This window comes from Ostrea edulis, chromosome 5, assembly GCF_947568905.1.
Source record: "Ostrea edulis chromosome 5, xbOstEdul1.1, whole genome shotgun sequence".
NCBI lineage: Eukaryota > Metazoa > Mollusca > Bivalvia > Ostreida > Ostreidae > Ostrea > Ostrea edulis.
The window spans coordinates 83972032-84038921 of record NC_079168.1 but is presented as its reverse complement, the minus strand read 5'-3'; the positions used below and the strand labels follow the sequence as shown (position 1 = coordinate 84038921).

The window sequence follows — 66890 nt, the reverse complement described above, 5'->3', positions numbered from 1 at the left end:
ACAAACCTGGTTTTCATAATTAAAATATTTATCAGACAATCTGATGTCTAGGCTGAGCTAGGTAGCATATTGGTTAACTTGCTTCTTTGACCTAAGTTTCATCCTCATGATCTGCAATGATTGTATGTATATGAGAGGGTATTGTGGTCGCCTTCAGGTATGCTAGTTTTCTCCATCTGACATCAATGACAATGATAGTGTGTTTTGGAACTCTGTATATAGCGCAGGCCAGACCTGGGGTAATGGTAATGTGTTATGGGAATGCATTGTAATCATTACATTTTTTTATTGTAATGGGGTGTAATGTGTAATGCACCCATTTTTGAATTACAAGTAATTGTAATGTAATGCATTACTTTCTTAAAAATACCAGTAATGACCATTACTTTTCAATTACATTTGAATTACATATAATTTCTTATTTCATCAAATAATCGAAGTTTTTTTTCAATGACACTGATTAAGAATTTTTAAAACATGATACATTAAAAATGCATTCTTTAAAATAAAGACATATTTCTTGTTTTAATGTGTTCATTCAATGGTCATTTATGAATAATTCAAGCGATTTTTTAATGGAAATTCTTATACTTATTTATAATCTAACAGTGTTTATGAAATGCCAATCACTATTCATTTGGTCAGACAAACTGAATTTTTATGCATGATTTAATCATTTATAGGATTAAATGATTTGTAAAAGTCTGGCCAATGTTAAAAATTGAATTAAATGAAATGTGCATCATGACCTCAGACATCCACTATTGTACAGGGTCTGCTTCATGTATGTCTGACAGGCCAAAGCAAATTTGACTAGGTTTGTCAGATGGTCAGGTGAATTTGGGGAAGACTGTAAATAGGATAATTTTACTCTATAATTAAAAACTTAACTACTGGTTTATTACACAATATATTGAATGAAAAACATCTGTTTATATCTGATGCATTAAAGTTTAACAGATTTGTAACGTATGTTTTGCAGCTCTATTTCAGATCATAACAAAATGGTTTGTTTTTTTAAGTAATAGCAGTGAATTAAGAAAGACTTGATAATTTTGTTTCATACAGAGTATCTATTTTACATAGAATATTCATTATTTCAGATAACAACGTTATGCAGGAACAACAGTACCCTTGTTATAGCAGAACATAATAACCAGAAACTGATTCCCTCAACACTGAATACAATCACAGCTGCCATCAGTCTAGGAGAGGTCACCTGTCTGGTTGCAGGCACACAGTGTAAACAGGTAAGTCACAGGATTGTCACAAATGTAACAAAACCATGATCTTTCATCATAGAAAGATGGGGAGATTAAATTTCTTGAGGTGGAAAGCTTGCACATAGAGAACTTTACAGAAGGAAGTCATTTTCCAAAGTGTAAGTGTATTGTAAACAGCAGGGTCGGAAATTACAGCTTGTCTACCTGCCTGAGACATTCAGTTTTTTTTAGGCGGGTAGGGAAAAAAAGACCACCTGATGTCCCGGTGGTCAGTGTACAACAACAAATTAGGTTTTATTTGTAAATTCATTAATTTGTGTAAAATGATAAATATCACAGAACTGAAAATCGGGACTGACCGATTTTGAATTGGACTGGCAACTTTTGAGTGTAGCCAGTCTTGTGACTGGTTCATGATTTCATTGAGTTTCCGACCCAGGTAAATGTTGCGTTCTTGTTACAACTCTACAGTTATACTTCCTGAATGAGTACATATATGCCATTGGTGAATTTCTTATGCAAAGTTTGGATAAATATATTATGAGACCTGAAATGGTATATGTACTCATATTTAGAGTTGAATTTTACAGGTTGCCGCCGAAGTGGCCAAAGTGAAAGGGGTTAAGAAAGTGATTCTAGCTGACAATGAAGTATACACAGGATTCCTCCCAGGTATCAAGCTAAAGACATGACCATGAATAATACATGTCATTTCATCACAATTACAAGTGTGACTTAGAGTTTGGATTAGCATTTTAAAAATATACATGAACCTTTAAATGCATAAAATTTTCTACATGTAGTCATTCTATTGATAATGTCAGGCCTTACTGTAAAATCATTCTCACTGGTTTCTTTGCAATTATTTGAGAATGCTGTAGAGTTGATTTTCATTTTGGTTTGATGTGGTTAAAAAGCGTACCTGGAATTTCTTGTGAGGTCATAAGGTCAAAGGATAGCCTCTAGTGTTAATAGTACAAGTGAACATTGGTTCCAGTGTTCTAGTTGATAAAAGATTTATAAAGATGTTCATATTTCTACCACCAGTTTGAATTCCTATGAGTGTTTCGGAACATCTTTGGCATGATATAAAACATCTAAACCATACAATGTACTTAATTCACCATTTTAAACTTTTTATTTAAAACATTATGTGTGTACATGTATCTTGTATAATTACCCCTTCATTTGGAGTAGTGTTGATGATCGTGTCTCAAACTGGTCGGAAATAAAAAAAAATTTAAAGTTAAAAAAAGTCAAACAATTTCATGTTTGTGTATGTTTATCGTGTAATTTGCTGTAATACTGTCAACTTTTTCATTAACATCTCTAATTTTCAGAGGCCTTGACTCCATTGTTACTTGCAGCCCAAAACCAATTTAAATTTTCTCACATAGTGGCACCTGCAACAGCTTTTGGAAAGGTAAAACTACATGATTTAAACATAGAATTCTGACCACATCTAGTCTTTACAAGTTTCTCCTGTTTGGTTTCAGTTTAAAGCGACAAATGCCATATTAATTGGATATTACTGTAGAAATAAAAAGCATGTGTTTTACATCAAGCTATATAAGTTATACACTTTATGCAGATTATACAATTCAATTCCATCAGTTTAAAAAGTATTCAAACTCAGGTGGTGAATGCCCCCTTTCGAAATATTCATGATCACATAACATTGCAAGCTGAAAAATTACATGGTGACGTGAAAGCATGGATGTCCTGTACGCTGTTGGCAGGCAGTCTGACAAAAAACAGGGTAGAGAGAACCACTTTCAGTAATGGAAAGGGAGTTAAATTTCACGTTTAACATGAAATCACTATTCGGTACGACTGCATACTGTAAACAAAATTATCATCTCCCGTGATGTTTCAAATAATATTTTTCTTGCACACATCCACCATAAACATCATTTCTTCATAAATACACACAGGAAAATTACTGTTAAATCTAGTAGACTCCTTTAATACCAGTATATAATATGTTGAAATTGTCAAATCTGGTTTTTGACATCAAACAAAATACTGTTTGATACGGCACATACACTGTATATAGCTTAATTAAATAAACTTGACACCAGAGTATGGCCATTGTTCTATAAATGTATATCTTTTTTCCAACAATATGAAAATAAGCCAGAATGAACAGATACATGTTGAGTGTTATCTTCTATTTCACAAATCTAGAGTTTCATGATTTGATCTCATCAGGAGATGACAAACCTAATTCATTTAGAGATATGATAAATGATAGAGTAACCTCTGATAAGCTAAATATTTAAAAAGAAAAATGGAAGGTTTCTTGGACAAATATTAATATGGAGTTTCTCAAAGGCTGATTGAAATTTGTTTTAGTCAGTTATTAAAGCAAGGAATGGAAATACTTCTCATTACCAGCTCGTTAGAGTTATCGCACTTTGATGACTCTTGTGCGTCATTGGTAAGAAACTGCACAAGTCTCGCGAACAAGTGCGAGATTACTGGGACATAAACGAAATGTTCATAGCACCCCCCCCCCTTTAAGAGTTAAAATACATGTTGTATTTTTAAATAAAATAACCATTGATCAAACTGCATTTTTCAAATATTCTAACACTATTTTACTAAAGATGTTACATGTTTTTTAAACTCCACTACACCTATTTTAAAAATTCCAAACAACGATCTTCTCTGTCCTAAGTCCATCAATATTTTGTAATTTTCAAAATAGCTTCCATGCAGTTTGGAAACCCATTAGTTGTGTTAATTAGTGTTATAAACGACTAAAAGAAATGCAGTTTGGAATATATATAAGTTCTAAAATATGGGAATTGAGAGGGGGGGGGGGTGTACGATTACAAAGTCCATGCCATATGAACCTGTCCTAATTGTATAATAAAATAGAATGTCTTCATAGTCTGACAGAATAACGTTAAAAACATATTAAGCCCATTAATTACAAGAAAAGTTCTTGTGTTGGATGTGCATATAGGTTTTTCCCTTCACAGTTCTTTTTGCGATCGGTCAGATTTGGGTAATTCAGTACCTTCTCTCCCATACATGGTTTAATAAATAAGTTTGTCTGTTTTCTTGTAAGAATAATCAATTCCTAAATTTGACTTTAGAATTTTAATCAGTGTTGTGGTTTGCAGTCGGTTATAATATGTATTTGATACCATAATTTATATTACGCATGCCTAAGTAATGTGTTTACATTATGTTGTCCCGGTAGCACGACTTTACGCGCCTTTAATTAGAAGAGTTCCACTAATGGAAATGATAAGTATTGTCCATGTAACTGTATTGACACATAAATTTTGAAGGTTTTCCAATATGGATTTTAATCATATTTGAATGTGTTAAACCAACCTCTTTGAAATCCAAGCAAAAACATAAACTTGGCTTTGGCTGGGATTTTCATGTTGCCCATCATAAAGTATATTTCATGCTCTAGTGTATTTATACCCCCCCCCCCCCCTCACACACACCTAACTTTGTTTGGGGGGTATATTGGAATCACCGTGTCTGTCTGTCCATCTGTCTCTAGACTTGATTTTGTCCATGCATGTTCTAAGAAATTAGTGCATGTATTTTTCTGAAAATTTGTACACTGATTGCTCACCATATGAAGATGTGCACCTATTTTATTATTTTTTTTCATGCTTTATTTTTAGACATTTACAATTACACCTTTATAGATGATCGCACCTATTATTTTCATATTGATTGGACAACTTTTCTTCAATGTACAGGCTTTTTCCTCTGATGGACTTAGTCATTTTTTAAACTAAAAAGAGTATCTCTTAAAAATTCATGAAAGAGATTTGATTTAAATGTTGTAAATACATTGTTCTTAGACTGAAGTTATGCATTTCTTGGTTTTGAATTAGAATATTTAAAGTATTAGAAAGTTATGCTAATTTCTATTTTTTTTAAGGGGTGTCTTTGTCTAGAGAATATTTCTAAAACAAATTAAAAAGGTTTGAATCAGACCTTTTACATACATTTTTTATTAAAGTAAAATAAGATTTATGTACCTTACATTTTGATTTATAATGAATGTATGAATATTTTCTGTTGGTGTGAGAGGGGAGTGAGGGGGTAATCATACTTTACAGTTTAGCAATTTTTAAACCATACACCAAATTAAGAGAAATGATAATACCGGTAAACAATTAGATTCTCTGAAAATCCTATTTATTGGTATAGTGTTTATATTGAGCACCACCAGAAATATTTTAATATTTAATTATTGATTCATTGATTTTTTTTAAAAGCAACATTTTCAATAAAATATAATCTACTAGATGTCTATTTAATTAGACAACTTCTGGTTTGATCTGAGTCTGTTTTTATCCATTATATAGTGTGCTCAGCGGGGATATTTGTAGGGCAGTTCTACTTTAGAATGAACAATAGTATTGGTTGTATGTTTTAAACATAATTAAATTTATACAATATTCATGATGGAGTATTCATTTACCTATTTGTGTTTATATATGATGCAAAATGATAATTCATCATGCAATTCAATATTTATTCCTATGAATAGGTCAGTAAAATAAAATAATGATAATTCAGCATGCAGTTCAATATTTATTCCTATGAATAGGTCAGTAAAATGAAATAATGGCACTTGCACAGATTTGCATGAAATAAACTACTGTAGTTTTCTCAGAGCTCCTACAATCTTATTTCCTTCTAAGTATCCAGATGTTCAATGTTACCTACATAGTTTTAAATGTTCACAGGACACAGTTGTTCTACATAGTTCTAAATATCCACATGATACAGTTCTATATAGTTTTAAATGTTCACATGATACACTTGTTCTATATAGTTCTAGAGATATTCACATGATACAGTTGTTCTACATAGTTTTAAATGTTCACATGATACAGTTGTTCTACATAGTTTTAGATGTTCACAGGATACAGTTCTATATAGTTTTAAATGTTCACATGATACACTTGTTCAATATAGTTCTAGAGATATTCACATGATACAGTTGCTCTACATAGTTCTAAATGTTCACATGATACAGTTGTTCTACATAGTTCTAAATATCCACATGATACAGTTCTATATGGTTTTAAATGTTCACATGATACACTTGTTCTACATAGTTCTAAATGTTCACATGGTACAGTTCTACATAGTTTTAAATGTTCACATAATACAGTTCTACATAGTTTTAAATGTTCACACGATACAGTTGTTCTACATGGTTCTAAATATTCACATGATATACTTGTTCTACATAGTTCTAAATGTTCACATAATACAGTTGTTATAGTGATGAAACGATTGTCGCCAGTGATCGATTGTCGGTCGTTCAGAGACCTACGATGCTACTAATCGATTACAAAATAAAAGTCGCCGACATCGTTGACCAAACAAAATCCGGAAATCACTTCAACTTTGTTCAAATTTTATTTTCTGTATGTCAAACCCGATCAAAAATAAGCAAACAAAATGGCGGGAGATATGAAGGACGGTAACAACAATGACATTCAAATAAAGGAGCCTATCACTGATATCTTTAATACATTGAGATTATAGATAAATTCCATCACTTGATATATTGGAATCCTGATTTATTTACCTGTGAACAAATGAAACAAAAAAGAATTCAAATGTTGTTTCCATACATTTAATGATTCTGTTACATCTAATTTAAGGGGAAAACACTTAAATGCCAATTCCGATTATAATCGATTACTTGTGTCCAATTATTGGCGATAATCGATTATGGTTTTTGGTCCGATTGCCCATCACTAAGTTGTTATACATAGTTCTAAATATTCACAGGATACAGTTGTTCTACATAGTTTTAAATGTTCACAGGATACAGTTACTCTACATAGTTTTAAATGTTCACAAGATACAGTTGCTCTACATAGTTTTAAATGTTCACATGATACAGTTGTTCTACATAGTTTTAAATGTTCACAGGACTGTACATAGTTTTAAATGTTCACATGATACACTTGTTCTATATAGTTCTAAATATTCACATGATACAGTTGTTCTAAATAGTTCTAAATATCCACATGATACAGTTGTTCTACATAGTTTTAAATGTTCACATGATACACTTGTTCTATATAGTTCTAGAGATATTCACATGATACAGTTGTTCTACATAGTTTTAAATGTTCACATGATACACTTGTTCTACATAGTTTTAAATGTTCACGGGATACAGTTGTTCTACATAGTTCTAAATATTCACAGGATACAGTTTTTCTACATAGTTTTAAATATTCACAGGATACAGTTGTTCTACATAGTTTTAAATATTCACAGGATACACTTGTTCTACATAGTTCTAAATGTTCACAGGATACAGTTGCTCTACATAGTTCTAAATATTCACAGGATACAGTTGTTCTATATAGTTCTAAATGTTCACATGATACACTTGTTCTACATAGTTTTAAATGTTCACATGATACACTTGTTCTACATAGTTTTAAATGTTCACATGATACACTTGTTCTACATAGTTTTAAATGTTCACATGATACAGTTCTATATAGTTTTAAATGTTTACATGATACACTTGTTCTATATAGTTCTAGAGATATTCACATGATACAGTTGTTCTACATAGTTTTAAATGTTCACATGATATACTTGTTCTACATAGTTTTAAATGTTCACAGGATACAGTTGTTCTACATAGTTCTAAATGTTCACATGATACAGTTGTTCTATATAGTTCTAAATGTTCACATGATACACTTGTTCTATATAGTTCTAAATATTCACATGATACAGTTGTTCTAAATAGTTCTAAATATCCACATGATACAGTTGTTCTACATAGTTTTAAATGTCCACATGATACACTTGTTCTATATAGTTCTAGAGATATTCACATGATACAGTTGTTCTACATAGTTTTAAATGTTCACATGATACACTTGTTCTACATAGTTTTAAATGTTCACGGGATACAGTTGTTCTACATAGTTCTAAATATTCACAGGATACAGTTTTTCTACATAGTTTTAAATATTCACAGGATACAGTTGTTCTACATAGTTCTAAATGTTCACAGGATACAGTTGTTCTACATAGTTTTAAATATTCACAGGATACAGTTGTTCTACATAGTTCTAAATATTCACAGGATACAGTTGATCTACATAGTTCTAAATATCCACAGGATAGAGTTGTTCTACATAGTTCTAAATATCCACAGGATACAGTTGTTCTACATAGTTTTAAATGTTCACATGATACAGTTGTTCTACATTGTTCTAAATGTTCACAGGATACAGTTGCTCTACATAGTTTTAAATGTTCACATGATACAGTTGTTCTACATAGTTCTAAATGTTCACATGATTCACTTGTTCCAGGGCTTAGCTCCAAGACTGGCTGCCAAATTAGATGTGTCTCCTATTTCTGATATCATTGGAATTAAAGATAAAGATACCTTTGTCAGGACAATATATGCAGGTGAGTATCACATATTTCTTAAGCAGACTGGACTGAAGACAATTTTCTTTTATTTCAATCAAACCAAACAGTGTCTGATCTTTAAAAACTGTTTTATGCATCAAGTTAGTTTAAGATACAATTGATTATTTCATGATTTAATTTCGTAGTTTGATTTGAAATAGTGGAAAAATCAGCATTATAACAAAGTTGCGGTCACTCCTTTGTATTATGATTGACAAACATACATGTACTTTACAAAATATGTTTTCTGCAATGTAGGAAATGCCATTCAGACCTTGAAATCTAAAGACAATGTGAAAGTGATAACAGTGCGAGGGACGGCGTTTGAGGCGGCAGGCCATGAGGGAGGAGATGGTACAGTAGAAGATGGTCAGAATCTTTTGGTTATCATCAGATAATTCTACAAAATTCAACAGAACTTATTATTAATCCTTGTCCCTAACACCAATTCATAAAACATTTTGTTATAACTGATGCTATCAATTAAATGTCCCAAGAAGATGTACATTTGTGCACGTTTGCATGGCTTGCAAATCTTTTTAGCTCACCTTAGCTGAAGGCTCAAGTTAGCTCTTTCTGTCGTCATAAATTTTTCACATTTTCATCTTCTCCAAAACCACTGGACCAATTTCAACCAAACTTGGCACAAAGCATCCTTGGGTGAAAGGGATTCAAGTTTGTTCAAGTGAAGGGCCATGCCCCTTTTAAAAGGGAGATAATCACAAATGCAAAAATAGGTTGGAGTCATTTTAAAATGTTCTTCTCAAGAACCACTGGGCCAGAAAAGGTGAAATTTACATGAAAACTTCCTGACATAGTGGAGATTCAAGTTTGTTTAAATCATGACCCCTGTGGGTAGGGTGAGGCAACAATAGGGGATTAAAGTTTTACATGCGAATATATCGGGGAAATCTTTAAAAAATCTTCTTCTCAAGAACCACCAGGCCATAAGAGTGAAGATTTAAGTGAAAGCTTCCTGATATAGAGTAGATTCAATTTTGTTCAGATCATGGCCCCTGAGAGTAGGGTGGGATCAGTTTAGGGGATCAAAGATTTACATACTGATACTTATGAAAATCTTATTCTCCAGAGCCACTTAGTCAATTTCAATCAAACTTCTTACAAATCATTCTTATGTGAAGGGGTTTCAAGTTTGTTGAAATGAAGGGCCATGCCCCCTTCAAAGGGAAGATAATCGCAAAAATAGGGTGGGGTCATTTTTAAAAATTTCTTCTTATCAAAAACCACTAGGTCAGAAAAGCTGAAATTTACGCAAAAGCTTCCTGACAAAGTGGAGATTTAAGTTTGTAAAAATCATGACCCCTGGTGTTAGGATGGGGCCACAATAAGGGATCAAAGTTTTACATGCAAATGTATAGGGAGCCAAAGTTGGCACAAAGCATCCATAGATGAAATCTATTAATATGAAAGGCCATACCCGTCTTCAAGGGCATATGATGATTAATGAATTTGTAGTGAAATTTAATTATTAAGTTTGAGAATTAATGAATTTTTAGTCGTTACCTTTGAAAAGTTTTTTCTGAACCAAGCTGCTAGTATGAGGATAGTTTTGCTCAAGCTTGTTTATTGCTAGAAACTGCTGCTCAGGTGAGTGATGTGGCCAGTGGATGTTTTGTTTCTGATCCTGTCTGTATGTATATGTACCTTGTTAAGATATTGACACAGCAATGTAAGATTATGGAGCTATAAGGCATGAATCATGCACAGAAAAAGATGCAAAGGTTTTTGTAATGGTCAAATCTATAGCTCTCCAGTCTATCAACATTTTTTTATGTTAGAGAGCTCTAGTTCTACTACAAATTTGATTGTAAAATAAAATTGAAAGATTGGAATTTAAGAAATATGTAGTTTAGAATATTTAAAAATTGTAGATTTACTTTACAGCACCCTCATGTGATGTGAAGAATGACCTCAGCCAGTTCATAGGTCAGGAATTAAGTAAGAGTGACCGACCTGAATTGACAAGTGCAAGCACGGTCATATCAGGAGGTCAGTATACTACCAACCCTAATCAGTCAGTTTCTTCAATGAGACATTAGAATTTATGATCAAATGTCATTGATTCTTTCAAAATACATGATATACTTAAATTTTGATTTTATTCTTGGGGCTTACCAAAATGACACCATCAAATTAAAAAACAAATGACTCCGAGGTAATACAATATTTTGTAAGTGACAAAGTAATATTTTTTTGTTTATGATATCAGGTCGTGGGATGAAAAATGGAGATAATTTCAAGCTTTTGTATGACCTTGCTGATAAGATGGGAGCTGCCGTGGGAGCCTCACGTGCGGCAGTAGATGCTGGATTTGTTCCCAATGACATGCAAGTCGGCCAGACTGGGAAGATTGTGGCCCCAGTAAGTATTGTTACAATTCGTTTTGTTTGTATGCTGTTTTACATTGCTTTTGAGAATTTTCGCTCAAAAAGAGACACCAGCTTTAGATGAAGTGCCACAAATGTTGACTTATACCCTACGACTCAGGGTTCTTTATAGTGCCCATGCCTGTCACAACACAGGACCGCCACTTGTAAGGTCATAATAAAAAAAACCATGGCATTCGTTTCTAATGCCGGGCATTTTGGAACAGTCATTCCTTATGGTAAATATCTTAGGTTTGATGTGGTACCAGCATTTTGAAAATCAAATCCAGGACTGTATTATACCAAGTGCCCTAACTGCTGGCTACCACAACCAATATCCGTTACAATTTGTAAACATTCGATTATCTATGGTCATTAGAAATTACATTTTAAAATGTGAAATGTTCAAGGTGAAATGTAGTCCATTTTCAGACTTCGGTAAAATTTGAATTTCACCTTTCCCAATGTATTGACAAAAAAGTAAAGTTTGAGTCTCCAGAAAAGTTTATAGCCATAGTAGCACTAAAAGTCAAATGTTATCATTATGTAGAATACATAGATAGCCAATGTATGTACATTTACTATGGCATGTTTATAACAGGACCTGTACATAGCAGTTGGTATCTCTGGAGCTATACAACACTTAGCAGGAATGAAGGATAGCAAAGTGATAGTAGCTATCAATAAGGACCCTGAGGCTCCCATCTTCCAGGTGGCTGATTATGGCATCGTACAGGATCTGTTTAAGGTTAGCATCACAGACTGACATCTCAGAGTCTATGTTGTTAGAAGCTACAACTGTTGCCAAGGCCTGGATTCATCTTGTCTTGAACCAAAGGGTTAGAAGAAAAACACAGTGATCATTACTCTGCTCTGTGATAAAAAGTTTTTACATCACTTGTAACTGGCTCATAATTCCATTGAGTTTCCAACCCTGATACTTCATGTATTTATTAGCTATTTGAACACTAACAAGATATCTGTGTTCCAAACCAGGTCATACCATATTAAATTGGTGAATATTTATACTCACAGTTGTTTTTTGTTTTCAAAATATGTTATATAACATTAATTCAGAAATAATGTGACAATTCTTGAAGAAAAAACCCAACTTGTCATGAGATGCAATTTGATTGCAATGTCATATTGAACTACATGATTAAATGACATCTTTTAAGTTTTAAATCATAACACTAAAGCTCATTTCATATCAGCCACAAAATTGTAAATATAAGTGATAAAATATTGTTTCTGTGACCTTTTAAATGGAATGTGAAATGCAATTCGAATGTGATCAAGTCTATCATAAATAATGTCCTTCAGAGGCTATAAGATTTAATCATTAACCATCAGCATTTCACTTCCCCAAGAAAGTTATAGAAATGAATTGAAACACTGCGGTATAAATAATCTTTATGGATGTTCTTTATTTCAGGCGGTTCCAGAGATGACTGATCTTGTGGACAAGAATTGAAACACGATATAATTCCCTGATTAATGACTGTGATGAATATGTACCTGATCAAATAAACAGGAAGCATGCAGACTTTTATCCTCACTTTGTAGTGTTTTAGAGAGCATATTACATGTGAAAATTTTGATTTGAATTAGAAATGCACTAGAAGTGTGTTTTAGTAGCATTTTACATCACTCATTTAAACTGACCAGTCTTTTACTGAGAAGCAGATTATTGATGATTATTGGAAGACAGATAATGATGAACTCTTTATAAATACTGAAATTTGGTTATGATGCATTGTACTGAAAAATGTATTTCATCATTCCACATGTCTCATATACTCTGTAGCAATGTATTTCGTTAAGACGACTTTCTAATACTCTGTAAAAGTGAGTGCCATGCATACATGTAGGTCAAAATTTGTGGCACTTGACTAGTATTTAAAACTGGTAAACATCTTGACAACAGTGATAAATTCTCGAATGGGACATAGAACACACACAAACGAACAATACTTTTTTTTTGACCGGTCTGATTCATCCATTATCCAATAAGATTGTTTTGTTTCACATCCCATGGCGAATTTTTCACTCATAATGAGATGCCATCAGTAGTAGGTGAAGTACCACAAATTTAGACCTAGTGTTCAGGGTTGTAGCAATGAGGGTTCTTTAAGGTGCCAACACTTGTCACAATATAGAATCCCCGTTTTAAGGTCACATCCTAAAGACCCATAATTTTCACTTCAAAATGCCGAGCGTTTCGCTACCTATATTGACGATTTAGAGTTGAGGCTGCCATGACATAAGCGGGGCTCGAGCTCACGACCTCCCGGTTACGAAGCGAACACTCTACCACTGAGCTACAGTGACCAGTTTTATTGGATGAGATAAATTAACATGATACTGATATCTGTATTTCATTCTCCTCAAGTTTAAATATATATTACGAATAATGATAAGTATATCAACTTGACGGGGAAAAAATGACACATTGATACAGGTAGCCTAGTGGCTAGCAGGGTATATTTATCATAGGAAAAGAATTTAAACATTATTGAACACTACTTTCTAAGACAGATTTAAAGATTGGTAAGTGTCGATTCAAACTTTTAAGTCCAAAAAATCTCGGTGTTCAAAATGATTATTAATTGATGCCAAAAGAGTTCGAAGTTTGAAAATTTGAAATCTGCACTTTGTGTCTTCACAACAACATTTGAATGAACGCCATTTTGGCAATATTTCAGCCATTGGAATATGATCGGTTTTGAAGACATTTATTAAAAGTTTCCCTCATGGCTTCCAGTGAACCTACCCTTTTTCAAAAACCAGAGAAACGATCCAGGGGGTGGGGGTGATATTTGATAAGAGGTACCCATTAAGATCCCATCCAACGGACATAAAAGTTAAAAATATGTCGATAGGTAACGTATTTATCTTCATAAATCGCAGTCTTATAAAAATTGTATATGATTGCTGATATTTGTAAAAAGTTCTTGCACATTATTAATAAGTAAATTTCGTATGAAAGGCCTACCTTAAAATATATTAGGAGGTTAAGTTTTCTTAATAGTGGGTTAAATTCCAATGTCAAGAACTTTGGTACTAAAAACGTCTTGGACGGTATCAGTGCGTGAAGAACTGTCTAACAATTTATATGAAAGATATTACTTGACCAATGGCAGGTCGTATTGGAAAACTAGATAAAACGTTGATATATCTAAATGTCGAGTTGAATACCACAGCAAAAGGTTCTTTCTTCTCGTGAAGCTTTTGAATAAATTCTGCCTCGTAAGAATGTAAAAACAGGTCAGCTAATAAAGGAGCACAATTCGTGGCCCATAGAAATTCCACGACTGTTGGAAGACCTGATCACCAAGGGCAACGAAGATATTGTCAATGAGCAACTCCAGCATCTTTTTAATGTCAACTTATGCGTAGAATCAGAGGGTGTTGAACAAAGTAATTTTTGGAAGAACCGATTACAAGCTATGGCTATTTCCCCTTTTCCATTTTTATTGAGGAAGCCACTCACTATGATGTTTAAATCTCTTGTCTTTAATTTATCGTGAGGAATGGTCGTGTAAAGTGTTGTAAAGGCATACGTTTTGATGTTGTTGACTTGAAAGTTTTGTGATTTCAAATTTACTCTAAATATTGTTAGAATTTTTTCGAATCCACATTTCACTTCTGACATATGTTGTGGCAAAGTGCGTTTGAAGTTTCTCCTTCACAGCTGTTAATAATTTCGTGAGGAAAGATAGGGACTTGGCAGAACATTTAATGGATCCAACAATTCAAAGTATCTTTGTAAAAGTTTTAGGAATTGATACTGTAACTCATCTCATTGACTGGGATATTAAATGTGTGTAAAACTGAAACATGATCTTGAAGGATTTCATCTTTTGAAGGAGAAGTTGGGAGTATAAGTAGGATTACGAAATGTGAAATCAATGCAAAGTTTGTTGAAAATACAGTTATAACAAGAGGTACTGTGAGCAATGCTCACTAAGAATACCCCCCCCCCCCCCCCCCCCCCCCCCCCCCCCCCCCCCCCCCCCCCCGCCGCTTACCCCAATCTCCCAAAGGGTGTTGGTAATACTTAAATAGGTATAAACTACCTCTTTTCTGAGTGTAAAAAACAAATGGTATGACAAACCTTGGGTATTCTCGTTTGTAGGGAGAAATGGATTATCTAGGAACACAGCATCTCCATGCTATGAAAAAAGCCGTTAAAGTCAAAAGGTCAATTGCACTCCTAGAGAAGAGACTACCTAAGGTTTTGTCATGCCCTTTCCTTTTTACACTCAGGAAAGAGGTCATTTATGCCTATTAACAACACCCATTGGGTGATTAAGATAAGCGGGGGGTATTCTTAGTGAGCATTGCTCACAGTACCTCTTGTTCTAATTGTTTAAATAATGTGTCTCAACATTTTATATTTGGTTATTTTATTGAACACAATGTCAACGGCAAACTAAATCACAATTCTATGTCAAACGAGATGAATTCAGCTTCTCCATCCTTAACTTCCAATAATTGTGTAGCAATATTCTATTATCACCTGCATATGGTGTTTATGGATTTGATACGCGAGAACATGTTCTGGCACGACCAATTATTCAATCTAGGCAGGCTACCTAATGATCATTGTTCTCGAGTTTCGAATCAGCTGAGACGCATAAACATCATATATAAAATGTTGTAAAACTCGCGCTTTTGAAAACAAAAATTGTAAAATGTTACAAACAAATATTTTGAAAAAGTTCTTGCAAGATGGGATACTGAAAAGATCAATATACTCCGTATTGTCCCCTCCCAGAACCTCCAATAGGAATCGTCGTCACCTACACGTATATAGATTGATTGATTATTGTTTAACGTCCCTCTCGAGAATATTTTACTCAGACGTCACCACTGCCGGTGAAGGGCTGCAAAATTTAGGCCTATGCTCGGCGCTTATGGCCATTGAGCAGTGAGGGATCTTTATCGTGCCACACCTGCTGTGACACGGGGCCTCGGTGTTTGCGGGCTCATCCGAAGGACTGCCCTATTTAGTCGCCTCTTACGACAAGCAAGGGGGTACTGAGGACCTATTCTAACCCGGATCCCCGGGGGTGGGGTACTGAGGACCTATTCTAACCCGGATCCCCGGGGGTGGGGTACTGAGGACCTATTCTAACCCGGATCTCCCGGGGGGGGGGGGGGGGGGTACTGAGGATCTATTCTAACCCGGATCCCCACGGGACACACGTATATAAACACCATAATATCAACATTTAAAAGTATCAGTTTAATAGACAGTAATGTACATCTTTATCTACATCTTCACAAGTCAAGGGTTAGTGCGAGGTAACGAATCAATAACCCTTGACTTGTGAAGATGCTTTATCTATAACTATATGTAAATACCCAATCTATATGTACATAAAACAACACGAAAGGCCCCACACGGTTCACAAGTTTGTTAATGATACAATACAGTCTTCACTTCTCGATACTGAACGATATAACTCAAGTTTCCTAACGCCTCAATTTGGTGTGTAATCAGTGAGAAAAACAAAAACGGAGGGGGGGGGGGCGCTAATGTCAAACTTGCTCTATATGCATACTTGGCATCGTTGAGAGATTTCGTACACACATTGATTTATCAGCACAATAATCATGTCAGAAAAGAACTTCAATTAGACTGTCGACTTAAGGTTTGTTTATTTCTTTGTTATACGCCCCTTTGAGAATTTTTCACTCATAAGGACGTAGCAGGGAGGGTTCTTTGTGCCAACGTCTGCTAGACCCGGAGCCTGTTTTTAAGTCATATCCGAGAAACCCGTAATTTTCACTTCTAACTGCCGATCGTATGACGAACGAGCAATCACTATATATTTTTACGTCTTAGGATTTGGCTAGAGTGGGGCTCGAACTCATGACATCCCCCCCCCACCACCACCACCATCACAAAGCGAATGTTCTACCATACTGCAACGAATTCGATATTTGTATTATATGGAGACATGCAATACAAAATATATCGATGTACTTGTATTACATTGAATATAATACCGGTATGAATAAAATTCTTGGTAGCATCTGTCATTATGTCAGTCTTCACATCGTAAATGAATTAGGTCCAAAATTGTAATAGATGTACGTGGGCTTGAAGTCTTTCTCCTTCTTGTTGCCTTCAACTTTCTCAGTGACGATTGTCCCGGTAAACTCTAAACTTTCCTCGTACGAAGGAGGAGCTGAAAAGTAGAGTCACAAAATACATTTGAATGAAAACCTACTTTGCTAAACATATTCATCTGAATGGGTTATTCTGTCTCTAAAAAGGGTTTGTGGACTACTTAAAGGTACATGTATTCCACACCTAATGAAGGGACATTTGCAATTTTCAGCAGATAAACAATATAAAGTTGTTTATCTGTTGAAAATACTAAATACCGCCTTGCATGTATACATTAAATAAAATATATGAACAAAAAATTTAATTAATATTCAGCATTGATTATAAGAGATATCTCCCCTTGTCAAAATTAAATAAATCAAATGTTTAAAAAACAAGCATTCTGAGAGTATTGCATGGCAATACATAGTCCCCTACCGGTTGAAAAAAATTACTGTACCACAACATTATTCAAAGTTCATTATGTAGGTTATGGTAAAAGGGAAAATTGGGGAACCAGGATAGGAAATCAACTACCATTCGAGTAGAGACTAGACCAGGGGGAAAAATTAAAAAATTATAATCAGGTTTAATTAGGTCTTTAACCAAGTCAATAAACTGTGACATGCAGGTGATCATGAATAATTAAGCTATATTGTTGTATTACTATGCTAGAAGTTTTAATGAGTATAGTACTCTTATCTACAGAGATAAGCAACTTGGATGTAAACTAACAATTCATGCTATTTTCCTAAGTTCAAGGGCCATAACTTAATGAAAAATCAACGGACCGAGACAAAATTCGAACCTGGTCTGTAACTTGTTATGTCAAAGTAATGTACTAAATATCAAATAAATATCTGCAAGCACAACCAAAAAAAGTCCGGAAAACTGATCATTCATGATATTTTTCTAAGTTCAAGGGTCATAACTTAATGAAAAATCAACGGACCGAGACGAAACTCGAACTTGATCAGTAACTTGTTATTTCAAAGCAATGTACCAAATATCACATGAATATCTGCAAGCACAACCCAAAAAAATCCGGAAAACTGATAATCCATGCTATTTTTCTAAGTCCATGCTTTTTTTCTAAGTTCAAGGGCCATAGCTTAATGAAAATTCAACGGACTGAGACAAAATTCGAACTTGATCTGTAACTTGTTATGGTAAAGCAATACACCAAATATCAATAAATATCAGCTAGCACAACCAAAAAAAGTCCGGAAAACTGATAATTCATGATATTTTTCTAAGTCCAAGGGCCATAACTTAATGAAAAATCAACGGACCGAGACGAAACTCGACCTTGATCTGTAACTTGTTATGGCAAAGCAATGTACCAAATATAAAATGAATATCTAGAAGCACAACCAAAAAAGTCTGGAAAACTGATAATTCACACTATTTTTCTAATTAAGTCCAAGGGCCATAACGAAGTAAAAAGAAATCAATGGACCGGGACCAAATTCAAACTTGATCAGTAACTTGTTATGGCAAAGCAATGTACCAAATATAAAATAAATATCTGCAAGAACATAGAAAAAAGTGCGGAAAACTGGACTGACGGACGGAGGGAGCGCAAACCACTTCGACTTCGTCGGTAGGGGACTAAAAAATGCACGAAGCCCTCTCCTTTTTAGTACGGCAATTTACAAATGATATTTTTAAGGATCTATTATTTAGTACCCAGCTTTCCTCCCAAAAACCCATGGCCATTTCCCAGTTTGAAATTATTTTTTCAAATATCTCTCGGTTAATCCTTACTTTCTGATATCTCATGAAGGAAATTTACAATTACTTCTTGATTAGATTCTTTGTTAAGAAAATAATTTGGGGTAAAATACCTTAAATGAATAAATAATCGACCCCATTAACTCACCATTATGTGATTCAGATTAATTTGCATACTTATATACTATCGTTACAATAATGTCGTGTCACTTTACTTGACCGACCGTGCAAATTTCGGGCGAGGCTTCTCATAGATTTAAATGCAACAGTCTGAACTGGTCCTAATTTCGTTCTCGGTGACCAATCACATTGAAAGAATGGCCTAGCATGGTCATCCAAACTAACTTTGATTGAAACCATAAGGCCGATCAGCGAATGACATTTGTATGCTAGATCAAGTGACACGCTGTAATTGAAACGATAGTATCAAGAGTATACCCCTATTTTGATGTTATTTTACAAATTTGCCGAATGCACAACAGATCTGAGAATCGAACCGAACACCAAGTTAAGGGGCAATATCGTAAGTTTTGAAAATACATTATGTGGTACATTACACGATATTAACTGATAACAAATCGCTCACGAGCAGATGGTAAGGCTCCTGGCTGAGTTGTAATTGGCGAGAATGAAATGTCCGCAGGATCAACCACGGCTGGAGTTGATAAGGGAGGCAAGGCGGATAGTGACGGCGCCGGCATGAAGCCCCAGTTATCCGGCATGGAGTAAATGTTTTTCAGTGGCACACTTCCAATGAGAATGGGGACTTCGTGAAGCACACCAAGAAACCCGATATCTCCAACAAACTGGAATCAAAGAAAGGAGTCCATGTATAGAACAAATATGATGCTCTTGTGTTTGAGCTAGTAAGACAGTAAATGGGATTAACAAATCTTACAATAAACAATCCTGTGGGGATCTGGGTTAGAATAGGTCCTCAGTACCCCTTGCTTGTCGTAAGAGGCGACTAAATGGGGCAGTCCTTCGGATGAGACCGTAAAAACCGAGGTTCCGTGTCACAGCAGGTGTGGCACGATAAAGAACCCTCCCCGCTCAATGGCCAAAAGCGCCGAGCATAGGCCTAGAATTAGCAGCCCTTCACCGGCAGTGGTGACGTCTCCATATGAGTGAAATATTCTCGAGTGGGACGTTAAACAATATACAATTAAAGTAAACAAGAACATGCGCCAAATAAATAATTTTCATTTTAAGAGACTGCGGGTAAGTAATACTACTAAATTCAATTGTTGAAATGTTGTTTTCTGGCCATTTTCAGTATTTGCAATCAAAATGTTAAAAAAAAAAGAGAGAGAGAGAGAGAGAGAGAGAGAGAGAGAGAGAGAGAGAGGGAGAGAAACTGATTCGGAATACCCTAAATGACTATATCTTAATTTTAATAATTTGCGCATAGAGCATATTAAGTATGGTTTCAACGAAAACACATGGGCTTCGACTCTCTGATTCATTTTCGGCTTCAAATGTCTAGTAATATCGGTCACTACACTCAACACAATTATTATCCATGGTTTCTGAGGAAGTGTTGCCAGTTGAGCATTGGTGAGGCAATACTAGACTTTTAATATATATAATACCATGGGACAAAAGAAACTTTTGTATCAAGTATGGTACTTTACGGCCTTGCTGGTGTAATACTTATTGTAAGAGTGGCCGCTTTGTTAAAATGGCTGCCGTTAACTTATACTTACTCAGTTAAACCAATAAAGAAATTGTTAAAAATAAAATTATTGTTAGTTTCTAAATGAAATTGAAAGTATAAATATAATAAAAAGTTTATAGATTTTGTATGGGAAAATATGACGACCTCGTTTTTTGTCGCGGACGGACCGAGCTGGCGTCTACGCGCCAAAAACTCGGTCGTCATATTTTCCCATGCAAAGTCTATAACCTATAAAGATGTACCTCAATGTTTCTTGTCACGGATCAGGGCCGTAAATTAACCTTCAATTTGGAGGAGGCAGGAAATTAGGCGGGGGTCTGGGGGCCGCCCAGGCCCCCAGACGCTGAGCACATTTTGTGCACACTGAACACCCTTGATTCTAGGGCCTTCTAAGATGTTACTTGACTAACTCATTCTAAAAGAAAGATTTGGAATGCTTTTTAAGGGAGGTATCATGTTCTTAGTTATTGGAAACAACATAAATTCTAATGAACTTTAAATTTTAATTTTTTTTTGGCTCAAAAGTTGGAGGAGGCAGCTTCCTCCTCCGCCTCCATGTAATTTACGGCCCTGCGGATATGTTAATTGATATATACTCACGTGCAGATAATCAGTTAAACTCACGTGCAGATAATCAGTTGAACTCACATGCAGATAGTAATTTATACTCACGTGCAGATAATAAGTGAGTTCAATAATTGTGCAAAATTCAAGCATAGTTGGGGGGCATGGGGGAATCTGAAGTCTCTCCTGGCTCCATATATCCTGACCCCCCGGACGTGTGGGCCCATGCTTCAGTTCTGCAAGTTTGGTCTTTTTTATTTTTCTTTCTGAGTCTGCTTTCAGCTTCAATTTCTGGAATTTGGATTAATCAAACGTGTTAACTGATACAAGCTTGAAAAGGAGCAAAATATTGGACAATACCTGACTGGAGTATCCCAATTTTTTCACACTTGATCAATAACATAGTGATAAAAATTGTAAAATTTGATATTGTTCATGTACGTGTATATTGTGTAACTTGGTATACATGTAACAAAAAAAGACAATAATTGAAATACAGATTGATTTTTACCATCTATCTTCTCCCATTGCTCAAAGTTTTAAACAACAGGCCCATGGGCCATATCGCTCACCTGAGTCACCTTGGTCCATATTTAAAGATTTTTTCCTACATACTCGCATGTAAAACTTTGATCCCTATTGTGGCCCCAATCTACCCCCAGGGGACATGGTTTTTACAAACTTGAATCTGCACTATGCCAGGACACTTTCATGTAAATTTGAAATTCCTGGCCCAGTGGTTCCTTGGATTTTCAAATATTTTAGCTATATATTTATATGCAAAACTTTGATTCCCGCCCGATTAACTTAACAACCTAACACCCCCCTCCCCCTCCCCTCCCCCTCCCCTCCCCCCGGTTGACAAACTTGAATCTGCACTATGTCAGGAAGCTTTCATATAAATTTCAGTTCTTCTGGCTTGGTGGTTCTTGAGAAAAAATTTAAATGACCCCACCCTGTTTTTGCATTTTTGTGATTATCTCCCCTTTGAAGGGGACATGCCCAAGGATGTTTTTTGCGAAGTATGATTAAAATTGACGCAGTGGTTCTGGAGTAGAAGTCGAAAATGTTAAAAGTTTACAGACGGACAGACAAACGACGGACAACAGTCGATCAGAAAAGCTAACAAGAGCTTTCAGCTCAGGTGAGCTAAAAATTAATAAATTTCAGTATTTAATTGCCTGGTGACCCTGTATACCTCTAACAAATAATACATTTAATTGTATTTTACTTCTTAATTTGTTTAATAGTAATACTTATCATTTCCATTAGTGGAACTCTTCAAATTAAAGGCGCGTAAAGTCGTGCTATCGGGACAACATACGTAAACATTACTTATGCATACGTAATATAAATTATGGTATCGAATACATATTATAACCGACTGCAAACCACGACACTGATTAAAATTCTAAAGGCAAATTTAGGAATTGATTATTCTTACAAAAAAACAGACGAACTTATTAGACTATGTGAAGGATCTGCCAAATCTAACCGATATAAAGCACCAATCGCAAGAAGAACTGTGAAGGGAAAAACCAAAATGCACATCCGACACAATAACTTTTCTTGTAATTAATGGGATTCATATGTTATTAGAATTATTCTGTCAGACTATGAAGACATTCCATTTTTTCATACAATTTGGACAGGTTCATATGGGCATGGACTTTATAATCGTTCATGTACCTCTCTCTCTCTCTCTCTCTCTCTCTCTCTCTCTCTCTCTCTCTCTCTCTCTCTCTCTCTCTCTCTCTCATTTTCCAATATTTTAGAATGTTATATATTTGCCAAACTGCATTTTTAAAGACGTTTATAACACTAATTAACACAACAAATGCGTTTCCAAACTGCATCTAAGCTATTTTGAAAATTACAAAATATTGATTGACTTAGGACAGAGAACATCGTTGTTTGGAATTTTTAAATTAGGTGTAGTAGAGTTTAAAAAAAACATGTAACATCCTTGATAAACTAGTGTTAGAATATTTAAAAAATGCAGTTTGACCAATGGCTATTCTATTTAAAGATACACAATGTACTTTAACTTAAAAAAAGGGGGGGGGGTGCTATGAACGTTTCGTTTATGTCCCAGTAATCTCGCACTTGCTCGCGAGACTTCTGCATTTTCTTACCAATGACGCACAAGAGTCATCAAAGCGCGATAACTCTAATGAGCTGGTAATGAGAAGTATTGTCGAATTCTGACATCATGGATGTACAATTTTAACATCAATCCACATTCAGGCATTCTACAATTACAATTTTATGTCAAAAGAAAATTCTACTGACTGTTGGCGCTTGCTAGGAGACGAAGGAAAATGTCGTTGCTTATAAAATCCTAGAAAATGCTATTGTTGAAATCAAATGTCCATTTAAAGGCAGAGATCGTAAGATTGCTGCAGACAAGTTTTTTTTTCCATTTTTGGTAGAGGATGATGACAATGCCTTACACTTAAAACAGAATCATATTTATCATCATAGTTATCATCATAGTTATCATCATAGTTATCATCATAGTTATCATCATGGTTATCATCACAGTTATCATCATAGTTATCATCATAGTTATTATCATATTTATCATCATAGTTATTATCATAGTTATCATTATAGTTATTATTATAGTTATTATCATAGTTATTATTATAGTTATCATCATAGTTATTATCACAGTTATCATCATAGTTATCATCATAGTTATTATCATAGTTATCATTATAGTTATTATTATAGTTATTATCATAGTTATTATTATAGTTATCATCATAGTTATCATCATAGTTATTATCATAGTTATTATTATAGTTATTATTATAGTTATTATTATAGTTATCATTATAGTTATTATTATAGTTATTATCATAGTTATTATTATAGTTATTATTATAGTTATCATCATAGTTATTATCATAGTTATTATCATAGTTATTATTATAGTTATCATCATGGTTATCATCACAGTTATCATCATGGTTATCATCATAGTTATTATCATAGTTATTATTATAGTTATTATCATAGTTATTATCACAGTTATCATCATGGTTATCATCATAGTTATTATTATAGTTATCATCATAGTTATTATCATAGTTATTATCATAGTTATTATTATAGTTATCATCATAGTTATCATCATAGTTATTATCATAGTTATTATCATAGTTATTATCATAGTTATTATTATAGTTATTATTATAGTTATCATTATAGTTATTATCATAGTTATTATTATAGTTATTATTATAGTTATCATCATAGTTATCATCATAGTTATTATCATAGTTATTATCATAGTTATTATTATAGTTATTATTATAGTTATCATTATAGTTATTATTATAGTTATTATCATAGTTATTATTATAGTTATCATCATAGTTATCATCATAGTTATTATCATAGTTATTATTATAGTTATTATTATAGTTATCATCATAGTTATTATCATAGTTATTATTATAGTTATCATCATAGTTATCATCATAGTTATCATCATAGTTATTATCACAGTTATCATCATAGTTATTATCATAGTTATTATTATAGTTATCATCATAGTTATCATCATAGTTATCATCATAGTTATTATCATAGTTATCATCATAGTTATTATCATAGTTATTATTATAGTTATCATCATAGTTATCATCATAGTTATCATCATAGTTATTATCACAGTTATCATCATAGTTATCATCATAGTTATTATCACAGTTATCATCATAGTTATCATCATAGTTATTATCATAGTTATCATTATAGTTATTATTATAGTTATTATCATAGTTATTATCATAGTTATCATCATAGTTATCATCATAGTTATTATCATAGTTATCATCATAGTTATCATCATAGTTATTATTATAGTTATCATCATAGTTATCATCATAGTTATTATCATAGTTATCATCATAGTTATTATCATAGTTATTATCATAGTTATCATCATAGTTATTATCACAGTTATCATTATAGTTATTATCATAGTTATTATCATAGTTATTATTATAGTTATCATCATAGTTATTATCACAGTTATCATCATAGTTATTATCATAGTTATCATCATAGTTATCATCATAGTTATTATTATAGTTATCATCATAGTTATCATCATAGTTATCATCATAGTTATCATCATAGTTATTATCATAGTTATCATCATAGTTATCATCATAGTTATTATCACAGTTATCATCATAGTTATTATCATAGTTATCATTATAGTTATTATCATAGTTATTATCATAGTTATTATTATAGTTATCATCATAGTTATCATCATAGTTATTATCATAGTTATTATCATAGTTATCATCATAGTTATTATCATAGTTATCATCATAGTTATTATCATAGTTATTATCATAGTTATTATCATAGTTATCATCATAGTTATTATCATAGTTATTATCATAGTTATTATCATAGTTATCATCATAGTTATTATCATAGTTATCATCATAGTTATTATTATAGTTATCATCATAGTTATTATCACAGTTATCATCATAGTTATCATCATAGTTATTATCATAGTTATCATTATAGTTATTATTATAGTTATTATCATAGTTATTATTATAGTTATCATCATAGTTATCATCATAGTTATTATCATAGTTATTATCATAGTTATTATTATAGTTATCATTATAGTTATTATTATAGTTATTATCATAGTTATTATTATAGTTATCATCATAGTTATCATCATAGTTATCATCATAGTTATCATCATAGTTATCATCATAGTTATCATCATAGTTATCATCATAGTTATTATCATAGTTATCATCATAGTTATCATCATAGTTATCATCATAGTTATCATCATAGTTATTATCATAGTTATCATCATAGTTATTATCATAGTTATTATCATAGTTATTATTATAGTTATCATTATAGTTATTATTATAGTTATTATCATAGTTATTATCATAGTTATTATCATAGTTATTATCATAGTTATCATCATAGTTATTATCATAGTTATTATTATAGTTATCATCATGGTTATCATCACAGTTATCATCATGGTTATCATCATAGTTATTATTATAGTTATCATCATAGTTATTATCATAGTTATTATCATAGTTATTATTATAGTTATCATCATAGTTATCATCATAGTTATTATCATAGTTATTATCATAGTTATCATCATGGTTATCATCACAGTTATCATCATAGTTATCATCATAGTTATTATCATAGTTATCATTATAGTTATTATTATAGTTATTATCATAGTTATTATCATAGTTATTATCATAGTTATCATCATAGTTATCATCATGGTTATCATCACAGTTATCATCATGGTTATCATCACAGTTATCATCATAGTTATTATCATAGTTATTATTATAGTTATCATTATAGTTATCATCATAGTTATCATCATAGTTATTATCACAGTTATCATCATAGTTATCATCATAGTTATTATCATAGTTATTATTATAGTTATTATTATAGTTATCATCATAGTTATTATCACAGTTATCATCATAGTTATCATCATAGTTATTATCATAGTTATTATCATAGTTATTATTATAGTTATTATCATAGTTATCATCATAGTTATCATCATAGTTATCATCATAGTTATTATCATAGTTATTATTATAGTTATTATTATAGTTATTATCATAGTTATTATTATAGTTATCATCATAGTTATCATCATAGTTATTATCATAGTTATTATTATAGTTATTATCATAGTTATTATTATAGTTATCATTATAGTTATCATCATAGTTATCATCATAGTTATTATCATAGTTATCATCATAGTTATTATCATAGTTATTATTATAGTTATTATCATAGTTATTATTATAGTTATCATTATAGTTATCATCATAGTTATCATCATAGTTATTATCATAGTTATTATCATAGTTATTATTATAGTTATCATTATAGTTATTATCATAGTTATTATCATAGTTATTATCATAGTTATTATCATAGTTATCATCATAGTTATCATCATAGTTATTATTATAGTTATTATCATAGTTATTATCATAGTTATTATTATAGTTATCATTATAGTTATCATCATAGTTATTATCATAGTTATCATCATAGTTATCATCATAGTTATTATTATAGTTATTATCATATTTATTATCATAGTTATTATTATAGTTATCATCATAGTTATTATTATAGTTATCATCATAGTTATTATCATAGTTATCATCATAGTTATTATTATAGTTATCATTATAGTTATCATCATAGTTATTATCATAGTTATCATCATAGTTATTATCATAGTTATTATTATAGTTATCATCATAGTTATTATTATAGTTATTATCATAGTTATTATTATAGTTATCATTATAGTTATTATCATAGTTATTATCATAGTTATTATTATAGTTATCATTATAGTTATCATCATAGTTATCATCATAGTTATTATCATAGTTATTATCATAGTTATCATCATAGTTATTATCATAGTTATCATCATAGTTATTATTATAGTTATTATCATAGTTATTATTATAGTTATTATCATAGTTATTATCATAGTTATCATTATAGTTATTATCATAGTTATTATCATAGTTATCATCATAGTTATCATCATAGTTATCATCATAGTTATCATCATAGTTATTATTATAGTTATCATCATAGTTATTATCATAGTTATTATTATAGTTATCATCATAGTTATTATCATAGTTATTATTATAGTTATCATTATAGTTATCATCATAGTTATCATCATAGTTATTATCATAGTTATTATTATAGTTATCATCATAGTTATTATCATAGTTATTATTATAGTTATCATTATAGTTATCATCATAGTTATCATCATAGTTATTATCATAGTTATTATTATAGTTATTATCATAGTTATTATTATAGTTATTATCATAGTTATTATTATAGTTATCATTATAGTTATTATCATAGTTATTATCATAGTTATTATTATAGTTATCATCATAGTTATTATTATAGTTATTATTATAGTTATTATCATAGTTATCATCATAGTTATTATTATAGTTATCATTATAGTTATTATCATAGTTATCATCATAGTTATTATTATAGTTATCATTATAGTTATTATCATAGTTATCATCATAGTTATTATTATAGTTATTATCATAGTTATTATTATAGTTATTATTATAGTTATTATCATAGTTATTATTATAGTTATCATTATAGTTATCATCATAGTTATTATCATAGTTATTATTATAGTTATCATCATAGTTATTATCATAGTTATCATCATGGTTATCATCATAGTTATCATCATAGTTATCATCATAGTTATCATCATGGTTATCATCACAGTTATCATCATAGTTATCATCATAGTTATTATCATAGTTATCATCATAGTTATTATCATAGTTATCATCATGGTTATTATCATAGTTATCATCATGGTTATCATCATAGTTATTATCATAGTTATTATCATAGTTATCATCATGGTTATCATCACAGTTATCATCATAGTTATTATCATAGTTATTATTATAGTTATCATTATAGTTATTATCATAGTTATCATCATAGTTATCATCATAGTTATTATCATAGTTATTATCATAGTTATCATCATAGTTATTATCATAGTTATCATCATAGTTATTATCATAGTTATCATCATGGTTATCATCATAGTTATCATCATAGTTATTATCATAGTTATCATCATGGTTATCATCACAGTTATCATCATAGTTATTATCATAGTTATTATTATAGTTATCATTATAGTTATTATCATAGTTATCATCATAGTTATCATCATGGTTATCATCACAGTTATCATCATAGTTATCATCATAGTTATTATCATAGTTATCATTATAGTTATTATCATAGTTATCATCATAGTTATCATCATAGTTATTATTATAGTTATCATCATAGTTATCATCATAGTTATTATCATAGTTATCATCATAGTTATTATCATAGTTATTATTATAGTTATCATCATAGTTATCATCATAGTTATCATCATAGTTATTATCACAGTTATCATCATAGTTATTATCATAGTTATTATTATAGTTATCATCATAGTTATCATCATAGTTATCATCATAGTTATTATCATAGTTATCATCATAGTTATTATCATAGTTATTATTATAGTTATCATCATAGTTATCATCATAGTTATCATCATAGTTATTATCACAGTTATCATCATAGTTATCATCATAGTTATTATCACAGTTATCATCATAGTTATCATCATAGTTATTATCATAGTTATCATTATAGTTATTATTATAGTTATTATCATAGTTATTATCATAGTTATCATCATAGTTATCATCATAGTTATTATCATAGTTATCATCATAGTTATCATCATAGTTATTATTATAGTTATCATCATAGTTATCATCATAGTTATTATCATAGTTATCATCATAGTTATTATCATAGTTATTATTATAGTTATCATCATAGTTATCATCATAGTTATCATCATAGTTATTATCACAGTTATCATCATAGTTATTATCATAGTTATCATTATAGTTATTATCATAGTTATTATCATAGTTATTATTATAGTTATCATCATAGTTATCATCATAGTTATTATCATAGTTATTATCATAGTTATCATCATAGTTATTATCATAGTTATCATCATAGTTATTATCATAGTTATTATCATAGTTATTATCATAGTTATCATCATAGTTATTATCATAGTTATTATCATAGTTATTATCATAGTTATCATCATAGTTATTATCATAGTTATCATCATAGTTATTATTATAGTTATCATCATGGTTATCATCACAGTTATCATCATAGTTATCATCATAGTTATCATCATAGTTATTATCACAGTTATCATCATAGTTATCATCATAGTTATTATCATAGTTATCATTATAGTTATTATTATAGTTATTATCATAGTTATTATTATAGTTATCATCATAGTTATTATCATAGTTATTATCATAGTTATTATTATAGTTATTATTATAGTTATCATTATAGTTATTATTATAGTTATTATCATAGTTATTATTATAGTTATCATCATAGTTATCATCATAGTTATCATCATAGTTATCATCATAGTTATTATCATAGTTATCATCATAGTTATCATCATAGTTATTATTATAGTTATCATCATAGTTATCATCATAGTTATCATCATAGTTATCATCATAGTTATTATCATAGTTATCATCATAGTTATCATCATAGTTATCATCATAGTTATCATCATAGTTATTATCATAGTTATCATCATAGTTATTATCATAGTTATTATCATAGTTATTATTATAGTTATCATTATAGTTATTATTATAGTTATTATCATAGTTATTATCATAGTTATTATCATAGTTATTATCATAGTTATCATCATAGTTATTATCATAGTTATCATCATAGTTATCATCATAGTTATCATCATAGTTATCATCATAGTTATTATCATATTTATTATTATAGTTATCATCATGGTTATCATCACAGTTGTCATCATGGTTATCATCATAGTTATTATTATAGTTATCATCATAGTTATTATCATAGTTATTATCATAGTTATTATTATAGTTATCATCATAGTTATCATCATAGTTATCATCATAGTTATCATCATAGTTATCATCATAGTTATTATCATAGTTATTATTATAGTTATTATCATAGTTATTATTATAGTTATTATCATAGTTATTATCATAGTTATTATCATAGTTATTATCATAGTTATCATCATAGTTATCATCATAGTTATTATCATAGTTATTATTATAGTTATTATCATAGTTATTATTATAGTTATTATCATAGTTATTATTATAGTTATCATCATAGTTATCATCATAGTTATTATCATAGTTATTATTATAGTTATTATCATAGTTATTATTATAGTTATCATTATAGTTATCATCATAGTTATCATCATAGTTATTATCATAGTTATCATCATAGTTATTATCATAGTTATTATTATAGTTATTATCATAGTTATTATTATAGTTATCATTATAGTTATCATCATAGTTATCATCATAGTTATTATCATAGTTATTATCATAGTTATTATTATAGTTATCATTATAGTTATTATCATAGTTATCATCATAGTTATTATCACAGTTATCATCATAGTTATCATCATAGTTATTATCATAGTTATTATCATAGTTATTATCATAGTTATTATCATAGTTATCATCATAGTTATCATCATAGTTATTATTATAGTTATTATCATATTTATTATCATAGTTATTATTATAGTTATCATCATAGTTATTATTATAGTTATCATCATAGTTGTTATCATAGTTATCATCATAGTTATTATTATAGTTATCATTATAGTTATCATCATAGTTATTATCATAGTTATCATCATAGTTATTATCATAGTTATTATTATAGTTATCATCATAGTTATTATTATAGTTATTATCATAGTTATTATTATAGTTATCATTATAGTTATTATCATAGTTATTATCATAGTTATTATTATAGTTATCATTATAGTTATCATCATAGTTATCATCATAGTTATTATCATAGTTATTATCATAGTTATCATCATAGTTATTATCATAGTTATCATCATAGTTATTATTATAGTTATTATCATAGTTATTATTATAGTTATTATCATAGTTATTATCATAGTTATCATTATAGTTATTATCATAGTTATTATCATAGTTATCATCATAGTTATCATCATAGTTATCATCATAGTTATCATCATAGTTATTATTATAGTTATCATCATAGTTATTATCATAGTTATTATTATAGTTATCATCATAGTTATTATCATAGTTATTATTATAGTTATCATTATAGTTATCATCATAGTTATCATCATAGTTATTATCATAGTTATTATTATAGTTATCATCATAGTTATTATCATAGTTATTATTATAGTTATCATTATAGTTATCATCATAGTTATCATCATAGTTATTATCATAGTTATTATTATAGTTATTATCATAGTTATTATTATAGTTATTATCATAGTTATTATTATAGTTATCATTATAGTTATTATCATAGTTATTATCATAGTTATTATTATAGTTATCATCATAGTTATTATTATAGTTATTATTATAGTTATTATCATAGTTATCATCATAGTTATTATTATAGTTATCATTATAGTTATTATCATAGTTATCATAATAGTTATTATTATAGTTATTATTATAGTTATTATCATAGTTATCATCATAGTTATTATTATAGTTATTATCATAGTTATTATTATAGTTATTATTATAGTTATTATCATAGTTATTATTATAGTTATCATTATAGTTATTATCATAGTTATTATCATAGTTATTATTATAGTTATCATCATAGTTATTATCATAGTTATTATTATAGTTATTATCATAGTTATCATCATAGTTATTATTATAGTTATCATCATAGTTATTATCATAGTTATTATTATAGTTATTATCATAGTTATTATTATAGTTATCATCATAGTTATCATCATAGTTATCATCATAGTTATCATCATAGTTATTATCATAGTTATCATCATAGTTATCATCATAGTTATTATCATAGTTATCATCATAGTTATCATCATAGTTATTATTATAGTTATCATTATAGTCATCATCATCATAGTTATCATCATAGTTATTATCATAGTTATTATCATAGTTATCATCATAGTTATCATCATAGTTATTATTATAGTTATCATTATAGTCATCATCATCATAGTTATCATCATAGTTATCATCATAGTTATTATCATAGTTATCATCATAGTTATCATCATAGTTATTATATGCAAATTCAAGGCCAGCTTAACGTGTGTAAGAAAGAGAAGTGTTTCTTTGTTGTATACACATTTGTTGACATTTTTGTGGAAGAAATCAATATTGAAAGAAATCATTGGTATGGATGCATGTTACCAAAACTAGAGTTGTTTTATGAGAAGCACTACAGAAAATTTCTAGCTGAAAAATTGTAACTTGTGTCTGAGATACAGGTATATATGCAGTTACAAAACTCAATGAAAACATGTAGATAACAAGATGTGTTTGTGAAACACAAATGCCCCCGATAATGGCCAATTCCGAAGATGGCCAAGGTCACAAGGGCAAATATCTTGGTACCAGTAGAAAGATCTTGTCAAAAGTGCTCATGTACAATATGAAAGCTCTAATATTTACCATTTAGAAGTTATGACCAATGTAAAAAAAAATTAAAAGTAGGTCAAATGTCAAGGTCAAAAGGTTCAATGCCAACGGAAAGGTCTTGTAACAAGGAATACTCATGTGAAATATCAAAGCTCCATCACTTACTGTTCAAAAGTTATTAGCAAGGTTAAAGTGTCAGACAGAATGACAGGATTACAGAATGACAGACAGAACAAAAACAATATGCCTCCCCGACCTTCGATCTCGGGGGCATAAAAATACACTTACTAGATACAACAAAAAACATTGAATTTTTTCTTCCTATGTGTGGATAATATGATGACTGCATGTTTCAGATTTTCTTCTTTTTTTAAATTCTTGTTTGAGTATTAAGACTAATGTAATATTTGGATTTTTTCATGGATCTCATGTACTGCATACTTTGTAAATATTGTAATGAAAAGTTTTTACAATGACACATTTGTTTCACATTCAGAAAGAATTTGGTGTTCTTATGATTCATATCTCATATTTTCTGGAGATATGATTAAGTTGAGAAATGTTTTATAAATTTTTTAATGCTTTTAGAAATGGTTTTTTAGAGTTATTAATGGTTTTGGAATACAAACATTCATTATCTAGACACGTGTACTACTTGTATCTGTAGAGAACAGACTGTGTAAGAATTTAAAAGATGTGGAAGTGTCAAGTTTGTTCAGTCGTGCAAATGTAATTAAAATATAGGGCTTCAATACCAATATGTAATAAATATGTCCACTTTTCATTGTAGTACTACTACTTTATTAAGAATATTATTTTGTCAACAATGCAAGGTCTAAAATTCAGTATGGAAAAACAAATGAAAATAATTCTTGAGCCGAGAGTAGCTTTGCCCTGAGGTAGCTCCTTCTTCAGAATTTTAAATGTCTTGGCTAGTCCACAGGCAATTGCATCGCTTGGGGTCGAATTTACTATATACTATATACGCGATGCAATTGCCTGTGGGCTAGTCCAATGATTCTTTCAACATGAATTCGCTTGGATGCGATTCTTCAGTCTTTGACAACGTCTTATGCCTCTAGTTAGCTTTTCCCTTTTAACTCTGTTTGGGTGTTGACCTGGATGTTGTGAGGGGCAAACAAATCCTGTACCATTATGCCCCTGTCTGCCATAATGCTGTCATGGTCTTGAAATTTGTCCCTGTCTCTCAATAACTCAGATCGCTCAATGATTTGTCTGTCACTTGTGGCACCACAGTATGCATCAGAAATGTAACTAACAGTTCCACGTGCTGTGCAACCAATCATTACCTTAAGAGTGTTTTTATTCTTGTAATTTGAAAAAGTAGCACTCTGGGCATTTACATTCTGAGGCTTATTTAATGGTACCTCAGTGGCATCAACTATGACTCTACTTTTTTGGAAATTGGCAAAGAAGTCAGTTGACATGTATTCATCAATTACTGATCAAGAGGGCCAAATGTTAATCTCCTTAAGTTGAAAGTACATAAAATTAATCCAAGTGATGATGATATTTGAAACGGTACTTTCACTAACTTGAAACATATAGCATAGTTCAATATCTTCTTTTGCTTGTCTCAATTTCATCAAAACTAAAAGCAATAATTGATCTTGAGGGGAAAGTAAGTTACTTTTAATGTTCAAATCATGCGCTTCTGGTCCAAAAATTTGAAGAAAAAAACAAAACATCATGAAATGGTCATAACTTTCGAAACCAGTGTAATATTTTACCATTTTATGATTATTTTGCAAATTTTCTATGTAAAATCTGTTGGTTATGCCAATATCACATTGGACAGACTGGTCACACAACTCGCTTTCATCACCTTCACTATCAACACTGGTTTCTTGTACCGACTCAACCACCACTCCATTCACCACACAATCAACTCCGAGATTGTCTTCGTCACACCTCACTTCACTACTGTCTCTATCATACTTTACTCTTTTGCTGTATCTCTCCTCTCTTACACTGCTACATGATTCATTCTTAAATGTTGATGCGAAGGTAAACACAGATGGAATAGCGTCGGGCTTCAATCTCTTTTTCTCACCTAAACACCAATGAAACTCGAAAATGCAATTTAACATGTATTTTCACTTTATTCATCTCGTCGATTTATACTTGAGGCGGTTTCACAACTGATGTAAATATAAACAATATGGCGATGGTTACACATCAGAGTACACTAGCGCCACCTGGGGGAGATAACTGTGCATGGCGGAACCATTGGGGTCTCATTGATTCCATATTAAACTTAATATTTTCTGGAAGTCCACCAGAACATACATGTAACTCCACGGCGTTTACAATTACTTAAACACCAGTCATTTCCATTTTCCTGTACGGTACATCAAAATTCATAAATTGATCAGTAGTATTTTGTTCCGAAGAATGCATTATATTTACAATGATCATTTGAGCAGCGGACGAATGCGCTGTCATAAAGTTTTACATAAGAATAAATGAAATTGACATTCATTGTTGTGAACATGACCTAGTGCAGACCACCTCTCTTGGGGTGTGTATTAACCATCTGGATAAAATTGTATACAACTGAGCGAAAGCAAGGTTTTTCAGCATCAACACATGGTTGAAAGCCCGCGATATATGGAAATTGTGCTTTTTAAAAAGATCAGTTACGGAATAACGGAGGCATCCGTCATCCACAGTCCCGTGTATTCGACCTTGAGTGTAACCTCCATACAGATTCAACACTTGCACGAGTGTCACGGATATCAAATGGGGTTTCCTCACTCATGGGTTCCTCCGTCACGGATATTTCTTTCTTGTCATATTATAAACATTTGGACAGCACAGTCTTTTGGACAAAAGTGCAACTTTTTTTGTTGTAATTTGAGTTTTTTTGATGAGTTTCACATACTTTTCTTAAATAATATAATTGGCCATCTTTGAACTATATATGATGTACGACTTTCACATATCGCCAACAGCTTTCGAGTCTCTGTAGATAAATATTCCTCGAAATATTCCTCGAAAACTTTATAATGGCACCTAATCCCTCGGACCCCCCCCCACCCCCCCCCCACCCCCCCAATAAATAGTCCAGGGTTTTGGAATGAGGGTATATATCTTTATCTATAGTGTTACACATCTCATGTTAATGGCGATAACCTAAAACGTATTCAGGATTCTGTAGGTGCAGTTTGAAAACTGTTTTACCTCTACCATGAGTTTTAGTTCAATAGGTCAAAGGTAAATTTCACAGTCGCACGTGTAGTTCATATTGTTATTTCATTCACCATCACTAAATTCACGTTGAATTATAATCCAATTATTATTAAAAAGACACGAACATTGTTTGCAATTATAATCAAGATTCTGAAAAGTGGGTTTAAAAACAATGTCAATTTAACAAGGTCAATATAAGTGGAACAGATGGAATGGTTTTATAAATTGTATGAAGGAAGAATTCTTTCCGTTTTCCATCGCAAGATTAAATGAAGTATACAGGTACATATGTACTGTCTATAGTCTGGACCTGGAAAAGCACTGTAGAAAAAGATTGGGGAAAAATCCTGATGTTCATAACGCGCCTACATTCCTGCAAAATTTAGGCTAGGGGACTTTTTAAAATCACATGGCATACTCACCATCCACAATTCTACCCTTGTCTCGTTCATTTCTTTAGACGTCCTATTGTCAATCTCCGCATTGATAACAATCGACTCCCCGGGAACATAACCAGACCTCCCGATCTTGAACTCTGACCTTACTGGACCCTCTTCACAGCAGCAGCAACCGATGGTGTCCGTGTCAGTTGAATTAACAGGTTTCTGTTAAAGGATCAGAAAGAAACGTTTACGAAAACAATTTACTGTAACTGCATATAAATGTTTATTAAAGACTTAGTATTTCTCATTTAATCAAAAAAATTTAATTGAGAAGCATGTTTAAAGGGGTGCAATTTGCCGATATCACGACATGAACCTTATGGGAACAATTTGATGTGACATTCGCGGAAGAAACCTAGTTTCTTGACATTTTGAAAGGTCATGGAATTGCATCTGAAAATTTTATGTGAAAAGGGGTTCAAGTCATTGAACATTAAAATAACAAATGAAGCGTTAAGTCTAACGGTCTTTTCTAGAAGTTTACAAATCAGGAGGACATGTGGCGGACAAATAAAGCACCTAAGCACGATCCCGTGGAGATCTGGATTAGAATAGATCCTCAGTACCCCTTGCTTGTCGTAAGAGGCGACTGAATGGGACGGTCCTTCGGATGAGACCGCTAAAACCGAAGCCCCGTGTTACAACAGGTGTAGCACGATAAAGATCCCTTCCTGCTCAAAGATCCCTATTTGCTCAAAGGTCGTAAGCGCCGAGTGTAGGCCTAAATTTTGCAGCCCTTCACCGGCAATGGTAACGACTCCATATGAGTGAACAATTCTCGAGCGGGACATTGAACAATATACAACCAATCAAACTAAGTCATGAATGTATATTCAAATTCTGAAGAAGATTTTTGAAAATCAAATGAACGAACTAAATAGCCATGAGGATATTTGTTATCGTAACGGTAAAGTGCACCTCTCTGTAACATGCCTGTAACTAGTACACATATGGTAGTATTTATCTTACTAGTGCATCTGGTATGCTGTTCAGGTCTATAACACTAAGTACTGTAAAGGGTTGTTTGAACTCGTAGTCTTTCTTCCAGCCAGTTCGGTAGAATTTAAGGACGACACAATAGCGAACATACGCATGCTTGGACTCGAAGGATGTGGGCAAGTCTTCTCGCAGCTTGAACGAGAAGTTATGTGTATGTTCCCCAACATGCAGATCTTCTTTATAGTCCTTGGAGTCCTCTAGGCAAAAGTACATATAAAAGTGTTCAAATATTAGGTGATGTTTGCAACGCTAGTGTTTAATTTTAATAAAGATGTTATTCTGAATCACTATGCCCGAAGTTAGTATGTGACTACATATTTGACCTTCATTCTTATTGTATACTTGAGGGCAATGTAAATTGCAGACAGAGAGGTAAAAACAATGCCTCTGAATTTTTGATCTTGGGTAATAAATGAAAACATTAAAAGAAATCTTGCGTATGATAAGTGAAGAATACTGTTGGATAATATTTAAATTATGATTGAACTATGACAAGGTCATCAGTTGTTGTGAGTCATAAACAGGCCTGGAGTAATGATAATATGTAATGGTAATGTAATGACAGCCAATTTCAGTGTAATGGGAGGTGTAATGTATAATAGGCCATTTTTGCATTACAAGTAATGGCAATGTACAATACATTACTTGTAGAAAATAGGCTGTATGATCATCTTTCAAATTATTCAGAGTAGTATGTCTTCAGTTTTGTCTGTTACCTGTCTGGGAATAAGAATATTTATAAAGGTTTTATTATGCTCCCGTAATCGGAGATTCGGGGACATGGCTTTTGGTCTGTCTGTTTGTCCGCAAAAACTTTAACGGTGGTCATAACTTTTGAATGGATGTTATTTCACATGTGCATTCCTTGTGACAAGACCTGTTTAGGTAGCAAAATTTTTGTCCTTAGAGTTTGACCTACTTGAAAAACCTTTGAAAGGTTAATGATAAGGCTTTCATGTTTTCAACACATGTGTGTATCTCGTGACAAGACCTTTCTTTAGGTACCAGAGTTACTTTGCTGCTGTACAGGCCCTGAGCCTCAGTGTTCCACAAAGACATCTTGCTTATAGGGTTTGTTACTTTGTACTCATCCCTCCCCCGGGCGGGGACATGAAATTCAAATTCAGTTTGTTCCCATTATCCCAGAGATGCTACACCTGACAAGGTCAAAAAGTACAGAACATTTTTTGTTTAAATCACTTATTATCTTGTAAAATCAGACATTCCCTTACTCACCCGATCCTAGGAGACAGATTTTGTCTTTCATGTACAGCTCATCATAGTGAATGTATTTGTCGTCGTCCACTATATTATCCTCCTCCCACTTCACGTGGGATTTCCCCTTGCATTTCAAAACAATCCCTATAAATAGTAACATGTAAAAGATCGGCCAAGGGAGTCAATCAGCTGTCAAGTGGTATTCTATACACACTGCCGTACATCTTGAAATTTTTAATCTCTTCGAAAATGGGTGAAAACATACCGTTGACAAGAGATGTTTGTAAAATACATATCCCCCCCTCCTCCCCCCCTCCTCCCCCGGTGCAAAATTGAAAAATATTTTTCACATGTATCATTTAATTGATAGTAGTATCATCAATTTAAAATACTGAGCAGACAATATCTTCCTATGTCAAGAGTGGATTGACCATGTGACCTAAAAATCAATAGGGGTAATCTATTCCTTATGTTGTACCAGTGTATCAAGTTTGGTTTCAATCAAGCAAATAATTCTTAAAATATAGGAAACAATATATTACCATGTCCAATTCAACAATTGGCCTTTGATCATGTGACCTCAAAATCAATAGGGGTCATCTTCTCCTGAAGATGTACCAGTATACCAAGTTTGATGTCTGTCAATTAAGGTATCCGACCCATAAACATGATAAAAGCAATTCATTTTCACAAAAAGTCAATATCTGTAGCACGAAATCTTTTGTGAAAACAAAATAACTAAGTTTTAGTAAAATAAAGATGGCAGAGAGAGTTGATAATGCCCAGATTTATTTATTTTGAATTAGATATCTTTTGTCAGAGTTATCTCCCCATGTAGAAAGAATTAAATATTTTCATAATTTATATGGTGACCTTTACTTTCCTTTGCATATTTTGAATTACCATGGTATTAGGAATTCTTTCACCACGAGCCTCCTTTAGAGTCGGAACCTCAGTCTGGGGGATCATAAAATTTACAATTCTCGTAAAAGTCTTCCTGCTCTACATGACTATGCATTTAATTTTTCTTGCAGATTCGCAGTTGTAGAGAATAACATTTTTGAAAATTTGTCACCTTTTGCCCCGTTCATAAGAAATTTACAATCTATTTTCCCCTTGTCCCAACATGCTTCCTAATAAATTTGAAAAGAATTGAATAAGTAGTTATCAAGAGGGGGTTAAAAAATCAGCGATTCATGTGACCTAAAACAGTGTAAAATGGAGTGAAATTATTCAATCATGATGAACATATGACAAGCATTTTTATATGGTGAATAGTGCAAAATTTCAGAAAAAGCTACGACATTCTAATTCTAATATCAGTCCTAAACTTCGTTTGCGGGGTATAATACCACCGAGTATATCCCAACATGCGGGGTGTAGGCTATGTTGTGACCGGGGTGTAGACTATGTTGTGACCGGGGTGTAGACTACCGAAGCAGCAATATAGATGGTCGAGGTTCGTTATTGCATAATACATGCATCTCAATTTATGAATATATTTCGCAGGAAGGCATATGGCTAAAGAAAAAAGCATTAATTCAGGAATATGTGGAAACACATATATTCAACTGTACACTTTCTAGTTTTATCAAACGCTTTGTTTTATCGTCACCTTCACATGACCAATAATGACGTGTTATCTGTATAAGTTTATACATATACTGCCAGTGAATAAAACCAATCGTATTCAAAGATATCGACAAAAAAATCATGTTGTGCACGAGGTGTATGCTACCAGACTTTTTTTTTTTTTACGCATAAGTGCGGAATATCATTCAATATTTTTAAAAGCATACCGCACTTATGCTTAAAAGCATACCGATTGTAGTAGTACTTCTATTTGATGTTTTATGTGCACCGTAAGTAAAATAGTTTATTGAATGAAACTCTGAAACTAATACTTCCGTTACATATACAATCCATTTACACGTGGCATGTCTGTATACTATTATGTACTGGACCAAGCAGTGCCCAATAGTAGCAACAACCACGCTCGCTAGGTGGCGCGTCATGTTCTATTTTTATTTCTACAGGAAAAGTGGGACGAGGTTCCACCCTATTTTTTACGGGCTAGTATGGATAAACCTAGAGCCTACGAATGATGCGAAGTTGATCGTTCGGATCTAAAATAGCTATATTTAGCGTATCTCACGTAATTAGGCACATTCCAGAAAATCCCTTTGAGATTGAAGCGATCAAGCAGAGCGAATATATGTAAACATTTACTTAACGGTGAAATACGCAACAAAGAGTGACATATTAATACATTTTATGCATGAATAAATTATACTGAGGTCAAACATGGACGATAATTGCCCGTGTTCATATAGTATTTGATTGATTTAGATATCCAGGGAAAGATAACTCCCATTATTAACGTACTCACAACGTACCGGTGGTATACATTAATACAATGTTTATACATTTTTGAATGATGAGTGAATCTTTATTTTCATCAGAATCTTTTCCATCACACTCACAGACCAGGTCCCCATACCCCTACCAGTGTCAATCTGTGACTGATAGCAGTGCGGTATTTAATTTGATATAGTCTAGAGGAAATTCGAAATATGGTAGTGACATTTCTTCCTCACTGAATTAGCTGGATTTTTAGCGTTTAAAGAAAAGTGGGGTATGGACTGGGAGTTTGAAAATGCTATTTGCCAAATTTTCAACAATATTAATTACAAGGCAAGGCAAAAGGGGTCATAAGCTACAGATGATGCAATTTTCTTAATTAGTGACTCACTTACAGATAAATCAGGGACCTATATACTATAGTTAGTATATAGGTCCCTGGATAAATAAAGTAATTTACAAATATTTTATTTATTTATTTATCTATCATTTCATTTCATGTTTTTTTTAATATCATGGTTTGTACTTGAAGAGTCATCGCAATAAAGTGACATTAATTATTAGTGTTACAAAAAAATCGGATCATGCAGTTTTTAAATTTCTGAATTTTGAAAAAATAAAAATATAATAGATTCTGATACCACTCAGCCCCCCGACTGGCCAGAGAATTCTGCTTCAACTAGCTCAGCCCCCAGACTGGCCAGAGAGTCCACTGTTTCGGTAAATTCTGATAATGATGCAACTCAGCCCCCCCCCCCACCCCCCGACAGCTCTACCAGAAGTTCTCGGAAAAGACTTGCTGATGTTTAATAAATCAGTTTTCCTATTAATTTTACTTTTGCTCCTGTTCATTAGGCTATGGCCCAATCTGATTAAATTTAAGATCGTTGATCCACTCCGTATTCCTCTTTCTTTCCTGTATCTGTGAAGTCCAGAGGTGAGATATATTTTTTCCAAAACAACTAAGAATGTTCATGGAACAATTTAGTATTAATTGTTTTCCTTTTATGTTGTATGCCTTATTTCAAGAAATAACTTTCAGGTCACTTTTTAATGTGAAATGGAACATTTTCAATTTTTGACAACCTGACGGTAGGGGTGTTTAAGACACTATACCTCATTTTCTGTAAGGAAGTGGAGTAAAAGGAATTCAAAATTGGATTCAGCATACTCAAAATTGATAATTACACCTGCTTTTTTATTGTTTTGGGTAATGGTGTTTCAAGAAATAAAGTTGGGTCACTTTTTGATGCGAAATGAAACATTTTCCGTTTTTGGCAACTTGACGGTAGGGGTGTTTAAGACACTATAGCTCATTTTCTATAAGAAATTGGAGTAAAAGGAATCCAGATTTGAAATCAGCATACTCAAAATTGGTAATTGCACCTGATTTTTATTGTTTTGGGTAATTTTTAAAAAATGGGTGGTGGTTGCTACCAATAGCTTTTGTTTCACTAATTAATTCATTCAGCACACAACACATAGGAAATGGCCATCCTAGAGGTCATCTTTGTCCTCACCATGGCTATGCATATCACTTCTAGATTGTGTTTTTAATTTGTCTAACCATATTAGGGTGAAGGCACTGAATGCAGCATAGGAGGAAGTGAATTCAAAAGACAATTATAGACAAAAACGGCACATGTCGCCACACGATGATACGTCTCAAACGTGTCCCAAATATAAGAAAAACTTAGTTGTTGAGAAATATTTTTAACATTTACAGTATGAATCAAAATTTATCATTATATGCATAAAAATGTACTAGTTTACGAGTATTGTAAGTTTAATCAATGGATAGCTCTATCTTACTTCAAAAAGAGACTACATGTAATTTTCACGATATGTTTCCTTTCGCATATCGAAAGATTTAGTGGTTTGAAAGACGCATGGGGAGAAGAAGGCTACATGTAATGTGTACCCTTGATATTAACAAATGGCTTTCAAGCATCGTAGACCACTGGATTTAAAAGACCATTAAAAATGTATGAATAATGGCATGAAATAAATTAACGTGTTTATGCGTTACATTACAGTGGCGGATTTAAGGAAGGGGCGCAACTCCCCCCCCCCTAAAATTTAAGGTAAATCGTGGTCTCTTGTTTAGAAAAATGAAAACGATAAAAGAAGCAGTAATTTCTTCCACTCTCGGAAAAATAAATATCAAAATCCTTCGATTTATTGAATTACATTTATTGGGAGAACTAGGGCTGTGCGGTGCACCGAAAATTTCGGTGCACCGCGATTCATACCATTCGATTCGATGCACCGATTACAAATTCCGGATTTCGGTTCGGTTCGGTTTAGATTTTACTTACACCAAAACAACAAATATGGCGTCCGAGTGATGTTGAAAACATGTGGTTTTTTTATGCAACGGAGATTTAAATCACTACTGTGTTAAGAGTTAGCATTTTTACCACTCAGATACCAACAGAATATGGTCCGTAAGATCATTGCAGTTTATCTTTACATGACATATAGCATTTCTGTCAGTGGTGGAGTGAAATCAACATCGTAAGTAATGACACAGATTTGACAGTTAACATGAGAGAAGTAAATCAATAAAGGAGAGATTTTCAAAGACTCTCAATTGGTAGAATTGTTGAATTTTTGCATATCAATGAAAACAATATCATATACATTTTAGATTCACTATAGATTTGTTTAATAATCCAAAACTTATGCAGCACATTAATATAACAAATTTTGATAGACTGTCAGTGTTTTCTTTTTTCTATCAAAGTTATAAAATGCCATTATGAATAGATATGATGTTTACAAATGACAACATATAGTTATATAACTTGAATTAAATCAAATCAAATATGCTACTCATTAAAATTGTTAATTTTTGTGGTGTCATTAGATAAATTGGATCTAACATGAACCGAATCGAAAATAACCGAACCGTGCTGTTCTGAATCGAAACCGAACCGAATCGAGCTAACCCTGAATCCTCCCAGCCCTAGGGAGAACTTATATTTTCCCCCAAACCCCATAAAATTTGCGTCATTTTATTAATTTCATTCAAAATGTTATAAAATAGTAAAAATGACTACATAGGAGACATACTTCAAGTCCTAAAAAAATTTGTAAAATCCAGGAGATTCTGGGGGACCCACTGGGGGCTTCAAGGCGACCTCCAAACCCTCTATTTCATAAAGTTGCGCCGCCCCCCCCCCCCTAACCGCAATTCCTGGATCCGCCCTTGCTTTGTGTTCGTATTTCCGATGAAGTGAGATATTTTATTTTTCACTTTCAAATGTTCTGGTTATTTCCATGGAGGAATGGAAACTTTACGTTTTTCAAGCTAACTGATACATTGTAAGTTATAATTACTTTTAAAAGAATGTTATTAAATTAATGTACAATAAATATTAATCTAAGAAAATATTCAACGATGTACTGTTAGCATACCTCTTTAATATTTGAATACTACAGTTGGTTTCAATGTACTACATGTACATGTAGCATTGATAGTCGTACATGTTTAATGCAATCAAACATATCCTCATACACAAGTACAATATGTAGCTTACCAAGTTCGTTGTCTGTCACGTTAGACAACATGCTGATATAGTTACATATACATGTAATTTGCGCTTTCTCCCAATTTTAGAAGAAAAAAATTGATGAACATTTGCAAAGCAACAGTGGATAAAGATTCAACACATATAAATAACATTTAGGACATATGCCACGTGTAAATGTATTGTACTTTGTAAACAAGTATGTAACGTAAGTCGTCTCATTCAATAAACTAGGCTAGTACTAATGCATGTACATGTATACTCTTATATAAAACAACAAATAAAAATACTACTACAATCAGTAGGCGTAAAAATTGAATATTACACACTAATTATCTGTAAAAGAAATCTGGTAGCATACACTTCGTGCACAACATTAATTTTTTGTCGATATCTTTGAATACAATGGTTTTAATTCACTGACAGTATATGTATAAACTTATACAGATAACACGTCATTATTGGTCATGTGAAGGTGACGATAAAACAAAACGTTACCCTGATATTTGATCAAAGACACGCGCGCAAGTGGCACACTTACCTCGACCGTCGGAATTGTGTTGAGGTGTTTAATAAAACTAGAAAGTGTACAAATATATTTGTTTCCATAAATTCCCGAATTAATGCTTTCATTCGTAACCATATGCTTTCCTGCAAAACATATTCACTCATGAGATATTATGCAAAACGAACCTCGATCATCTGTATTGCAGCTTTGCAAGCCTACCCCGCGGTCACAACATAGCCTACCCCGCGGTCACAACATAGCCTACACCCCGCGGTCACAACATAGCCTACACCCCGCGGTCACAACATAGCCTACACCCCGCGGTCACAACATAGCCTACCCCGCGGTCACAACATAGCCTACCCCGCGGTCACAACATAGCCTACACCCACATGTTGGGGTATACTCGGTGAATACGTTAATTGACAATATAACCATTACTGTTTAAGTGTACATCAAAACAACGAAAGCAGCTTTCATACCCCCTATCACAAAATAAACTAGACATTTATATTTTACCGTAAAGACATTCACGGGGTTCCGTACGTTTTGACGTCCGAAGTAATTTGCTAAATATGTGCACGGGGTCACAGTGCGGTCATCGTTACTCTATTTAACCTGGTACCACTGCCTTACCGCTGACGGCGAATTCCTCCGACACACGGAACTTCAGTACCCCACTCACAGTCTGCCCTGCGAAATATATCGATCTTTCATCAGAAAATGAGGCTTCGACGTGTGAAATCTTCATTTTCAGCCTGCAGTGCTTTTGCTATGGTTGAGGCACCACACCAATATTCCCAACAATCATTCACTAAATTAGCTAAAATCAGAGATATGTCTCTGCTTTTATCAGCGAGTAGTATTAAAGTGGTTTTCTCGTTATATAGGATGCTAAGACCAGTTTATATACACAGTGTATGCGTAGTTAACAGTTCCAGTGACCACTCTACCGATACGGAAGACCAGGCATGCATCTACGAAAGCCCATACGTACAATCTCATATAAGTTTTAGTCGCCTCGCAAAGCGAGATGATCCTTGCTGTGACAATCTACTTGTCCGACTTCAAAAATTGCTTCACAAACTCAGATGTATATGTATGTGATAGAGCATTATCATGAGGTAGACGAACATGCCTAAACCCTGACACAGAGTGTCATTTATGATGGCATTTCTTAAGCTTTTTTATATAGCATAACATCTCAGTAATACCGACCTGTAACACTTTTGCCCTTTGGCACCGGAATTTGTACGGCAATACCATCAGATGAGAAGAATATGCAATAAAGAACCTTCTTTGTGCTTATGGTTCTTTTGACAACTACAGGCCTTCTATCGTGTTTAGTTAGCAATATTTTGATTCCAACTTTCCTCACTGGTTCGAAATAGTGAACCCATGTTTCGTCACCAGTAACAGTGTTTACAAATTGTCTTTGATTGAATTTGGGAAACATTTTGAACAATTGCTTAGCGGTTTGTACTCGTATCCGTTTTTGGTCATTTCTCAATATATGCGGTATCCATCTGGTAGAAATCTTTCGTACTTTCAAAATACGCTTCAAAATGAAATGCACCCACGATAGCGATATGCCAACAGCTTAAGCAATATCACGTATCGTGTATCTGCCATCACTTTCAATTATTTCCCTGACTTTCGAGACATTTGCCTTGCCTGTTACAGTCACAGGTCGGCCAAATTTTGCTGCATCTTTGACGGACTCTGTGCCAGTCAAAAATTTCTTTCTCCACCTACGAATTGTCTCATAAGATACCTTATCAGACCCATAAACTTCCCCAATTCAGTAAAAATCTGCATCACCGAATGACCGAGTTTTGTGCGAACTTTTATATAAGCTCTAATTTCTTCAATATTCTCAATCCGTTTCCCAACCATTTTTACAACAGTGGTCAACGACTGGCTCTATTGAAGTGACTATAAGTTTAAAACTATATGGAGCTGAAGGCTCGTGTTTATACTGTTGGAAAGGTATTGAATAGAGCTATTCAAGAGTATCATCATCCACGAAATCGTGCAAAGCGTTGTCGCGCTGAGGTACAATACACATTAGATATCGAACAGCCCTCGCATGCATATGTCCTGGACATTTTTTTAATCCTCAACTAGTTTTTTTTTTCCGCATTCATTGACAGATATTTTAGTATAAATAATTGCACAGTCCTAATTAATTAATCACAATTTTGCGTACACATTCCCTATTAGCCCTTACCAGAATTTGTTGTTTATGTTTGCGTGCTATGTCACGAAAAGTAGCCTTCAAGCTAATCTCGACCGAGATTCCGCTCGGCTGGATATTTGGACTAAAGCCTTCGACGAATCTCGGAACATCCCTTCATAATTTACATTGAAGTTGACATTAAAAAGATGCTGGAGTTCCTCATTGACAATATCTTCGTTGTATTTGTGATCAGGTCTTCCAACGGTCTGTTGGAATTCCCATAGGCACTTATTGTGCTTTGAGACAATCCGGAAAAAGTTATTCCGGTACCCGCGGCATTTCATAATTATGTTTTCGCTAGGTGGCGCTGTACACCTACAGTATAAATATAAGCAAAGCCGCGAAGCCAAGTCAGTTTCCAAGTTGATGCTGAAGAGACTGGACAGACGGCTGTTAAAAGCGAATAGAAGGTAATTCAGGAATTGAATTGATAAATTCATTTAAAGCTTTAGACGTGGCTGAACAAGTCTTTCCTAGCTCTAAGTATTTATTTTTTTAAACTGAATTCTAACGCGAGAGCCAAAAGGAGCCGAGCTGCGAGAGCCGGTATCCGAGACCTTGAGCTTCCAAGAGCCAGGAGTCCCATTGAGCCGATCGAGCTGTAGGAGCCGATCGCTCAAGAGCATTGTACATAATTGATTAAAGACAAGTAGTCTCCACACTTATCTGTATATTTTGTGTAATCATATATTTGAATACTTTGAAACTGCCAGGTCCTCAGAAAGTTAACTGAGGGGATTCTGTATGTAGTAATTGTATAGGGTTGCACGTTACACTTGTTTGTTAGCGACCTGTTTCAGTACAGTGATGTCTGTACGTCTATCCATCCGTATATTCGGGTTTAATTTATCTTTCTAACGCCTCCCACAATTCTCAAGTGCGGACTTTCTTAGTTTACAGATATTTTCACTGTCATGATCGTGTGCATGCATTTAAGAAAGGGTCCAATCCTGAACCAAAATCGAGGTTCAATCCTGCACGTTTATCGTGGAAACGACCATGGTCCAATCCTGCACATTAGCAAATGTTCAAGTCAAAATATCTATTTAACCAAGGCAATATAAGGGACAAATCGCATACACTGTTTCAAGTTTTCATCAAAAGACATGTGCAGAGTCTATTTTACCGAAATTATCTTTCTTAAAATGCATGAAAACATGATTAGAAACATCTTCGCCCGATTCGAGTTCTATCGAGACAACATCGTCAACTTCGATCAATGAATTTACAGTTGTACGTGTACATGAGTAAGAATTCCAACAACCAATCAACTTAATGATGCCTCCCTGGCCAGGTAGTGTTTTAAATTCATAAATTCGTCGTCTAATAAGTCTGTGAAATGAAGAGTTTTAAGAGCCTACCTTTGTTTGGAACTGCCGTCTGTCATCTTGTTTTGTCCAATCCTGCACACGATCATGAGTGATTTTGTTTGTATAGGTATTGGAGATATACATATGGTAAAGATTTTCTTAAATTGTTGAGAAAATTACACGTTGTTGAACTTTTTGAGGAAATATTATAAAGTGAGTGCATGGTTTGTCCTTTTAAATCCTTTCAGTTTTAAACAAGGGCCTTTGTACCACCACCCCCCCCCCCCCCCCAAATTGAAGATGTGTGTATTGCAAGGATTTTGATTCTCAACAATTTTCTAATTTTCTTTGATGTTTGAAATCTTTACATGTTGTTGAACTTGGTTAATTTGGGGGAAATATTTTCCACACAGAACTCCCTGTTTGTCTATATCTACTTCCTTTCACAGTTTATAAGCTAGGACATTTTATTCATACGATACAAAAGAAAGTATGTCACAGATACCACCTAAGTCATGTTCTACAAATCATGGCTTCAGAAAAATATCCTTATGCGTTGGTCTTTTGTCTTAAATTGTACAGAGTATTAAACATTCCTAGAACGCAAGCATTAATATACTACATTAGAAAAGTTCTGAAAACAACATACCCCGCATTTCTTGTGTTCCAACATCCATCTTGTTTCTATTAGTGTATTTTCCCATGAAGATCTCAGCGTTCCTTCAAACGAAAGATACAAATCGACCTTTAAAATTTGACGATTTTGTTTGTCAAGTATATTTTATAAAAATGACTGGGAAACAAGGAATCTAATCATGTAGAGAAAAACTTTTTTTTTTAAATTGACTGACATGCGAAAACCACAACAACAAAAAAAAACCATTTTAGCCGGAAACAATTTTTGGCACTAATAAGCAACCTCTTTTCCCCACTGAATTCGAAACCTATTACATTGTCATACGTTAGGTATCAACAATTTTTAAACCGACACAAAGTCGCAAATAGGTGATGCAGCAGTTTTGATGACGTGGACAACGTAATGAGTCTTTTCCCCGAGGATGGTATATTGAGAACCGATATTATTGGACGTGGTTAATCCCTTTGGAATGATTATCTAGGTGATATATATTCTAGAATATTTAATTTGTTGATCTATAAAGAGGACTGACGACATTGAAAGTAAACAGATTCGGAGTATAGGATACACACGACTACAGCAACACCATGGTAGGTACACGTATATAAAAACTTTTTAAAAAAAAATGTAATTTATGGTAAAGAATGTCATAAAGCTACTTGTCAATTAAACAGAATGATGCTCGCATGCTGAATATACTCGTATACAAAAAAGCAGCGTGCTTATCACTTCATATTGTAACATTAATGTTAAGTCATATCTTAATGAAATACGTACAGTACAGTCCCCAGCGTTCTCAAAATTATTCATTATAATTATTGATAATTAGGACGGTTTGATTGTTTGATGTTTAACATTCTATTCGTAATAATGTTACGCATATCAAGGCGTCAGCAGCTGTTGGTGATGCACCACATATTTATATCTAGACTTGTGCATGAGACTCGGGAACAGACTTTATCGTGCTAATGCCTGTCGCAATCTCGGCTTGTAAGAATCCACGGCTCTCACTATGAAATACCGAATGGGGAAGAACTCGAACGTACCATCTCTCGGTCACGAATCGAACGTTCTAATTACAGAGCCACCGCGACCAGCCACTTTAAATGTGATTTCTGTCGTTTGAGGAACGAATTAGACAGAATTCAATTTCTACTTGGTAATAATAATGAATGGATTATTCCGGAATTTGAAAGTTTTCATTTCGAATACCTTTTTAGGTATGTTCAGTCAAGCGGTTCAATAGAACCGGTTTCAACAGATACGTGGTTAAATCAGTTTAGGACGACACGTACAGCTGGTAGCACGCCTAAATTTTGGGAAATTTTATTATTTTTTATGTATGGTATTATACTACATGTATAATAAAACTGCTACGTGTTGTTGCTAGTCCAGTTTATGTGTTGTGTTATTTATTACTGATCTTGTATCAGGAATGAATGGATTTCAAAGTAGGAAAAGTTTTTGTGTTTTAATGGTGCTTTTCGTCCTATTCGAGAATTTTCATTCATGAGACGTCACCAGTACCCAGCTTTAGGTAAAATGTCACAACAGGGTGAGGGTATTCTCTATCACTCCAAGCCACACTGTGACACTGGACCTCCGTTTTTACGGCCATATCCGAAATATTCATGGCTTCCACGTTTACTACCATGCGCTTGACAAAGAAACGGTCAATAAAGTAAACCATAGTCAAAATATTATAAACTGTACCATGATTAGAATATTATAAAGTGTACCATTAAAATATTATAAAGTATACAATAATTAGAATTATATGTATACATTTGCAGTGAATATATTGTAGAAGGATTTACGCTGCGTGGTGGCTTTGCTGACCATTGTTGTGCTTGTGGTAGAAGCCTGCAGGGACTGCGAGTACAAAGGCGAACATCAACCCTACCTCTCCAAGTTCGAAGTGGAGCTAGACGAATGCAATAGGGAAGTCTGCTACTGTAAATGTAACGGGACTGCAGTCTGCCCACCCTCCAAGCGTTACTCCATTTGCACAGAGAACTGTGCCACATGCTACCACCCCATTACAAACCTGCCAATCCAAGCCTACACAACATTCAGTTTCGTATACAATTGTTTAAGATTGTTTTGCCTTTGTGACTGTGATGGAACATACGAGTGTCCAGGAGTTCAAAGAATTACAAACTGTGAAACTGCGGAAACTGCATGATTGAATTGCAGTTGTATATTTCATCCTCTCGACAGAATTTTGATATTGTGACATTCCTTAATAGACATACATGTAGTATGTTCTAAATTATGCACGTATTTTGCAAATTGTTCTCTATAAAATGCATTTCTTTAGTTATAAATACTGAATTGTGAATTTATTAACAGTTTATTTTTTAAATTCTATAATGAAATTGAATGCATGCATTAAATTCGCTGCAAGTCACGTCACCTGTCCGCCATTTTGTGGTTTAAAAAAAAAAACCTTTGTTTCCCTACGTTGGTCTGTGTATTTTTCTGATCTGTAACTTTGCTATTTGTTATTTTTTCATCAATTGCAGTCAACTACAATAGTACCCCCAGGTTGGGGCAACTCATATAGTTGTGTGGAAATAATTAATAATTAGGCATAATTTACAGTTATGGTAGGGTCGAGAAGAGAAACTTGGTCATTTCACCCATTGACCTTTGGCTGAGTTTATAAAGGGGAATTATTCAAATTACAGTTTCATAGGTGTATTATATTGATTCCAAAGCTACTTTCAATAAACACACCTTTAATTAGGAAGTGACAAGGACTTTGAGTCTTGTATATGCGCAAAGCATATTGTGGCATTAACATTCAACTAAGAGTACTAATAGCACAAGAAATATTTCATGGTTCACTTAGAATTATACCTGCCTAACCTTACACCTCTAACGGGAGACGAATCCAGACCATTTTCAGAGAGGGAAAGGATTTGGTTGTTTTTTTTAGCCAAACATTAAAAAGACCGGAGGGATGTGACGATGCAAAAATAGATGAAAAATAATTTTGTTAAAAGGTCAACCAAAGAATATGCATTTACATTGCAAAATTAGTATGAAATAAAATTATAATTAGAATTAGATTCAAGTATGTTACTATAGTCAGACTATGGTCAAATCGACGTAGAACATTGATTGTCTTGGGAACAGGAAATAACTACAAGGTTGATGTCAATTTCAATCCATCAGTGTGAAATTTGAAGGAGCATACATTAACAGCAGTATCATCTAATGATTTATGCCTCTACTGATGTGTGCACACCATAATCAGTTGTTTATCACAAAGTCCCAATGGACGTCCGAATAATCAAGAAAGTCTTTACTTTATTAAAACAAAGTTCCCCTTAGCAGCCACCGTGGATGTACACACCAAACTGGACATCAGATGCAGTTAATTGTAAATTGACCAATATAAGGCCTAATGGAAGATATCAGAAACTTGTCATTTTTAATTCAATCAGTTTCTCAAAATGCTCCCCCTCCCAATCGTTTTTTTTAAATCAGTGATATATTTATACGCTCTACGAAAAAACTCGAGACACTTCAGAGACCGATCTAGAAATGTGTTGCATATATACATAGTATGGACTTACACCTACGACCCTATGCTGTGGTAACCAACTTTACCCTCTTCTAAAAGATTGCTTTACAAAATGCATAAACAATATAACGACCCTAAGACAACTCCCCGTGGATGTTGATGTGTGTCAACTTACTAAGTGAAGATAACGAACAGTGACTAATCTAATAATTCCTATCAAGAATACAAAATTAAGAGGAGGGCGAACACGGTCCTCTGGACACACCAGAGAAAGGGATCAGGTGTCTAAGAGGAGTAAGCATCCCCTATCCACCGGTCACACCCGCCGTGAGCCCTGTATCTTGATCAGGTTAACATCGTAATCCGTGGTCCAAATCAATATGTAAAAAACATCCTAACAATTGATATGAAGCACTCAGACAGCATTCGACCCAATAACAGGCTGCATTTGTTTAAAAAAGATCAAAAAACGACGATAAAACGTTTTCTTTTACTTGTACCAAAATCTTGGTATTGATCTCTCTTTGAGTTGTTTGAACCTTTAATATGGTGATATTCTAAACTTCTTAACCTTCTTGGTATGTTTAGAAAGCCAGATGAGTGAAACTTTATTGTTTGTTCTATCCTTTACCTTTCTTTACACCTCTGCTTTCTCTGCGTGAGATGTTGCTGCTTTGGTTTTTCTTGAAATCTCCTTTATTCTGCACTTCCCTAATTTTCCGATGATGTTGAAAATCTTTTAACAATGGTACAATTTTTACTGTCCGATTACACAACCCAACCAAAACAGAAGTATAGTATCCTTTGCAATTTTATCAATAAATCCTAATTTAATTAGTTTTGGTATTGTTTCGTGTAAAACTTGTACGGTACCAATTTTGATGCACCAGATGCGCATTTCGACAAATAACGTCTCTTCAGTGATGCTCAACCGAAATGTCTGAAATCCGAAATAATAATGAAGTTTTAGAGCTATTATAGCCAAAAACAGCGTGCCAAAAAAAGTGGAGTCAAATTCGTCCAAGGATAAGAGCTATGCATGAGGGAGATAATCCTTAATTTTGAAATGAATTTCTAAATTTTATAACAGCAATTAAATATACACCCGTATTTTTAAGCTAGTAACGAAGTACTTAGCTACTGAGCTGTAAAGACCCTCGTCTAACATTGATGCATAAATAGAATCATTTTTTATCAGAAATGCTATTATGTGAAAATATTGCATAAATGTTGTATTGCTGCAACGTCAACAAAAATATATCTATCGTTAGAAAAACATCTCACAGACCTACAAGTACGAGGACTGAACAGGTTAAACTATTTACAGAGTGTGGGACTTGTAACAAAATAAGCTTTGGTTTCATATTGAACACTCTTATACAAACACTTAATCTCAAAATCCCATACCAATTATTTCACTCCGTCCTTTTGCGGTTCATCATCACCACTGGAAATGATTAACTTTGGCAAATTCAACTGAGGATTGCATAAGGAAACACCAGCACTCGAAGTTTCAAACATTGGGTTAAGAACGGCAGTTTTTGTTTTCGTACCGTGCACTACATAACTATAATTACCACACTCTCATACTGCTTTAAATAGATTTTGCATTTTAGGACCTAAATGATTCCCTGGAGTACTAAATGTTCAGATTTGACGTTAAGAGGTTCCTTGGGGGTACTAGTTGATGATCCTTTGTTCTCATCCATAGATATAACTCTGTAATCATAATTCTCACATGACTCTCATGTCTACAAGGATATCATTGTTTTAGCTTTGTCGTCCAGTTCCTTGGACTAACCATCGTAAAACTGATGAACAACAAACACAACACAAACAGTTGGCGATAAATCTTGTCTTCTTGTAATAACCACTCTTCTGTACTGCATTTACTGTAAATCATATATGCACGACATAGTCTGACCAATGTTGGGATAGAACTCGTATTCGGGTAATTGTTACCAATACACACTTTAATTGCAAACAAAAGTAAGATCAATGTGTCAGAGAGAATCTTGATACACAATGAACTCATTTTCTGAAATGATAAATATGTGTATGAATCTACATTGTTCCATAAAAAAAAAATTGCTGTTGGATCGAATATTCTCGCTTCGGTCAGATGAGCAATTAGTGAAATGGGGGAGGATATTAGTCAGCACACAGTTTGTAAGTATACATCGCAATGTCTGATTGTTTTTATATATTGTCTCTCAACTACAGTGGCTGGTTTAGGACACGTGGAAGAGATTTGTTTTTACATTGGTTTTCACGAAATTAATTTCGCTCTCACAATATGAAGTTCTCTCAATATACCCTGATCAAATGAGTAAACTTGTGAAATCACTAAGTTCATAACATTAAATCACTAATCCCCCCCCCCAAAAAAAAACTCATCAAAACTGTAACTCTCTTCTGCTTCATTAAATGCATGGCTTAACCAATCTCTGAAGCATCGTCGGGTATATCATCATCTTTATGTCAGTTACAGAATCATTTGCATGAAAGGTGACGATAACGAACAGTGTTCAATCTCATAACTTCTATAAGCAATACAAAATAGAGACTTATGCAAACACGGACCCCTGGACACACCAGAGGTGGGATCATGTGCCAAGGGGGAGTAAGCATCCCCTGTCGACCGGCCACACCCGCCGTACTTGTCTGCTTTTATTAGCAGAGAGTAACTACATGTAGTGTTATATGCTTTTTCTCTGCTTTAAAACCATTGCTTCTTTTTTCGCCCTGTAGACGACAATACATATATTATCAATGATTATTAGCACAAACATTGTACAGCGCATAGAAACTATTTGTAATTTTGCGTTTTATAAATGAATAAAATAATAATAATACAATGGCTTTAGTTAAAGTTCACTATATGCAGTCCCAATATATTTTTTGTACATGCATTAAATTGAAATAATTGAAATAGTTTTTTTCATTATGTATGTGCAACAGTTTTCTACATAACAAATTGAAGCTTCAATTTACTTCATTTTTTAGGCTCTCAATTGTCTAAAATTGGAGTCGTTGAAAGTGCATGAAAGTCCAATTGTGTTAATGTTTCCAAATGACAACAGATGTTCACCACACTCAAAACAAAAGGACAGACACAAATAAAACGGAGACGGGGGGGGGGGGGAGTAAACAAATGTACATATGATAAACACTTGCACAAAAATAATGTTTACCGAAGTTCTACTCTTGCGTAGATATTTGATGGGCGCATCCATTTTCGTCCTGACAGATGATGTAATAAATCGTTAATAGGTGGGCCTTTAAATTTTTACCGAAAACATGTAGAGAGAAAAAGTTCATCTCAATCCAGGAGGTAGAAGGAATAACACTGATTGGTTTCATTAAATCAAACAGCAGGAGTATGAAAGCCGAACAATTCTGGCTCTTTCTTGTCACTATAGAGCGTATGTAATATATGCAAAGTGTTTATATAACTACAAAGTAATGATGAAACATTATCTAGTACATGTAATTGAAAAAAGACTAGAACAATTGTAATGATCAGAGTGCTATTTCAATTTTTAAATGTACTTAATTTTACCTTGAAATAAATCTAGAACCTTGTTGCTGCTGCTCTGGTGAACATCAAGGGTTTTTTTCATGAGCACTCTGTGTTTAAAAACGGTCGTTCGTTCATCAAGGGGGGGGGGATTCAAACAACTATCGGAGAGATCATAATGTGGAATTCACTGCCAATAGGAAACTGCTTGATGAGACGAGTAAGACAGGGGAAGACGATGGATCCTGCATATGATGTACAACGCTAATGGACTTTGATACTGGAGCCTTCTTGGGGCACTTATTTCGATAAATTGTCTCAAGAGACGACTAAATGGGGCGATCCTTCGGATGAGACAAGCAAAAAACCGAGACTCCGTGTCACAGCAGTTGTGGCACGATAAGGATCCCTCCCTGTTCAAAGACCACAAGCGCCGAGCATAGGTCTAAATTTTGGAGTTTTTCACCGGCAATGGTGACGTCTCCATATGAGTGAAAAATTCTCGAGAGGAATGTTAACGTATTTCCACCTTCCTGTGACGTCATAAGATTTTGCAAAGTCAATGATTTAATAAAATGTATGCATGACAGGAACATGCAAGGTGAAGATAACGAACAGTGACCAATCTCATAACTCCTACAAGCAATACAAAATAGATAGTTGGGCAAACACGGACCCCTTGACACACCAGAGGTGGGATCAGGTGTCTAGGAGGAGTAAGCATCCCCTGTTGACCGGTCACACCCGCCGTGAGCCCCATATCCTCATCAGGTAAACGGAGTTATCCGCAGTCAAAATCAGCGTGCCAAGAACGGCTTAACAATCGGTATGAAACACGTCAGACAGCATTTGACCCAATGCGAGGTTGTATTGACGAACTAGATCGTTATAACGACCATAGAATTTGCGAAATGCTGACTTCAGTCGAGACTGTTGAAATCCCTGTACCATCAACTTGTTTGTCAGTAGCTTACCTCGATTTAAAAACTGACTATACCCAGAACAAGCTCTTGCATATCGAATCAGTTGAGATATATAAACACCATATGCAGGTGATAATGGAATATTGCTACATAAATGTGGGAAGTTGACGATGGAGAAGTTGAAATCATCCCGTTTGTCGTACAGTTGAGTTGTCAGTTTGCCGTTAATGTCTACTTTCAATAAAATATCTAAGTATGAAGCAGAAGTGGACGACTCTGTGGTGTCCTTTATTTCGAGCTCACAGGGATATATCACAGATTTTGTTGGAGTCTTTTTCAATAGTTATTGTAAGAAGTTTTGTTACCCATACAAAAGTCTAAGTGAGGATGTTAAATCTAAAATTGCGAAATTTTGTTTTTAAAATGGCTACCGAAAATGTTGTCCATTCACAACAAAATTTGGATTGTATTGGGTTGTTGAAGATTGCGAATAAAATGGTGAACTAGAAATTTTCAAAATTCCTAAAAAAAATTTCAACGGTTTCTGAAAATGCTATTAAAAGCTTTTATCATTGTTATCTGAACCTGTTCATTTGATACTTCACACATAGCTTTCTTCTTTCAAAAGGGGAACAACCCTATTAATTTTGGAGTCAAAAGGTCAAAGTCACTTTTTGTCAAATGAGATGACTTCAGCGTCCCCATCATCAACTTCTCATACTTATGTAGCAATATTCCATCATCACCGCGCTCAACTGATTCGATACGCAAGAGCTTGTTCTTAGTACATAGGTTTTTAAATTGAGGCAGACTTTTCAAGACTTTACATGTCCAAGGGATATAATCAAAATTATTTGGTTAATCATTTCTTGCTGTGACACCAATTTATCTATTGACAATACTCACTTTCATATGTCGATTCGATATATTTCAGTGTACTCGAAACAAGACAACACAAAGGCTTCCATATCTGCTTCATAATTGAATATTTTATTGAACAGAGATGTTAAGGTGGGTTGATCCTCATGTGACTTATCAATATTAATGGTTGAAAGTGGAAACACTGTATCAATTTTCACCCAATATAGTTTAATTTACTCAATGACCAAAGAAAATGTATGTTGCCACCTTTTTAAAGATGCCGGATATACAAAAACAGAAGTATATATCAACATAAAAAAATCACACATTTTCGTTAAACAGAATAATGAAAATTTATAAAAACTTGTTGAAATGACAAATTTTAAATGTCAACAGTTTAAGAAAACTGCTAATTCATAGATATATGTAAAACTTATACGGTACCAATTTTGATTCACCAGATGCGCATTTCGACAAATAATATTAATGTCTCTTCAGTGATGCTCAACCGAAATGTTTGAAATCCGAAATAACTATGAAGTTTTAGAGCTAAATAGCATTAAAGAAGATGTAATTTAAGTGTTTTACACATAAACACTATATAACAAATTTGGCCCCGCCGTGGGGTCAGAACTCTTCCTGCTCTACATCACCATGCATTTAGTTTTTCTTACATGTTTGTGGTTCTTGAGAAGAAGATTTTTGAAAATTTGTCAATTTTGGGCACTTTTTGCCCCACCCCTAGGGCCCCTTGGGTGCTGGAGTCCTGAAATTTACAATCTATGTCCCCCTTGTCCCAATAATGCTTCATACCAAATTTGAAAAAGAATGGGACTGGTAGTTATTAAGAAGAAGTTAAAACTGTTCAATTGTTAACGCACGACGACGGACGAAACCCAATTGCAATAATAATAAATAAATAATAAATCATTTATATATATTTTAAATCATTTTCTATAAATATTAAACCCTGATTATTAAGACCATCATCTTTCTACCTTCTAAATTGTTATAATTTCGCTTGCTTATTTCTTTTGAAATATTTGGAGGTGAGTGATTTTTATCAAAATAATTTCATGTGTCGCCTGCTTTGATATAGTGGATAACTCGCATGGATGATGTTATCCGCCTGTTGAGTCATACTTTGATAATAAAAACAGACTCACAGGCAAGACATGCAGAATCTCGGCTTTTCACCATAACAGGCGCCTAGATCGCCTTTCATATTGGGGACAGAAAAGGGAGTTTAATAATCTTTATTACTAAATTTTCACACACCCCTCCAAAGTTTCCATTGTTATTGTGGGGGGGGGGGGGGGGGTTGTCCTCCACTACATGGTTTCAAGCCTTAAATTCAAAGAGTTACATTCTTCTTAGTTCTTGTTCACCACTCTATATAAATATTTTTTTAAATTGGGGGAGGGGGTGTAATCCAATGTAACAGTTTTAATTAATTGCCAATACCCCCCTCCCTTCCAATCTATTTTACATGTCTGATGTATTGTATCTATTAAAAAGAATTGAAATATGGCAGATTAACTGAATGCTGTTTTTATTTCGAGTGATTGAGATCCCTCCATCTCTAAACACAACTGGGTTTAAGCATAGAGCATAAGATGAGCGTTGTATCAGAGCTTTGGTTGGACCAATTACAGGAACACGATCAAAATATGACATGCCTGATTGTGACATTTGGTCATCACTCTTGGGACAAGCAATAGTTTTCCATACCAAGGGTACAGTCTGGTGTTTTTGGATGGTCAACAGGTACAAGTTGCATATACATATAAAGAAGTTTCCATTCCTGATTTTGGAAGATTCTTAACTTTATCAATGTCTAGCAAATTCCAATGTGTCTCGAATTCAAGTACATTGTGCATTGCTCTTGTCGTTGAGATTCTTTGCAGATAGTGATATAGTTGAAGTGAGAAAGAGGAGTTGAAAATTGTTTTATTTACTGTACATAGCTTTCCTTGAAATCTCATCCTGAGTTAGCTTTGTGGTTGTTTATATACATGCATGGTGTTCGAGTGGGTGCTGCTGGGGTAACATGGTGCTATGGGTTGGAAGATGCATCATGAGCAGTTCAGTCTCGGATGTTTATATTGCCACATTGTCAATGAATCAACAATCTGTTATTGTTTATGTACTCCTCAACAACCCACTGACACAATGTTGGTCATGGGTTTCAATTACAATTACCATGTCATCTATCTGATTTGTCATTATATAGACACAAGTGCAGTGGGAAGCTTCCACATATTTTGGTCCCCAATTTATTTTTTTTTTAAATTGACAATATGTTTGGGGCCCATCATAGCTGTCTTGCTATTTTGAACACCCAAACAGCGATTCAGCTCATTTCCTTCAAGATTTGTTATGGGCTTTCTCTTGAATTTATGTTTACTGGTCTCAGTCTAGTTTATATACCGTTATCTACATTTTACAAGTTGGAATGGTTGTTATATTACCAAATTAGGACAGGGGACTCTAAGGCAAGCTGGCTGTCGAAGCGCTTTTCAATTGATTTGGGTTAATTTAGGAGTCTGGTTATTAATTTTTTCAAATAAATAAATGTTTTTGCTATTTTGATAAATGCATCCCAATGGGTTGCATAAGCAGTCCTAAATCTGACAACTATTTTACATCAATATTGAACTAAGTATAAGGCTAGCTTGGACACTTTTGATCATTACCTGGATGATCTAATTCTTGTCGATAGGTGGAATTCAGGTAGTGCCACTTTGCAAGTTTGAGTGAATTAAGCGTAAGATCGCGGGTTTTTAATTGTTGCAGTGAGATTAACATTTGCGTTCATATAACCCAAGTAATGATAGTTGATATACATGTGTAGTTTAATTTCAATGGGTAGGGGGAAAGTCCTATTTTAGAAGTCCCTAGTTGAGACCAATATCCCTTGCAAATCAATTAAATCAAGCAGACGGCGTGCTGTGACGCGGGACATCAGGTTCTTTGTTTAGATTGTATCCGGGACCTATGGCGTTCGCGCCTGATGCCGAACGTTCGGTGATGTAGCTGTTACTGCCTATTTTTTGGTGACTTGGGTCTGTCGCGGCCTGGGTTCGGGCCTCTGACCTCCCGCATGTAGGACGAGCGCTCTACCTTTAGACCACCATGGCGGTCAGATCAAGCATACATTCATTAGGAGATGTATGACCCTATATGCAGGGTCCGTGAACCACATTATCATAGTAGAAGTCTAGTATCAAAGGATCAGATCATGTGGTTAGTGTTTTTACAGTCTTGAATTTGTCAGAGACACTGCTGGATCAAATGTCTGATCTAGGATGTGGGGCCTTTTTTCTGTGATGTTTTTTTTTATTTCATTGCCTAAATATTGGATAATCATGATGTTATGTAGAAGTTGAACATGACCTTTTTCAAGATATTCTCCATAGTGGTGACAGCAATTATGGCAACAAAGCTATCTTGTTGATATCTTTCATTGGTTAGTGTTTAGTAATAGAGCTAGAATTATATGAGGGTATTAGAATTGGGAACACATTTTGTGTTGACATTTCTATTGAATATTGTCATCTCCGTTGTTCGACACCAAATACAGAGTACGATTCTCAATTTGCAGGAAGTCAGTCAACTTCATTCACAGACTATGAAATAAAGGATATCCCAGTTGCTAGAAATTGAATAAAACAGGTCTCAGTTCAATTTAAAAATATAGTACATAGTCTGGTTATCTCGCATCTGCTGATCTGGGCGACGTAGTAAACCATGTTGTACAGTTGGTAGCTTACTTGTGAAGTTAAAGTTGCACTTATTGGGCAGCCAGAGTTCATGACTATTGGTTTCTAGTAAATGCAAAATTAGGATGGTGTGCTTATTTGATCTTGACAAGATTCTTAAAGGTTCATGAAGCCCATATTTTAAATGTTTAGTATCCTAACAGGAGTGTGCTTCAATGCCTATGAAACCCCATGATGAAACGGGGTGATGAAAGTCTAAATCATGCCTTATATGGAGTATATTGAAGGTCCATTAACTGTCCAAATATATAGGGAAAACTAAGAAAGGATTGTATTTTGTGTGGTTTTGTCTTGTATTTAACTTGGACCCAATTTTGGGGGTATTGTGGTTTATTAATCGCCACAGCATCAATTTCCATATTGTTTAGTTACTTCTTTCAATCATGCCCTAAATATTGCAGAAACAGGTAATGCTGGAGGATGGTGTATTGATTCAACCATCTTTGAGCTAGCTTTCACAGCTTCTTGGTTGAGTTAAGGGAGTTTTGCATGTGGATCTGGTGGCTGAGATACCCTGGTTTGAAATGCTTCAACTTCAAGAAAAATATTTATATCTTGAGGAATAGGAAATTTAATTTTCAATGTGGGTATGATCTTGGAGTGGGGCATTCCTCTGCATACATTTTGATTAATTATTCGATATGTCAGCATTTGATTAAACCATCAATTCCCCACAAATATTTATATTTCCTAATACTTCCACTTCAAAGTGGATGTATTCCAATATGACAAGGCACTGGAGAGATACTGTTCCCAAGTCAACAGTGTAGTAGGTAAACCCATGTCGCAGGTAAAGAGTATGGTGGATGGCGTTTTTTATCACGTGTCCCTCAGCAATATACTGAGAACTGGGTTTTTATGGGTTGAATCTTGGAAAGTGCAATGTTTCCTTAAATTTAAGGAAATTAGGCGCGGTTGGTCGTGGGTTAGTTGATTGGTGGCTCCCCCCTTCGGTGGGATGACTGCAAACAAAGCTAACCTGTTTGCAGCCATGTGGCGTTTGCGCACACCAAGTCAACGATTCTATATGTATTGGTGTATTGACAGTGAATTTGAAACTGTTCTGTGCAATTGAACTGTGACTGAATTTGTGAAACTGTGACTGTTGTCAAATGATCGCTATTATCACAACTCCCAACTGATTCCACAACTCTAAATCAACTCTCAATACGCCGGTTTCGAGATACGTCCGAGTTATTTCCCTTTGGAGAACTCTCGTACATAGTAAGGTGCGAAAGAATTTGTTTACACGCGGGATTGGGACAGATATTCATCACAGCGTAAGGGAATTTACTCAGTAAGTTTCTCATACGCTGTTTGATAACCTGAATTCGACTGATACACAAACTAAGTAAGTGATAAGTATTTAGGGAGTAATTAAATACATAAAATTCTTATCCTATCACGTTATCTCGTTGGTCATAAGCACCATATCCAAGATATTTCTTACAAATATGACATTGTTTGTATGTTTCCACTTCGGTAAAACATTTCTTTCGATAGTATTTAGTATTTCCCACATTTACATATTTAAAGAGAAGCCGCTTTTAATACATTTCATCGTCTTCCTCGTTGGCTGTATATCCACTCTGTCCCACTTAGGCATTCAAAGTTCCACTAAATGCACCTCCTATACAGAAGAGTTCGTATCTCGAAACTGGCGTATTAATCCATATTTATTGTGTTGCCAGTGAATTTGAAACTGTTCTGTGATTTGCTGTTGAAAAAATGAGTGCTTTTATCATAATGCATTGCATAATTGAGCTAGATATTGGGTTAATTTAACATACTCTAATTAATTAAGTAACCATCCGCGGTTGACCCGGGGTGGTCTTTTCTGAACTTGTTGATTGATGTTGCATTTTGTGTTAATGTTGCTTTTGTGTGGGTTTGCCCATATGAGTTGTTATTGAATGGCATCCCACAAATTCTTGCTTTATGCCATGGCCAATACTCGCCAAATAAACTGGTTTTGCTTGTCTTTTTCTCTGTATGAATAAATAAAACGTCATTGACATTTTTTTTTCCGCATTTGGAATTATAGCAGAAAAATAATGCATAAACGGGTTTTAGTCATGTGATGCACGATAGTCATGGGTAGATAATTTCAGCCAATGAAATTGCTTGATGTACAGAGTGTTAGATTGCGTGTCCCAGGTGGTCATTTTCAAGCCGTCTTTCGAGCAATTAACACAAGTGAAACACTTTGTTATGGACGCCGAGTATAAAATGCGAGCAGAATTTCAGCACGAAAATTCTCATTTTTCACTGAACAGAGGATTCGTATAGAAATGCAAAATGCTTCAACAACGTCTCAAAGTACCATGATGAATCAAATGAAAAACGTTATCGTGAGTGAAGTTGGTCGTTTGCACACTCCAATGAAAAGTTAACGGAAAATCAGTTAAATAAGATTGAAGATACTATCGGTGACTCGCACAAGTTCAACAGACGTGGAAATGAAGAACAGTTTAAGGGGAAAAAATAAGGTCATTGTTAAGTTACAGGAGGCAGATAGTAGATTAACCTGGAACAGAAGTAGCGACAACATTGATGCATGTCAGCGAAAAATATCTGAAGGCATTGATATCATTAAACATAGACAGATCTAAGCTTATCAAACTGGCTTATTCCTCAGAAGCAGGATGGAGGGTAGTTCAGGAGTACTAAGCCAATCCGCTTTCTGACAACTCGGAAGACGAGAAAAGAGTGTTCAAAGCGCAAAAGAGGACCGAACACAAAAAGTCAAAACAGACAAAAACAAAACGAAAAGGAAAGATCAACCGCTTCCATCCATGTGGTCCAAGACGCAACAACGATGTTAAATCGATCTCGGTGTTCAGATCTGGGAGAAGTTTCGGATGCTGGTAGAAAGGTCACTGGAGGAAGGAGTGTCCAGACGAGATTAAGCAAAATAAGATGAGTCATTTCGTATTTATATTTGCCTCAGTACATTTGAGCAATACAGACTTAATTGACAGTGGCTCTTAAAAACAGGTAGCTGCAATAATGTAGCCCTCTCTCTCTCTTTTTTTTTTTTTTTTTTTTTTTAGGGAGAGGGTTACAACTCCTTAGGATCTCCGTAATGGTGCAAATACGGGAGTGATTCACTCCCGCAACATTTGCGCTCATTCTAAATATTTCCTGACTTTCTTTACGTAAATAAAATGATATTCTATGTTTCTTAGTCAATATATAAATTTACAACCTGCAACTTAAGATTTGTGAGGCTCTATTCTACCGTTTTCAACAATTTCGATTCATATTTGTGCTCCATGTTTGATGTACTGAAGTTTCAACTTCCGATTGTCAAGTCATTTGCATATGCCATATAAGGTAGTATTTACATCAATGGACAAGTATGGAGGCGAAAGCTATTTCGTCGGTATTGAAAAGGTTTGAATTTAATATCAAGTTAAAAACCGAACAGCAGAGTGTAAATTCTTTCTGCAACAATATGATTTTCCTTTCTTTGTCGAAGTGGCTCGAGTAACTACATTTTCGCGCTGATTGTCAATGTTTAAGTTTTTCATTAGATCCACCTACGAGATCTCGCGATAACAAGCATGGTGGAGCAGACGAAGAATTTTGCATGCTGTACATAATATTTAATGAAAAACACCTTTATTAGACATGCCCGAGGACAAAGTTGGTACTCCTTTTGGTGTAAACAACATTTGGGACTAATACACAGAGTTTATTATCGGTTATTCATAAAATTATTTTGCACCATTACGGAGATCCTATGGAATTGTAGCCCTGTCCCGAAAACGTCAGAATAAAAAAAATTGGATAGGGCTACATTATTGCAGCTAAAAAACAGGTAAACCGAGTCTAGTCTTAGATTGTAGACGCATAAACAAGCATCTATTTCAATTAAAGTTTAAGTATGAAAACAGCGAGGTAGCCAAGACTATGAAATGGAGGATTTTTCATTTGATTTCAAGTCTGCTAACTATCATGTGATGATTTGTCCTGATTTCTTTACTTTCTTGGGATTTCAATGGGAAAACAAGTACCAAGTATATCAGGTTTTGCCATTCGGTTTGACAACAGCAGGATACATTTTTGTAAAGATTACTAAGGAGGTGATCAAATTTTGGACGTCAAAGAGTCGTAAGGTTATGTACCTTGACGATGATGGGTTGGCAGGGTCAGCAAGCCGAGAACAATCAAAAATGCCTAAGTGAAGTAATTAAGTACAATTTAAACAGATTTGGCTTTTCAATAGTAGAAGAAAAACTTGCCAATGGGAGCCTTGTTTTGTCATTACATGGCTTGCTTTAGTATGGGACATGAAAGAGATGATTCTGCGACTAACAGAGACAAATTTAGACATCTTAAGAGCTTTTTGTGATCAGAGATATTACCTCCAAGTTTTTTGCTGCCATAGCGTGTCAGTTGATATCAGCACAA

At 33.5% G+C, this 66890-nt stretch overlaps 3 protein-coding genes across 3 annotated transcripts in view; 2 read left to right on the top strand and 1 right to left on the bottom strand.

Annotated features, from left to right (window-relative positions):
- The window catches only part of LOC125651617 (electron transfer flavoprotein subunit alpha, mitochondrial-like), a 13218-nt gene extending 609 nt beyond the window's left edge, over positions 1-12609 (top strand). Inside the window, exons 2-10 of the mRNA XM_048880302.2 lie at positions 1104-1250; positions 1814-1895; positions 2564-2646; positions 8573-8672; positions 8934-9044; positions 10581-10685; positions 10906-11057; positions 11664-11810; positions 12498-12609. Of these exons, the coding sequence (XP_048736259.2) occupies positions 1104-1250; positions 1814-1895; positions 2564-2646; positions 8573-8672; positions 8934-9044; positions 10581-10685; positions 10906-11057; positions 11664-11810; positions 12498-12536 (966 nt within the window). The 3' untranslated portion in view covers positions 12537-12609. The remainder of the gene's footprint in view (positions 1-1103; positions 1251-1813; positions 1896-2563; positions 2647-8572; positions 8673-8933; positions 9045-10580; positions 10686-10905; positions 11058-11663; positions 11811-12497) is intronic.
- Positions 12610-16294: 3685 nt separating this feature from the next.
- On the bottom strand, positions 16295-46659 carry LOC125651612 (arrestin domain-containing protein 3-like). The gene is made up of 7 exons (XM_048880295.2): positions 46307-46659; positions 39287-39412; positions 38021-38247; positions 37031-37213; positions 21268-21450; positions 19504-19723; positions 16295-17262 (listed from the first exon to the last, which is right to left on the bottom strand). Exons 1-7 carry the CDS (start codon positions 46419-46421, stop codon positions 17126-17128), a joined length of 1191 nt encoding a protein of 396 aa, XP_048736252.2. The 5' UTR covers positions 46422-46659; the 3' UTR covers positions 16295-17125.
- A 3495-nt stretch (positions 46660-50154) lies between these two features.
- Positions 50155-52201, top strand: LOC125651621 (uncharacterized). The gene is made up of 2 exons (XM_048880310.2): positions 50155-50446; positions 51664-52201. Exons 1-2 carry the CDS (start codon positions 50444-50446, stop codon positions 52039-52041), a joined length of 381 nt encoding a protein of 126 aa, XP_048736267.1. The 5' UTR covers positions 50155-50443; the 3' UTR covers positions 52042-52201.
- The last annotated feature ends 14689 nt before the right edge of the window (positions 52202-66890 follow it).

What these genes read in the sequence shown, in the direction of transcription:
- LOC125651612 (XM_048880295.2), bottom strand. Translation starts at nt 46,421, where the DNA reads ATGAAGATTTCACACGTCGAAGCCTCATTTTCTGATGAAAGATCGATA. An exon ending in AACTCACTTATTATCTGCAC is followed by an intron (nt 19,724 to 21,267) that starts GTGAGTATAAAT and finishes CTTTGATTCCAG; the next exon opens with TTTGTTGGAGATATCGGGTT. An exon ending in AGGAGCCTTACCATCTGCTC is followed by an intron (nt 17,263 to 19,503) that starts GTGAGCGATTTG and finishes TCTACTTTTCAG; the next exon opens with CTCCTCCTTCGTACGAGGAA.